At 39.9% G+C, this 72,089-nt stretch overlaps 1 protein-coding gene across 1 annotated transcript; it reads left to right on the forward strand.

The window, feature by feature from the left end:
• Positions 1 to 18,890: 18,890 nt before the first annotated feature.
• On the forward strand, positions 18,891 to 20,383 carry LOC140533877 (calmodulin). The gene has a single exon (XM_072654217.1). The coding sequence runs from the start codon at positions 19,042 to 19,044 to the stop codon at positions 19,489 to 19,491; it is 450 nt and encodes a 149-aa protein (XP_072510318.1). The 5' UTR covers positions 18,891 to 19,041; the 3' UTR covers positions 19,492 to 20,383.
• The last annotated feature ends 51,706 nt before the right edge of the window (positions 20,384 to 72,089 follow it).

The raw sequence follows: 72,089 nt of genomic DNA on the forward strand, positions 1-72,089 counted from the left end.
TCTGTTCCTTAGTTATCTGACTAAGCACTGATGTGGTGTTCTGTATGTGATGCTGCCCTAGTCAGACACAGTTTCCAATTTCTCAACACAAAGAGGAATGAGAAAGTGTGTGCACAGAGTTGTATTTTTTTGCTTGTTGTAACAGAATCGTGGGATGAGGTCAGGACCATAGGATGTGCTAGCAGAGACTACAGCAATAGCCAAGGAATTGTTTGGCCTTTTCATCTATAAAATTATCAGGTTCTTAATTCCTTAGAGTTTTTGGAGTCTTAGCCTGTAGAAATAGTTGCAATTAATTAACCTCTTGTGTATAATTCTTATTTGAGAGAGGTTTTAAGGGTCAGGATCCAAAAAAAGAAAAAGTCTAGTCCAACATCTTATGAATCATGTGATCTATACAGTTATGAAAACTTTTATTGTCTATCAGTTGTAGCATCCAGGGATCCCTTCTTAGAGCTGCAAGGCTGGACTGAGGCATTTCCCACAGACCTGGGTATGAACTAGAAGGACATATCTTCTGGACCCTTGCTAACAGACATGTGTACCTCAGAAACTCATGATAGCTCTCTTAGTCTCAGTCTCTTGAGTTATGTTAAAGATAATTAGTTAGGAAGAAATTTTCTACTCTCTAGGTTATCCGAGCTACAGAAAAACTCCAATTCTTTCTCTCTCATTAACATATCACTTTAGGATTCTACCAACTTTCCCTTGGGCTTCTAGCAAGGGTAGAGAAGAGTATTTCTTTGCACAGTCTCCTGCTCTGTCAGCAGCAATAGTGACCTGCCACTCAAGCACAAAATACAAAGAAGGTGCTTCCTGGATGAGCCTGAGTCTTTGTCTACATCCTGTCTCAATGCTTCTTCAGCATGTCAGAAATCAATAACTTGCAATCCTGAGTGGTAGTTGTTTTTAGTCTTGTTGACTACCTTGTGAATTTGAGTTCCTGAATATTTAAGTCAACATTAGCAGTCCCACAGGAAGTATTTCTTACAACTTCAACACTTCTCATAAAAGAAGATGATCTGAAAGAATCACCCTGAAACTAAGGGATCAAAGAGTCATGTGTCATTGGTCAGCTCATATGGACTTTGTGAGTACTTTCAGAAGTATGAGCCTAAGATAAAAGGGAGATGTTTACGCAGTAGCCCCACTTTATATGACTTTGAGGGAGATTATAATTATGGTGAAGGGTTAATGATTTATATTTTCATTATAGCATAAAAATGACAGTGCTCCACCCATGGACAGTCTCTGCCAGCATAGACATGACACCCAACAGGCTCTACAGAGCCTATTTCTCTTTCCTGGCTTTTTTCTCATGCCCTCACATTAGAAGGTTTGGTTTACTACTATCCCACCCTATCCCTACCTTGACTCTCAAGTTGGGCTAACCATGGCTACATTCACTTGGTTATAACTCAAAACTCTCACCTTCAGGGTTCTAGGGGTAACCCTGGTGCATATATAGTGTGTGTGGGTACAAGGGTGGGTATATAGTCCTATTTAAGTTATTAAGTCATTTTAGGTTGTTTTTCTTTTTGTAATAGAGGTCTGGTGCATGTGCAGAGCCTATCAATTTGCTCAACTGATACAGCCTCTTCACATGGAAGATACTGGGGAAATGGCTTCCTAGAGATTATGATGATACATAAGGAAGATGCTTTGAAGAGACTATGGGGCATGCATTCTGTAACTAGCTCCTACTTGCTAACCATGTGAGGGAGGAGAGTCTCTTTCATTTGCTCCAGAAGCATTCCAAAACCCTGTCAACTTCAGCTGCATCAGCTACCTTCAGTCTCTTTCTCTTTGCTTCTCTTCCCTTCATCCAGTGATTCCTCTCTCACAGTGTTCAGTGAGAGACTATCATCTAAGGGCCTTTTTCCTCTCTGAGGTCATTTGACTCAAGAAATGGGCTTCAGTCATTGGCCTTTTCATTCATTGATTCTAGGTGCCAGGGAGTGGCATTTCTTACTATGAGAGAGAGGATCACAGAGCCTGAAGGTTTGGATTCTGTTTGAATTTCATAGTCAATACTGCACTGATGCCCTGAAGAGAAAGCAATGACTTTTGGGAGGGACCTTCAGGATCCCAGCCTAGTGGTACTTGAGATCTAAGTTCCTCTGGTTGTATCTGGACATTAACATTATGTAGGAATTGAGCTAAGTTTTAAGACTACTCCCCTAGAGACCAAGATGACATAGGGGAAAGTACACCCCAAAAGTGTTAAGGGGAAATGTTGTACATTTGTGCTTGCTGTATCTCTGAAACAAATATATCTTTATAAAAAGCTACTGAGAGTTAAGTGGTTAAATGGAACTGGCCTCAAGAAATGGAGGAAGACAGCCAGTTGGGGCTTGGGCTAATGGCAATAGAGTAAATATTTACAAACCGCTCAGGTTACCCTGGCACCATGACAGGAGATAAAACAAACTGGGCTCTGAGAAGAAGCAAGAGCATACATGTTACATTTCCACATAACATACACATTTACATTTACTGTTGTCCTTCAATAAATTGTTACCTAGATTCTGTTCACTTTGCTCTGTATCGATTCATCAATTCCAAGGATTCTCTGAAATTATCTTTCATTATTTATTATAACCCAGTAATATCACATTGTGTTAGGGTCCCACACCCTTAGATCCTAGTTCTTCCTCCTTCCCTTTCAGGATCCTTCAGGATCAGGATGCTTATTTTGCTTGTGGCCTTCTCTCCCTGGTATTATCTTCTTTCTCAACACTCATCGACCCACTTTTTTTCCTACTAAATCTGATATATTTCTATACACCAAATTGCATGTGTTCAAACCTTTTTTCCTTTTTAGATAAGAGAGAGATTCATCTGATGCCCATTCTCCCCTTTTCCATGTTTGTTCTTTTCACATATCCCAATTATGAGAATTTAGAAGTTCCCTTTTCTTCTTGCTCCTTTATATATTATTTATTCCTCTTACCCTCCCTTCTCTTCTACCATTTCAAACCCACAGAAGAAAACCAACCCACCCCAGGATCAATATTTTCCTTATTTAATTCCCTCAATACCCTTTGAAGAACTTAATGTTCTGGAGGGACATTTATTTCTTCTCCCCTTCCCCCAAAATTAGAATGTTAACTCTCTAATATCTTCCTGAAGAAATTTAAACAGAAGAGCCCATATTTACAAAAAAGCACCTCTTTTTCGCAGCTCTTGTGGCAAAAACAAAAAACTAAACTAAAACTGGAAACTAAGGGAGTGCTTGCTTACCTGTTACAGAAAAGCTAAATAAGTTATGGCATACGAACATAATGGAACATTATTGCATCATAAAAATGATGAAATGGACATTTTCATAGGAAACTAGGAAGATCATAGATTCATGTCTCTATCCATTGGAAGAGCCCCTTCTCTATGAAAGTATACACAATGAAATCAACAGAACCAAGAGAACAATTTATATGTGACAACAAGATTATAAAGAAAAACAACCTTGAAAGTCTTTAGAACTGAGCAGTCATGGGTCAGGTCAGCCCTGGTATTTTCCTTCCTGTTAATGAATACTTGCCTAAGACAGAGACTCACTCAGTGTGCTGTAACTTCCCCAGTAACTTCCCCAGTTGGCTATGTCAAAATTCTCTATGTGTGGCCTGATGATACTTTCTCTTTACTGATTGTTCCAGACTAGTATAAGCCAGTCCCTAGGAGGTCTAGCTTATAAGTTCCAGCACACAGTCAAAGATCTTACTTAGATATTTTACAAATTGATCGCAGTTATGAATATTTTTCAAACCAGAGCACATCCATCCCATTGACCATCCAATCCAAACTCCCATTAAACAAATTGATACCAGGAGTGGAGTTGATCCTACATACTGACTGAGATGGCATTTTAGAGACAGGTACTGAGAAACAGAGATAGTCTCAGAAAGAACAGCCACTGCTAGCCTCTGTGGTTTTGGACACATATCTTTGGTGGCATGGTGTCTTTGGGGGTACCATGAACAGTTACATTCTTTTCAGGAAGCAGTTCTTCTGGAACCTAATAAAGATGAAGTACATGACCAGTCAATCTCATTTTTCTTCTACCCTTAGATTTCCATCTTACAGTGGGTGTCATCCAACAAGTTCGACATGTGCTTAGAAGACGCATCCATCATCAAATAGAAATGACATATCAGTACTTTGCCAAGTCTGGACTAAGAAGGGTCAGGCAGCTACATGAAACCATGAAGTCCTACTCCTAGAACCCCACACCAAAGGGTACCTTGCCTTAGAGATGGCCCTGAAGGAGCAAAGATAAGGTTCACTTCTCAAATAAAAAATGGCACCTTCCACCCATATCTAATGGCCAGGTAACAAGGTATCATGGCAAAAGCTGCCCTTGAGTATTTTTCCTCACCTGACCTCTTTTGCTGACTCTTGGGAGGTGGCAAATGGCCCAGTTATTTGGTCAGGCAAATAACAGTAATAGGACTGGAAACCAGTCCTTCCTAATGTGAGGAGTTGTATTTTGGAGGAAGCTCTTCAAATACCTTGTACACTGCACTCTGTACATGACTCATGTCTCTGCCCATTGGAAAGGCCCTTAGCCTACTGAGTTCCTGTGAAACAAAAAGGCACGACTTGTGAACATTGCATGATGGGTCCAAGCCTATCACTAGCTACCACAATGAATGAACAGAAGATGACAGCATCCATTCCACCCAGAATAAGGCTGCTGAGACCAGAAGGGACTAGATTACCTCAGCAATGACATGCTATCCTTGCTTCCACACCAGGGAAGAATCCCCCAAGCTCTAGGCAGACTGATTACACCTATATCTGACCTCTCTAGCAAAGCCTGAAATTCATCCTGAGTATTGTGGACACATTCACTGGCTATGGGGTCCACCTTAATTCCAAGTCAACTGTACAGGCACTTAAATCCTGCAGTTACCTCCAAATAGGTCACCTTGTCCATATTTCTACTGACAAAGAAACTACATTTACCATGAACTCTGGTGTCAGGAGGACCTGAGTTCAAACCTGGCCTCAGACACTTGACACTTACTCGCTGTGTGACCCTGGGCAAGTCACTTAACCCCAATTGCCTCACAAAAAGAAAAGTGCCTGCAACAAGTACTCTGTGGGCCACCTCCTTGCCAGCTGACTGGATTGCCTCCCCCATACCATCTTCTTCTCAAATGCCCTGAAAAGGACAATCTTCCCTAGCTAGACTCCTCAGGGACTCACTATCATTAGGATAAACTCTGTTTCCAAGAGCCCTTGTTGAGACTGACTCATGAGAACTATATTTGCATCTAACTCATCACAGCCATCCCCAGATAGACAGCTGCTTTTTCTACCTTAACCTAAGTAAGGTCTGAGGGTAGTTTAACACTCTGCAGCCACATCTTTTTAAATTCGAAGTGCAGACACTAATCTAAATGCCCTCTTTACCCACAGTCATTTTTTGGTGGTTACTGAAACTAGATCATGCCCCTATATGGGGTCACATACCTGAATGTGGGGGTAGTGAAAAATTTGGCAATAGTTAAAAGGTTTCTAAATGCACAGTGACCAAAAATTAATTCACAATCAAACATGTAATGAATCCAAGGTGTTTGTGGCAGCACTTGTCCGTGTTACATCTTCAACATCTTCAACATCTACAACTTCAATGCAGTCTTGGTTCTGAACACACATGTGCACTTTGTACTGTACTTACTGTCATGCCACACAACACCAAAGAATACTGTCAGGAACACCTCAGCTCAGATTCAAGATTGTTGTATGTTATGAATTACAATGTTTTTACTGTACATACAAAGTTTTCTGCTCTTACAGAAACATAATTTAATTATGGAAAATAAAGATGTTTAATATCTTCCCTCTATCATTCCTTAGCATGTAAGTATCAATTTATTATATTATTATATAATATATTTTATATTATACCATATTATATATATTATTACATATGATATATATATATATATTATTGCATTGGAGTCTGTATAGATGGTGCTGAAGCAACAATGTTGGATTTGTAGCAAAAGTTAAAGCTGATGGCAATGAACATATCACTTTTACTCACTGCATAATCCATCAGGAGGCACTTGTAGCCAAAAGAATATTACCAGAGTTAGATGTGATTCACAATACCATCAAAATCATTAACTTCATTAAAAGCTGAGCCCTTAACAGTCATTTGTTTTCAAACCTTTAGAAAGACATGGAGGCCTATTACAAAAGCTTATGCAAGCAGAGGTAAGGTGACTCTCAAGAGGGTGAATTTCAAACAGATTATTGAAATTGAAAGATGAAGTTGTTATATTTTTGACTGAGCAGAAATTCAGTTTTGTTCATTTTTTTCATAATGACTTTCAGTTTTCAAAACTGTGTTGTCAGATTTTTTTGAAAAACTCTGTGATTTAGACATGTCACTCCAAGGAAAAAATTGCAACATATTTATGTTAAAAGATAAAATTTAAAGTTAGCATATGGAAGAATAGGATGGAAAATGGTTCTTTAGAAATGTTTACAGCTACAGATTTTATAACTGAAAATATATTTATAACTGAAAATATAAAATAATTAATTATAACTGATTTTATAACTGAAAATAACCTTCCCAAAGATTTAATTGGAAGAGTTATAACTGATTATCTGCAGTGCCTAGAGACACAGTTTCAGAAATACTCCCCTTCAAATTTTGATACTAAATAATTAAGTTGAGTTCATAAACCATATTTAATAGAAATAAAAAATTTCAGTCATCTGTTATTAAAAGTTCAAGAAGAATTTGCTGAGTTATCAAGCCTGAATTTCCTAAAACATCATTAAATGAATTTGGCCTGGGATTAGGACAGAATTTTTAACAATTTCTGAAATGGCCCTAAGCATACTTCTACCATTTTGTACTATTTATTTATGTGAAGCAGCATTCTCAGCATTGATGATTATAATCAATTATAAATCAAAATATAGAGCAACTCTTAAAAATGTTGAAAATATTCTACATCCTGTAGTATCAAATATTATGTCGAGATTTAATTCTTTATGCAAAAATAAACACATCCATTTCATTAGTATGCAAATTTGCTTCTGTCATTAATAAATAAAAAATAATTAACAAATGTGTATACCAAAGAATTGTTTTAAAATAAATTTATTATTTGTTACCAGTAAATGTTTGATTTGTATACCTATTGTATATACCTGTATAACCAGGGTTGTGTAGAAATTTCTCAGGCAAAAAAGGAAAAAGTGGAAAAAGTTTAAGAAGCCCTGCCCTAGAGGACCATTCCTCTATATCCATCTCCCTCTCCAGAACCATGCCTACCTTCTGACACAGGTTACTCAACCAGGGATGCCTATAATATACATTCAATTTATAGCTCAGACAAACTGCACCATAGAAATTCTCTCCATAGAACAAGGAGGGCTGCTATAGTAGGAGAAAAGTAATAGATACGTCCTCACAGAAGTAATTGCCCGGGGACCTAGGAATATAGTCTATGTTGTAGAAGAGGGTGAAAGCCCCTGTAAATTGATAGGAAAGGAATATTGGACCCTGGACCAAAAGTAAGTGTTAGTGTTAGTGAGGACCCATAATGATATCTCTGTTCACCAAAAAGACTAATGTATACCAGCAAAGACACCATCATGTTTCCTACTGTTTGCAGTAAAAACCCCCTGGTTTTTTTCTGGTCTGTGATCATTACTCTCCTGTTCCTCCTAAAAACCTTTCTCCTTGCCCTTTCCACTACCAAAGGTACAACCTCAAGGGAGGGGGTGACCCAGACAAAGGCCAAGGCCCATAGCATCATCATTGTTGCTAACAAACCAACATACAAGGCTACAACAGGGGATCTTGCCCACTATGGGTACTCATTTCAAAGACAACAAGGTCACCTTTACTATTGTCAAAATTCAACTGAGCTCTTTTTCTGGTGGCAAAGAAATGGAAATGCCCATCGATTGGGGAATAGCTGAGCAAGTTGTGGTATATGAAATAATGAGCATGCAGATTTCAGAAAAACCTGGAAAGACTTACATGAACTGATGCTGAGTGAAGTGAGCAGAACCAGGGGAACATTGTACACAGTAATAGCAACACTGTGAGATGACCAACTCTGATAGGCTTAGTTCTTCTCAGTAATATAATTATTCAAGACAAATGCAAAAGATTCATGATGGAAAATGCTATCCACATTCAAAGAACTATGGAGTCTGAATGCAGATCAATGCATACTATTTTCACTTTGAGAGGAGGGTTTCTTTTTGTGGTTTTTCCCTTTTGCTCTGTTTCTTCTTACAATGACTAATATGGAAATATGTTTACTATGATGCAAGTAATCACTTGACATCTCAAGGACGGGATAGGAAAGGAAAGGAGGAAGAAAAATCTGGACCTTGAAATCTAATAAAAAATGAATGTTGAAAACTATCTTTACATGTAACTGGAGAAAATAAAATACTATTTATAAAAATACATTTATTTAGGCATCAGGGTATTCATGGACACAAATGAAAAAGACTTACAAATCCATATAAGTATAAAGAATTAAGTGTTGTGAACTTTGTTCTCCGACAAATGAAAAATACATACAAATCCTTATAAGTATAAAGAATTGTGTTGTGAACTTTGTTCTCCTTCAAGTATGAAAAACAAAAACATGAATTATTAAAATGAAAAGAAAAGAAAAAAACTCAGCTGGGTACTTGAACAATATGACTGGCAAATGAGGAGCCTTTCTTTTCTCATCAGTGGTAACTGCTGCTTGTACTGGTATGCTACCAACCCAGATTATGTGAACAAGGAAGAGGTTTCCCTGACTGCACAAGTGTATCTCTCTCCAGACACTAATTACAACAAGGTTACCCTCCCCTGCTCATGGCAGATAGAGTGCCAGGCCTGGAGTCAGGAAGACTACTGTGCCTCCAAGGCTACTTGCATGCTTGCCCAGTAGGATTAAGCCGGGTGCAGGGGGTCAAATGTATTCTATCTTCCTGAGTAATAATCCTTTACTACCAAACCCTCCAGTGTTTAGTGTGTCCTTCCACTCTGAATCCCTCTGAATGAGAACTCTGATCAATTACATGACAAATCATAAATTCAGGCCATCAAAGATGAAGCATACAACCCATCTTCTAGTAGAGAGATGATGCATATAAAGCACAGAATGAGACATATGTTTTTTTGACATAGATGTGAAAATTTATTCTGTTTGACTACACATATTTGTTGTTTTTCTTTTTTAAAAAAAATTCATTAGGAGGGTGGAGAAGTCAAAAGGAGATGAAATAAATTCTTGTTAATGAGAAAACAAATATCAAAATTAAATTTGGGAGAGTAGGGGATTTTAGCATTACATCATCATATAACCCCTTCCAATACCTCAAATAGATTTACCTTTCCAGGTTTCTTTGGATTCTTTTCTTTACATGTCAAAGTTTCTACTCAGCTCTGTTTTTTTTTTTTATCAGAAATGCTTAGAAAGTTTTCTCTCCTATTAAAGATCGATCTTTCACCCCTTTAGTATTATTCTCAGCTTTTTAGCATAAGTTATTCTTGGTTATAAGCCTATTTCTTTTGTTTTTTATTTATTTCAATATCTGTTCTCATTTAAAGTGGATGCTGCCAAGTTTTATGTGATCTTTACTGTGGTTTCTTGGTATTTGAACTACTTCTTTATTGATACTTACCATATGTTTTTTTTTTTCTTTTGAAATGTTAGCTCTGGATTTTGGCCATTCCTGAGAATTTTCTTTGGCCATTCCTAAGCTTTGGACATCTGTGTATGTAAACATTTGACACCAGAAGTTTTGCGATTGGTTCCTTTCATGGATTTTGACTTCTATGAAGTTGGGAGTGTTTCAAGTTTCAAGTTGTAGTTATTTTCTGCTGTATCTAGCTCAGAGGATATAATAACCTTACAATTATTAATTCACCACTGGATCCAAAGAGAACTGTGATATTGCTCCCTTTCCACTAAGCGACCCCTTTGCTTTGAACCCAAAAAGATTCAGTACTGGAGTATCCTGACTACCTAAAAGAAGGGTCAGATTGCCTTTCTCACACTCCTTTATTTGTTACACCATCACCACCACCCTAGTACACCATGGAAAAATTACTTAACATTTAAACTTGAGGTCATGCCTAGAATTTCCTTAAAGGGGAAATAGAAAGATACTCAATGTCAATGAAAATTAGACATGAGACATGTCTCATTTCTACTACACAAAAGAAAAATATAATAGGCTTTTACCAGCACACATTGACAGAAATATTTAAAATAGGACTCAGTAACTTACAACTACTATTAAACTCAATTATTCATAGTATGACATTGACAGAAACTTAACAGTAATAATTATAGCACCCAGGAAGGTGAGGTGCTAAAAATCTCACCAGGAAGAAAGTTTGAAGTTTAGCTAGATATTACATAGTTTTAAGGAATAGAGAGATCTTTGGGGAACCTGAAAAATTTTATGGCTAATGATACAAGAGGAGTGAACTTGCTTAGAGGCAATGGAAGCAACAGAGGTGATGTGTATCTTTAAATAAGAGACTGATTGTAGAAGGCTAGGGTTGGGATCCACTGATCATCCTGCCCCACTTAAAAGTAATTAACTTTGTTAGTCAAGAATACTTCTGGATTCAATCAGTCAATCAAAACTGAGTATGAATAGAATATGTATCCCTTTTTTAGTCATGGTACATAAAAAGAAGAAACTTTCTGAGTACCTGATGGATATTCTGAACATATGAAAGAAGTGGTGAAGGAGTAGGATTACACCCAGTTGAGTCACAAAGAACCCAGTAATTCACTGGCCACCACTAAAAGAAGCAAAAGGTGGTATGACAGAGGCAGAGAAGAGAAATACTGAGGTTATCTATCAGCCATACAAGGCATCTTAGAGCTAATGTAGCCAATATATCCACTTGGTAGTGTACTTTCCAGGGATGTACACATTGATAATGAAAACTGACACATACATTACCAGAGTTAACTCAGTGTTTGGGAGGCTCTGAAGGAAAGTATGGCAGATAAGAGGTATTAGACTGACTGCCAAATTGAAGGTGTACAGAGCCATGGTGCTGATTTCATTGTTGCATGACTGTGAAAGCTGGATGGTATATAGGTGTCATACCAGGAAACTGAATCACTTCCATTTGAATTATTTTGGGAACATTCTGAAGATCACCTGGCAGGATAAGGTACTAGACACTGTGGTCCTTACTTGAACTAAACTGCCAAACTCAACTCCAATGGGTTGGCCATATTGTTCAAATGGAAAATGTACACTTCCCAAAAAGACTGTGTTATGGAGAACTCACACAGGGCAAGAATTCACATGATAGTCAGAGGAAGCTATACAAGGACATTCTCAAGGTGTCTCTTAAGAACTTTGGAATTTATTGAGGAGGGTAGAACCAAGATAGCAGAGTAGAAGCAGAGACTTGCTGTAGCTCTAGTCCAGCCAAATTTCTGTAAAAAATGACTCTAAACAAATTCTGGAGTTGCAGAACCCACAGACTGACAGAGTGAAGCAAGTCTCCAGCCCAAGATAACCTGGAAGATCGACCAGAAATGTCTATCCCTGTGCACTGGGAGAAGAGTGCAATCCAGCATGGGCCATGCTAGGACAGAAGGGACCTGAGCAGGCCTGGGGAGGGGGAAGGGGGACCGAGTCTTTGGCACCTGTGATAGTTTCTAGACTTCACAACCCCAAAATGTCAAGAACAAATGGGGAGGTCAGTGGAAACAACCTGTCAGACCTATGTAAAAGAGTTGCATGGTCTAGCTGTAGTCTCCAGGGTGGCAGAGGGGGTGGAGGGACATGTGGAAGCCACAGTAGCAGCAGGGGCAGCAGTATCAGCTGTTTCTAGAGCTTTAGTCACACAGACTGTGGGAGGATCAAACAGCTGACAGTATACTCCCCACCCCCACTGGAAGCAGAGAACTACCTTGACAAAGAGCTCAAAAGTCATGTAAATGACTGAGGAAATTAGCAAAAACTGGAAAAAGAATTAGACTATAGAATCTTACTTTGGTGACAAAGAAGACCAAAATATACAAACAGAAGAAGACAACAAAGTCAAAGCTCCTACATCCAAGCCTCCAAGAAAAATATTAATTGGTCTCAGTCCATAGAAGTGCTCTAAAAGGATTTTGAAAATCAAGTAAGAGAAGTAGAGCAAAAATTGGGAATAGAAATGAGAGTGATGCAAGAAAATCATGAAAAATGAGTCAACTGCTTGCTAAAGGGGACCCAAAAAATTCAGAAGAAAATAACACCTTAAAAATAAACTAACCCAAATGGGAATAGAGATCCAAAAAGTCAATGAAGAGAAGAATGCCTTAAAAAGCAGAATTGGCCAGATGGAAAAGGAAGTCCAAAAGCACGCTGGAGAAAATGATTCCTTAAAGATTAGAATGAAACAGATGAAAACTAATGACTATGAAAAAATCAAGAAATTATAAAACAAAACCAAAGAAATGAAAAAACAGCAGACAATGTGAAATATTTCATTGGAAAAACAACTGACCTGGAAAATAGATCCAGGAGAGACAATTTAAAAATTATTGGACTACCTGAAACCCATTATCAAAAAAAGAGCCTAGACATCATCTTTCAATAAATTATCAAGGAAAACTACTCTGATATTCAATAACCAGAGAGTCAAATAGATATTGAAAGAATCCACTGATTACTTCCTGAAAGAGATTCCAAACAGAAAACTCCTAGGAATATTGTAGCCAAATGCCAGAGTTCCCTGGTCAAGGAAAAAATATAGCAAGCAGCCAGAAAGAAACACTTAGTATTGTGGAAACACAATCAGGATAACACAAGATCCAGCAGCTTCTACATTAAGGGATAGGAGGGCTTGGAATATGATATTCTAGAAGTCAAAGGAGCTAGGATTAAAATCAACAATCACCTACCCAGCAAAACTGAATATAATGCTTCAGGGGAAAAAATGGTCATTCAATGAAATAGAGAACTTTCAAGCATTCTTCATGAAAAAACCAGAGCTCAATAGAAAATTTGACTCTCAAACCCAAGAATCAAGAGAACCATTAAAAGGTAAATGGGAAAGAGAAATCATAAGGGACTTACTAAAGTTGAACTATTTACATTCCTACATGGAAAGATAATATTTGTAACTCTTGAAACTTTGCTCAATATTAGAGTAGTTTGAGGGATTGTATACATATAGACATAGGGCAGAGGGTGAGTTGAATATGAAGGGATGGTATCTGAAAAAACAAAATTAAGGAGTGAGAGAGGAATATATTGGGAGGAGAAAGGGAGAAATAGAATGGGGTAAATTATTTCTTACATAAAAGAGGCAAGAAAAAGTTTTTTCAATGGAAGGGAAGAGGGGGGAGGTGAGAGGAAAAGAGTGAACTTTACTCTCATCAGATTTGATTTAAGGAGAGAATAATATGCACACTCAATTTGGTATGAAAGTCTATCTTACACTACAGGAAAGTAGCGGAGAAGGGGATAAGCAGGGTGGGAGGGGGATGATGGAAGGGAGGGCAAATGGGAGGAGGGAACAATTAGAAGTAAACACTCTTGGGAATGGACAAGGTCAAAAGAGAGAATAGAAGAAACGGGGGGCAGGATAGGATGGAGGGAAATATAGTTAGTCCTATACAACCTATTATGGAAGTTATTTGCAAAACTATACATATATAGCCTATATTGAATTGCTTGCCTTCTCAGTGGGGATGGGGAGGGAGGGAGGAAGGAAGAGAAGATGGAACTCAAAATTTTAGGAACAAATGTTGAGAATTGTTTCCATGTACAACTGAGAAATAAGAAATACAGGTAATGGAGTATAGAAATTTATTTTGCCCTACAGGACAAGAGAGAAGATGGGGATAAGGGAAGGGAGTAGTGTTAGAAGAGAGGGCACATTGGTGGAAGGGGCAATCAGAATGCATGGCATTTTGGGGTGGGGTGAGGGGAGAGATGGGGAGAAAATTTGGAACTCAAAATTTTGTGGAAGTGAATGTTGAAAACTTAAAATAAATTAAAAAAACAAAATCTATCTTACACTACAGGTAAGTAGGGGGAAGGAGATAAGTGGTAGGTGGGGGAAATGATGGAAGGGAGGGCAAGTATAAGGAGGGGATAATTAGGGGTAAGCACTTTTGAGGAGGGACAGGGTTAAGAGAAAGAGTAGAATAAATGGGGGACATGTTAGGATGGAGGAAAATATAGTTAGTCTTTCACATCATGACTGTTATGGAGGTGTTTTGCATGACTATACATGTATAATATATGTTGAATTGCTTGCCTTCTCAGTGGGGATGGTTGGGGAGGAAGGAAAGGAGAGAAGTTGGAACTCAAGGTTTTAAAGACAAATGTTAAAAATTGTTTTTAAATGCAACTGGTAAGAAAGACATAAAGGCAATGGGGTATAGAAATCTATCTTGCCCTCTGGAAAATGGAGGGGAAGGAGATGAGAGAAGGGAGAGATGTGATAGAAGGGAGGATTGATTGGGGGAAGGGGTAATCAGAATGTGTGATGTCTTAAGGGTGGGCAGGGCGGAGAGATGGGAAAAAAATTTGAAACTCAAAATCTTGTGAAAGTGAATGTTGAAACTAAAAATAAATTAATTAATGTTTTAAAATAAAATAAATAGTTTTAAAAAGAACTTTGGAATTAATTGGGTGACATGGAAGACACTGGCACAAGACAGCTCAGCATGGTATATCCACATCAGAGAAGGTACTGTGATCTATGAGCAAAGTAGAATTGAAACAGCTCAAAGGAAATGCAGGATGTGCAAACTTAGACTATCCCCCTCAAATATTCACATGGACTATTTGTGCTCAACCTGTGGTAGAGCATTCCAAGCTCATATTGCTCTGATCAGTCACAGTCAGACACATTGAAACTTGATTCTAGTGTAGTGACGCCATTTTGGTCCTCTTCGAGAACAAAAGACAACCACCAACTTGATCATTCCTTAATCCTCTTTGATCCAGCTCCTTCTTCAAATTTCTCTCCCAGAATCCAGAATTAGAAATAGCACTTGGAAATAGGTCTCCTTCAAATATTCCTCTCCCAATGTCAACTTCACGTCCTCTCTACTTATCTAAATCTGTCTCAATCATCTATACAATTTTCTTTTCCTTAATCAATTAACCAACAAAGCATATAAGTGCCTTTTACGGAAAAGCACTAGGGATACAAAGACAAAAACAAACAAACAATCCTTGCTCTCAAAGAGCTTATATTCTCTCAGGGAAGATAATATGCGCAAATTAAGCATGCACAGAATAAATGTGTACAAAACAAGTACTTTCAAAACTAATAGTTAAATATTAGATAAGTGACAAGGGAGAGTACCAACAATTGATTTAGGAGCAGGAAAAGTGTAGGAAATGGTGCTTTTGGTTGTATCTTGAAGAAAGTTAAAGGTTCTGTGAGGTAGAAGTGAGGAGAAAGTACCTTCTAGGTATTGTGGATGGTCAGGGTAAAGATTTGGAAAGAAGAGATGGATGTTTATGTGTGAGAAACAGATAGAAGTACAGTCCGGCCAAACTTAAGTGCCAGGTGGGAAACCTGTTCTAGCGTGTAAGAAAGGCAGTAATGTATAATAAGACTGAAAAGACAGGTGAGAGTTAAGTTTTGTGGAACTTTAAAGGCCAAACAAAAGTATACATTTTGTCATAGAGGCTAACAGGCAGCTATTCAAGTTTACTGAGTAGCAGAGTGGCAAAGCTGTACCCATGAAACACCATCATGGCAACTGTGGGGAAGATGGAATAAGGAGGGACGTCCAGTCAAGAGGTAACATGGGAATGAACTGAAGAGGTGGCTACATGAGAGGAAAAGAAAGGTTTGAGTAGAAAAGGTGTAGCAGCGGTCCCAATGGAAAGATCCAGCAACTGATTAGACAAATGGAATGTGAGAGAATGAAGATCCAACAATAATGCTGAGGTTATGAACCTAGAAGACTAAGAAAAAAAAATATTTATATAGCATCTACTACGTGCCAGAAATTGTAAGTGCTTTACAAATATCTCATCTGATCTCACAACAACTCTGGGAGTCACGTGATGTTATTATCTCCATTTTACAGGTAAAGAAACTGAGGCAAAGAGAGGTTAAGTAATTTGCCAAGGGCTACGTAACAAGTAAGAGTTTGAAGCTTGATTTGAACTCAGGTTGTCCTGGTTCCAAGCCCAGGGAGTGCTCTATCTACTGCAACATCTAGCTCAACTGAAATAAGGAAAACAGTTAAATAAATTGTTCTTTCTTGTACAGAAGTTGGAAGTATTACATACCTGACCAACAAGGAAGAATGGGAAATATTAACTGTGTGAAAGTATCATGGAGTATAGAACCATGGATATACTATAATCTTTTTATTATCTACATATATTTGTTCAATATTTTTATGCTGTTTTTGAAATCCTGAGCATGTCTTGTATAAGTGTTTTTCACCTTAAATTGTAAGCTACTGAAGGGGTAGGCCTCTGTTTACCTAAATTATCATTATTTCCTGAATTATTATTATTATTATTTCCTGGAACAAGTACTATGCATTGCCAAGATATCTGTGACATGTCATGAGTAAGTTAGGCTTCCTCATTCTTCTTGACCAATTTGTTACCAGAAAGGTAGTCATGAAAAGAAGGTAAAGTCCAACTGTGTATGCATGCATAATAAATGTATGTATATACGTACATGTCATAATGTGCATGCATAATGTTAGTCAGGCAAGGAAAAGATGAACAAATACATCTGGATGGGCAAATGACTTAAATGGTTAACAAAGAAGCAAGTAGAATGCTGAACTAGGGTTCACATTCAGTCTTGAATGTTTACTAACTGGGATCATTAACTTCTCTGAGCCTCAGTTTCCTTATCTGTATAATGGTCATAACAATGTCTGGTTTACCTTCATAGAGTCGTTATGAGGACAAAATGAAATAATTTGTAGGAAGCACTTTGTGAACGTTAAGGTGTTACAGATTGTTGGTCAGTCACGTCTGACTCTTCATGACCCCATGGACCATATTGTCCACAAGGTTTTCTTGGCAAAAGTACTGGAGTGGTTTGCCATTTCCTTTTCCCAGAAGATTAAGGCAAACAGAGGGTAAGAGACTTGCCCAGGGTCTGCTAGGTGTCTAAGGCTGGATTTGAACTCAGGTCTTCCTCATTCCAGGTCCACAGTTCTATCCACTGAGTCATCTAGCTGCCTGAAGATGCTACATAATGGTCCATTATTATCATTAGTGATGACACATGGGTAAGAGGGAAGAAACTGTCCCTTTCTACCTCCCCATATCATTAATGGGGTGTTGCTAAGGCAAATTCATAGATATATACTGAACAAGACTTGAAAAGAAGAGCACCTAAAATGGCATACGTTTACCACCATCTTTTGTGACAATGAAGAAATCTAGGTGTTGTCCCCCTAAGTTCCTTATCCTAAATATGATCTTAGCTTCCTAATATTACTTAACTCCAGACTCCCAGGAGAAAAATAAAGCACTAAGGATTTTGGCTTCAGGGTTTTTATCTTCAAAATGAAACAAAAATGCAGCAGGATCAGATTTCTTTATGTTTCTGTGGGGCCTTTGGTAAGGTACCCTGGGTGTCAGGCGATCATTATCATTGCTTAAATTTCCTTCCAGTAACCAACCCATGCTCCATATTAAAGGTAGGATCGTAGATTTAAAGTTAGATAGGACCTCAGAGGTCATCTAGTCTAATCAATCTTTCATTTTACAGTGATTTGCCCAAAGTCCCTTGGGCCATATGACAGAGATGGCATTCCAATTCTCTAGGACATGCATTCTTCAGCTTTTTGTGTCATGGACTTCTTTGGCAGTGTGGCGAAGCCTGGGGACTCCTCAGAATAATGTTTTAAATGCATAAAATGAAATACACAGGATTGTAAAGGAAGATCATTATATCAAAATACAATTGTCAAATATATATATATGTATATAGTGTGTGTGTGTGTGTGTGTGTGTGTGTGTGTGTGTGTGTAATATATTTAAAGTTCACGTACTGCAGGTTAAATAAAAACCGCAGCTCAAGGGTTTCATAAACCTAGTAAGTATGTGGACCTGGCCCCTTCTTTCCCATTTATTCCTATAGCCCACTTTAGGGCCAAATAGGGTCAGAGAAAAGAAGTGAAATATTTAGCAGTCCATCTTTCTGCTAGATTGACTAAAATGGTTTCCAGGATTGGAATCTATACAATTATCTATGACATTTATCCTGATGATCTAGAATAATGAGGAAATAACTGTGTTTCTTCTTTTAAATACCAGTTCCTCTCTATATACTTTATTAAATTCAGACTGGTGGTAAGAATGCTGGGAGAGTGGTATGGAGCGTAAACTATCTTCTCCTCCATGACTAAGGGAAAACTTAACTAATATCCTCATGGACTCAAAAGAAAAGAACAGAAACTGAGGCCGGTGTTACCACCTTGTTGAAAAGATTCAGAATTTCAACATCCAGATATCTGAGTCCAGATTATTTCAGAAGGGGATCTGGCTCTGGTGGCCAGTGATCCAAGTGTTTCATTTTCTCCATCTAGAAAATGGAGATATGAATTTCACCCAGAAATTCTATAGATGGAGATAGGTCTGCAAAGTTCCTGAAACTCTTTTACCAAGAGGCGTGACCCACATGAAGGGTATTATTAGTGGCTCATAGCTCTTTCTGATCCTATTGTGGAAATCTGACTGCCTTTTTACATACAGAGGGTGTTGGCATAGTCAGTTTGCTTAGTAGACAAACTTTGTTTCAGTTCAATGACTCTTGTCTAAACAGGATCTTCTCCCCCAGGCAACCACAAAGGGTGGTGGAGTCTCTCAGTGACTGCCCTGATTTGAGCTAAACCAATAGTGAGGTAGAATGCTCTATCTTCATAAGTGCCAGCACTTCATGCAAGGACTAGAAAACCAGACAGTCAGGTTGCTGCTCCAGTTCTCCATTCATTCCAAAGAACTTAGGAAGTGAGAACAGTCTGTGGCCAGCAGCTGGTCAAGTCATTAGAGCTTGGGCAAACACAGAAGTCAACTCACAGGATGGCCGACCTGTTCTCAGAGGAGCAGATAGCTGAATTCAAAGAGGCTTTCAGCCTTTTTGATAAGGATTCTGATGGCAGCATCACTACTAAGGAACTGGGCACTGTCATGAGATCTCTAGGCCAGAACCCCACGGAAGCTGAGCTGAAGAACATGATTGGAGAGATTGATACTGATGGTAATGGTACCATTGATTTCCCTGAGTTCTTGAGCATGATGGCAAGGAAGATGAAGGACACAGACAGCGAGGAGGAGATCCGGGAGGCTTTCCGAGTGTTTGACAAGGATGGCAATGGCTTTGTCAGTGCAGCTGAGCTAAGGCATGTGATGACCAAGCTTGGGGAAAAGCTGACAGATGAAGAAGTAGATGAGATGATCCGGGAAGCTGATGTTGATGGCGATGGCCAGGTGAACTATGAGGAATTTGTCCGCATGCTTATCACTAAGTAGGGAGGATGGGGAGAACAGAACTCCAATCCTGACTCAAATAGCTTTCTTTAACTTCACATTGTTCTCTTAACTTTCTGATGGAGGGTAGAGGGAGGAGAGAGAATGTTTTTTCTTGCTGTTTCAAAAATTTTGTACATCCCAACAATTCCTCCTCCACCCCTCCACGCTGGATTCTCTCCTCATGAGCTGACATTATGGTACTACTTTTTTCCTCTACCAAATTGGCAGAATGTCATATACTTTTTTTTCCATTGGGCTCTCCTGTCTGTTCAAAATAAAACAGAGACTCCCAACATGCAGCAATCAGCAAGAAGTCAACTATCCCTTTACAATGACTTAAACACACAGGAGTTGAAATGGAGATAGTGTCATTCTTTGAAGACAAGATGCTGAGGTTCAAGAAGGTCCTTATAAACTCTGTGGCCCACTGAGTAAAGTTGAAAATCTATTCCATTTTGGATATGATTTTTGAAGGGCATACTAAATCATCATATAGGATAGAACAGATGACATCAGCCCATACCTGAATTCCTATTCTTTCTACAATCCATGAGAACAGTATACTCCTTTGCTTGAAGACCACCTGCAGCTACAAATGGAGTGGGGGTGGTGGTAATTGATATTCAGGAGGTTGAGAGAAACATGGTTCCTGCCGGAAAAGAAGGTGAAGGTGGGAACTCTGGGTAATTGTGTGCAGGCCTCCTCTCCAACTGTAATTGCTTCTCGCACCCGTCTGCCTGGAAAAACATCATTGACTCAGTGGTGGGGGAGAGGGGAGAATCCTGGGTATAGTTGTGATGATATGTCTGTATTGTCTTGATGGAGGAGGGATGTTTAAATGAAAGGGATTTGGGGAAAGCTGAAGGAAATAAATGAGAAAATCATTTTCCTATTTGATTTTATTATTCCGGATTTCCTTAGAATGAGAGATATTAGGACCTTAAGGCTTTAGACCTCAACTTTAGAGCCTCTCCCATTATTCCTTTTATTGCTAAATATGAGAAGGGATGAAGTAAGTGTGTTTTGGGTCTGAGATGTTTTGTAAACCATGAAGTACTATATAAGTGCAAGCTAATAATCATTCTCATCATCTTTGGAGGTAAGAACACTAGGTTTGTGTCCTGTCTCTTCTATATACAGTGGTGTGATCACAGGCATTTGCCACTCAGGGCCTCCAGACAACTCTGTAAGACCAGTAGAGGCAGTTTCCATACCAGTGGTTCCTTACACAGATGAAACTGCAGATTCACTATCAGTTGTCCAACTCTGCACTGAAAAATTAGAGAGCAAATCGCATCTTAAACTATATTATTCCTAGAGAGCTGACAAGTAGGGTAGAATGGGACTAAATCGTTGAAAAGTTTTCTTTTACTACCCCACCCTCTCTTTGTAATATTATCTTAGAGATAAGATGAAAATGAATGGATTAGAGAGGAATGGAATGCATTTTCTGCCTGTGCGTTTGGCAGCTAAGCACTTGAGATCACTCCATTCACAGCTCCAGCAACTCATTAATATTTAATACTGTTCAAAGCTAAAAAGAAATCTTAAAGCTCAACTGGTCCAACACCATTTTTGGATAGAGAATCTGAGGCCCAGAGATGGAAATGAATGCCCAAGAGTCTCATCACCAGGTAGTGGTAGAGTTGGAATTTGAACAAGAAAAGGAAAGTATGTTACACGGGAATTAGTGAAGTATAATGGATACAGCAGAGGCCTGAAAGTTGAGATATTTGCATTCCAGGCCTAGCTCTGGGTTAGTTTGAGAAAATTATTTAGCCTCTCGGGGGGTCAGTTTCATCATCTGTAAAAATTAGTGGAGAGGAAGGAAGGAGGGGTGAGAGCAGCTCTTCATTTTCTAATAGTCAGTGTTTGGACCTAATGACAGGACAACAAAAAAAGAAGCGGGGGAGAGGGAAGCAGTGACACCCTCAGGAAATTTCTTATTCTCAATTTTTCAACAAATCTGAAAGGGAAACATTAAATGAAAATTAAATCAATTAGCCTTTTCCTTTTTTCCAGACAGTAGAACTTGGAAATACTCCTAATGAACAGTGTTGGAAGGAAAATTCTCATTTGGGTTTTCACCCTGATTAATGAGCCAAAACTCAGTACAAAGACAATTAAAAGGATGTTATTATAAATATATCAAGGTAGCAATATATCAGGCTGATCACTAAAGATCAGAGACAGCTTCAAGGTGGGGCAGCTTTTGTGGGCAACTTTAAGACATTCCAGATAGATCCACCTTGGCCCTTGAATCTCAGCTCCTACCCAAGTTAGCAAGAATGTGACAATTCTCAGGTAGAGGTGCATGACAAAGAGCTGGTGATACAAAAAGCCCTTAGAGTCTCCTTCCCCACCAGAGCCTCCTCCAACACTGGTTGATAAGCTGGGCTGGGAACAAAGGGTAACTGAGTCAAGGTAACTTTCAGCAACAGCATAGCAAACTATCTCCCTATTCCTCTTCTGCACCCCTCTCCCACCCCCACTTCCCACTTCCCCTTGTAATATTTTGAATTGTCAGGGAGTATTTTTTCATATTACAAATACTAGTGTCATAATATTATTCCATATGGGGATACATATGGATTGTAAGATCACACCAATAACTTCAGAGATTTAGAAATGAGTTGCAGCCACACCTAGAGATCAGAAGATTAACCATCTTCGCCAGGGGGGTAATGGGTAACAAATGCATTACTCAGTGTTTTGAGCGACATTTTCCAAATGTTTTACACAGGAGAAAATGTAAGGAGGAAAACAGAGGAACTATACCTCATGAAATACAGTATGGATTCTGAGTTCTCTCTCCACATGCTGTGGATCATAGCCAGAAACACATTCATCGGCCCCCCAGAGGCAGGAGCAACAACCTTGAAAAGAGACATTTCATCCTTCTTTTTCCAGGTGTAGGCCCTAGAGAAGGTCTCATTAGCCCAAGGACTGACTAAATACCTCAGGTGAAAAGGAGGGATTTTTTTCTGTGTGTTTATGTTTAGTTTTCCAGAGGACTCCCTAAGCATATAATAAGGAACATGATAAAACCAAACAAAACAAAGCACAAAACTCCACACCCAGACCCAATCAGTCCCATCTATCTCTGTGTGGTGGGCAGCCTTCTAATTCCACAGCAATGATTCCACTCACAGGACAGGGACCATGCGGTTGATTTTAGGAGCCCCACCCCTCCTTTTTCCCTTTGGCCCCGTCAACTTTTGCCGCATAAAAAATAGAATAGCTTATCCCCTAGACCTCTTTGCAGGTGGCACTGGATAAAGAAGTTAACATAATTTTATAGTGTCTCCTTTCCTCAATTATGGATGTTTACTTCAACTGTCCCATGGCAAGGCTATGATACCAATGGGGTATTTGGAGACATTCTCTGTTACTAAGTGGCCAAGACCACCTTCCTTCTACCTCCTCAGTTACTCGCAAGATGACAAGGGAGACACAAAACAGGTTTGTAAAGTTATCAAGTTTCTGCTATACTATCCAGAAGTAACAGTGAACACTACTAAATCAGTAACATTTACTGCTTCTCCAGTACTTGCAGAGTAACCTACAACGATGTGTCTTCATTGCAAGAGACACTCTTCATTGAATTGTTAGAAGGAGCATGAGATAAACCCTGTAGTGTCTATATCCTCTGTAAGAACTAGCTAAATCAGCATCAGATCAGCCAACAAAATACCAACCAATGAAAATCATTTTTTAGTGTTGTGATGCTGAATGACAGCTCGGTCAACCAGTGACATTTGTATGGCTCATGATTATCTTGAGGCCCTCAAGATAATTTTATTTATTTATTTATTGTTAATGGCAAAATTGCAAACTTTCTGTAAGCAGTTATGCCTCATGGACTCTGTTTCACCTGGTCAGTCTTTTATAGTGTTAAGTTAGGTCTGGAAAGGAGTAATAGTTTGGGACTAAGACCAAGCAAAGTGGGAATAGTGCAATAGTTTGTAAAAAAAAAAAAGAGTTACCAGAAGGAAGAGATCAATGCTAGAATTTCAGTAGAGTTGGCAGTGGACCAGAGACAAAAAGGTATGCTCATATAGGTATCAAAGAAGTCAGCCCCAAAAATCTTCAGGGAAGTAATGTGATTTGAATCAAAGTAAGGGCCTGAAAAACTGGCAATAGGCGGATCAAAGGGTTTTTGTCTGTGCTTGTTCAAAGAGCATGAGACGATTTGCCACTTTCAGTGAGCTGGTAGCATTTTCATGTAAAAGTGTTTGCCAGTATCCACGTCTACCTAATGCCTCTAACATAGGCCCCAGCTGGAGGAGGTCCCAGATCACTTTCATGCCCTCCTGGATGTAAGCTGCTGTGTTAAGGGCAAGTCATACCATAAAAAGTTATGGTATGTAAGGACATCTAAACACAATCTCCACATAAGATAATTTTCCTTTCTCCCCTGGCCCAGTTCGACTCTGTACTGTCTTCTTCTCTTGACTCTCTCACTCCCTTATATTGCCAATTATGTCGTCACAAGCTTGAGACTTGGATCATTACCCCCATCCACTGTCTTTACCCCTACGTGCATGTTGCTGGATGAAGGTAGAGAAAATCAGGCAACAGTCTTGACTACAAATTTATGTAATGTAGCTTCAATAGGGGGCCCCACTGTTACTAGGCAATCCTTTTATAACTTTGATAAATTCACTATCTCACTCACAGTGGTTCTTCTAAACCTTTTTGTCCCTTTTCAACACTCTCTTGGCCTCCTTAACCCTCTTGCCTCATATTTTAAGAACAAAAATCAAGCTCCTCCAGAGTCAGTCCTTCCCTACCTCTGGAGAAGGCAGAGAAAAAGGGGTGAGTTCCCCATTCTCCAGAGTCAGGAAAGGGAGCCACAAGCAGCTTGAGGTTCATGTGCCCTTCTCCCTCTTCCCTTTTCCTCCTCCATCGCAACTTTTCCCTCCTTCATCACTCTTTGCCACACTACTGCTCCTCTCCCCTTGCCTGACCAATCACTGAGGATCCTCCCTGTGCATACGGGTGTGTGAGGGAGGGTAAAAAAGTCAGCCCAACTGATTGCCCTGTTCAGAAAAGGTGTGCAACGTGCAACACCTGGGGACCTCTCACCTCCAGGAAGGTGGAAGGGGAAAAATTGTCAGCACAACACTCAGAGAACAAGCTATTTGGACACATGCTCTGAGAACATTTCAGTTACTACAGTCTTGCTCTGTGTGGAAACACATCTCATCTCAGAACATTCAGAAGACAAGTTACTTGTGACAGGAGACACTCTTTGAAGACATTCTTGTTACTGCAGCCTTAGTCTCTGTGGAAATACATTTAGTCTTAAAATATTGAGAAGACAAAATGCTTGCAGGATGCTCCACAGTATTTGATAACTTGATATAATGATAATTTTATTTTAGTTACCTCAAGCTTTATCTTTGTAAATCTTGCTAATCTTATCTGAGAAAACTCGGACCTCATGTGCTATGAGAAATAAAAGTAAACTGAGGTACAAAAAAGAAAAAATTGAGGCCATTCACTGAGAACTCCCTCTTCTCCCTTCCTCCTCTCCCAGATGCCTTCTGTCACTATCTCCTCTTTATTCCCCATCTCACATGATGAGGTAGTCCTTTTCCTTGCTAAGGTCACTCTTTCTGTATGGACAAGTAATTCCATTCCACCCCATCTCTTTCAGATAAAGGATTACCTCCTATATCATTCCTACTCTCTTACTAATCCTCAGTCTCTCCATATCTACTGGTTGCTTCTCTACTCTTTACCAATATGTCCATATTGCCCCCATCCTCAAAAAATCTTCACTTGATCCTTGCATCCTCATTAACTATCATTTCACATCTCTCTTGCCTTTTGCAGCTAAATTTCTTGGGAAAATTCATCTGTAAATAGGTGTCTCCACTTCCTCATTTGCCTTACTTCTTAACTGGCTACATTTTGATTTCCAGCGTCATCACTCAACCAAAACTGTTGCCTCTGAAGTTATCAATGATCTCTTAGTTGCAGATTTAGTGATGTTTTCTCAATCCTCACTCTTTTTGACCTCTCTGCAGCTTTGGACGTTGTCAATCACCCTCTTCTCTTTGATATTCCCTTCTCTCCAGGTTTTCAGGACACTACTCTCTCCTGGTTCTCTTTGGTCTCTTTTGCTGGATCTTCATCCAGATCTTGACTGCTGACTGTGGCTTATCCCACAGTGCTTCATACTCAGCCCCCTTTACTTCTCCCTCTATACTTTTTCACTTGGTGATCTCATCAGCTCCCATGAATTCAATTATCATCTAATGATTCTCAAATCTATGTAGCTGGCCTCTAACCTCACTCTCAACCTCTAGTCTTAACATTTCCAACTCCCTATAAGGAAGCTTGAACTGGATATCCTACAGATATCTTAAACTCAATATGTCTAAATCTGAACTAACTCATTATCTTTCACCTCAAACCTTCCCCCTTTCCAAACTTCTCTATTACTGTTGAAGATATCACCATCCTACCAGTCCCCCAGACTCACAATCTAAGTGTCATCTTTGACTCCTCATTATCTCTCACTTCCCACCTCCACCCATCTGTTTCAAAGGTTTGATTTTACTTCTGTAACACCTATTGAATATACCCCTTCTCTCCTCTGATACTGTCACCATTCTGGTGCAGGTCTTCATATCCTCATGCCTGGACTATTGCAATAGTCTGCTTCCTGGTCTGCTTGCCAAAACTCTTTTCCCTGCTCTGTTCCACCCTCTATTCAGCTTCCAAAGTGATGTTTCTAAAGCACAGATCCAACCATGTCACAACCTACCCAAGAAACTCCAGCAGCTCCCTACCACTTCCAGAATCAAACATAAAATCCTGTTTGGCATTCGTAATAACCCATCCCATATTCCTCCATCTTTTAAGTCTTCTTACACTCTAGCGCACCCATGTACTTTCTAAATCAGTGACACTCCTTACTCTTCCTAAAATAAGACTTTCCCACTCCTGACTTCTAGGCATTTTTACTGGCTATCTCCCATACCTGGAATGCTCTGCCTCCTGGCCTCCCTTGCTTCTTTAAATTGCAGCCAAAATCATACTTTCCACAGGCAGCCTTTCCCAATCCCTCTTAACTGAATTCAAATCTGGTCTCAGATACTTACTAGCTGTGTGACCCTGGGGAAGTCACTTAACCCTTGTTACTTCCAAAAAAAGAAAAAGGGAAAAAAACTCAAATAGAAACTTGCTATTGAATACTGACTCAAAAAACCATAAATTAACATAATTTATATTGTATGTTTATTTATTTTGTTAAACATTTCCCAATTACCTTTTAATCTAGTTCAAGCCATATTCTGTACTTTTGCAGGACGCTTTGAGTTTGACACCTCTGCTAAACCTACCAACCATATTTTCATCAGAGGTACATATTGTAGATGTTCTTGGGTCTGCCTTTGCTTGAAGCACCAAAGCCTTTCCTGAGCCTGTACATGTCTCCTAATCAAAACTTTCCTGCCCTACTTCCCATTGCCTCAAGGCTTTATAAAATGTGACAAATAGGTTATAATGATTTTATGTATTATCCATCCTTGCTGGCTTACTAGAAACCCTCAGCTGAGGGAGTCAGGAGACCAATAGCTTAACTCAGTACTTCTTTGGATAGGGGAGGAGACACAAGGGCAGGGGTGTGCTAGAGTTAGCCTGAACTGACTTGGTAGAATCGATTGTTAAAGTTTCAACATGAATATTTTATACCTCAGAAATAAACAATTTGTTATATACTTACCAACACATGTCTTCTAAGAGTAGGCATGTCACTCAACTAGCTGTTGAACACTTTCCCTTCAAGACCCAATTCAAACGCTATGTCCTCCATGAAGTTGGCTGAGATCCTCAGCAGCTGAAAATGATCCCTCCCTCTGCAAAATTTTCAGAGCATTTTGCCTGCAGTGACCCCTTCCCCAAACATTTACGTAGTACTTGCTGTACCCAGGAGGAGCCTGGCAAGGCTCTCCTGGATCCCTCTTGGATTTACCTAATATTAATCTCTTAATGATATTTGGGAACTCTGGATATCCTTTGTCCCTTTAACATCATGTTAAGGATGGATATGTGATTAGTTTATACACCTGGACTTGGCCTTTAAAAAGGAAAGAAGATATCGGTCAATTAACTAGCAATCATTAGTTATCTATTATGTGCTAGTCATTGTGTTAGGTGCCATGTATATAAATACAAGTGAATTCAGAAAAGTGAATCGATGTTTGCCCTCAAGGAGCTAATGTTCTACTGATGGGTTACACAGAAAAGTAAATACAGGCTAAAAAATAAATATATAGATGAATACAAAGAACTTGGGGTTGATAAATAACAATTAAGGGAATCAGGAAATATTTCTTGCAGGAGGTAGCATTTGAATTGAGCCTTGAAAGGACCCTGGGGTTCCAAGAATGAGGGTGAATGATATTAATCAACCAACAATGATGGACCTGGAGCTGGAGTGTTAAATAAGGATATGAAATGTCAAACCAAGAAGTTTAGATTTTCTTCTTTAGAACAGGAAATGGGGAGTTATTTCTATGGGAGCAACATGGCCAGACCAATGTCTTGGGAATCTCCTTTTGGCAATTACCTAGAGGATAGACTGGAGAAGAAAGAGACAATTAGCAGGCTATTACAAAGATCTTACTGAGAGGTGAGGAGAGCCTGAACTAAGAAGGGGGCAAATTCAAAAGATATTAAGAAGATTAAAAATGACAAAATTTGCCAATTGATTGGATACAAGGGGTGAATGACAGTTAAGGTTCAAAGACAATTCCTAGGTTCCTCACCTGGGTGACTAGGAAAATGGTTGTCCCCTTGATAAAGAGGGATATTAGAAGGAGGGGTGGGTTTAAGGTAGCAGATAATGAGTTTGATTTTGGATATGTTGAGTTTGGGACGTCATTGTGGATAACAAGAGGGCAAATGTCTGGCAAGTAGTTGTAAGTATAGCACTAGGAGAAAAACCAGTGCTATTTATGTTTTCTTCTATTTGTGATTCAGGAATCATCAACATACAAACGATATATGAACCCATGAAAACTGATTAGATCATCAAGAAGAAAAAGTATAAAGAGCAAAGAGAAGAAAAGAGAAAAAAAGAAAGGAGAGGAGGGCCAAAATTAGAGTCTTGGAGTATGAATAGGGGAGAGGACATGGATAGACCACATCTTTGAGAGACAACATAGAGACTTGTACTTAGTCCCCTGGACAGAACCCTGTGTGCCAGGGAAACCACATAGCTCCTAGGCGATAAGGACCCACATTTCCAAATAGCAGTAGACAGAGGAAGGAATCAAGTGGAGGAACTTCATTTTCTCTGGTACTGCAAGTCATGTAGCCTGAGCAGGAATAGTGGGTAAGTTCTCTCCTATCACAGCCTTGGGACTCAACCCCAAGATGCTATTTATAGTGCTGTTGAGCTTTATACCTCCCTGGGGGAGGTGAGCCTCTCTAGAGGAGTGGATTCCTTGACTATATAGAAATCCCCAATACTTTCCTCTTACGTAGTGGGGAGGCCTTCAAACCCAGGACAGTGAGGGAGAGAGTCATCTAGACTACCAGGGAAGAAGGGTTTATCTAAAAGGGAAGGAAATTACTTTAAATGTTTATGGACCCAGGTATAAGTTCTTTTGTTTTGTTTTCTACCAGGTTAAATAAAGTGTTCTAAAGTTGATGTTTTGTTAGAATAAATGCTAAAGACACTTTCCCTATTGTAAAGACCTTTTTTGTATATTAAGCATAAGATCTTCTTGTAAAGAAATATCTACATTCTAATATTCTCTTGGGAAATCTTGGGTGGGATACAAGCCAAAGAGAATAAGATTATTTCATGAAAGACCCACCAAGACTGAATCCAGTTCATATAAACCAAGAACCTTGAGCTCTAAGTCACAAGTTACAATTATTTGTGTATACATCATGTTGCCTCCTAACACTGGAAGTTACTTAAAGATAGACACCTTGCCATTTTTCATCTTTCAGCACATAACATGGTATTTTGCACATAGTAGCTCTTTTATAAATATCACCCATGGCCTAGGAGGGAGCTCCCTCTCAGGAGAAACTATGGATATGGGTTTAATCCTAGGAGAGCTTGATTTAAAAAAAGAGGCATTTAGGTTTATTTGTGTTTTGTCTTTTTTCCTTGAACTCTCTAACTAATTTTCTTTCTACCCCAAATTCCAGAGAAAAATCTATACAGCAAAGCTCATGTCTGGAGTTATTCCCAAAAGTGAGTTGACAGGTTCCCTTCTAGAAAATATGCTTAATAGCAGGGTGGAGCCAAGATGGCATAGTAGAAAGACACACCTACTCTAGCTCTCCCCCCACAGCCCATAAAATACCTGTAAAAAATGACCCCAAACAAATTCTAGAGCAGCAGAAGCCACAAAATAACAGAGTGAAAGAGATTTTGAGCCCAAGACAGCCTGGAAAAGTCTATCGCTCTAGATGCAAAGTAGAGCACAACCCACTGAGCGAAGCCCAGTTTTGGTCAAGCAACACAGCTGGAACAGAACAGACTGGAGCAGGCCTCAGGGCACAGAATCCCCAGCAACAGCTGCAGTTCCCAGATTACTCAACCCGCAAACTCCAAAGGCAGCTTCAAAGGTCGGTGAAAAAGCGCTTTCACCTGAGTGAGAAGGGAATGCAGTCTGGCCCAGCAGCCCCAGGACAGCAACAGTTACTGCAGCACAGCATCCATTTTAGGAGCCCTTGGCCTAAAGATTATGGGGGAATTGCACAGCTGATCTGAATCTCAGCCCTGAGTGGCAGTACTGGGGTGAGGAGGAGTACTGACTGGTAGAGCTGGTGGAGAGGCAACTCTACTCACAGATCCTGGGCAGAAAAGCCTATGGTTGTTTCCAGACCAGAATGCAGGCCAAACTCCTCTCCCTTGATTGTGCCACATTGGAGGAACTGAGAACTTACAGGTCCCTAGAGTATACCCTCCTCTTGACAAAGGAATCAAAAGCCAAGTAGCTGGCTGGGAAAATGCCCAAAAAGTGGAAAAAAAATAAGACTATAGAAGGTTACTTTCTTAGTGAACAAGTATTTTCATCCATCCTTTTGGATGTCAACGTTTCTGCATCCAAAGCCTCCAAAATAAATATGCAATGATCTCAGACCATGGAAGAGCTCAAAAAGGCTTTTGAAAATCAAGTAAGAGAGGTAGAGGAAAAATTTGGAAGAGAAATGAGAGCAATTAAAGAAAGTCATGAAAATCCAGTCAACAGCTTGCTAAAGGAGATCCAAAAAAATGCTGAAGAAAATAACACCTTTAAAAATGGACTAACCCAATAGGCAAAAGAGGCCCAAAAAGTCAATGAGGAGACAAATGCTTTAAAAAGCAGAATTAGCCAAATGAAAAAAGAGGTTCAAAATCTCACTGAAGAAAATAGTTCTTTAAAAATTAGAATAGAGCAGATTGAAGCTAATGACTTTATGAAAAACCAAGAAATTACAAAACAAAACCAAAAGAATGATAACATAGAAGACAACGTGAAATATCTCATTGGAAAAACAACTGACCTGGAAAATAGATCCAGGAAAGACAATTTAAAAATTATGGGGCTATCTGAACGAAAGCTATGATCACAAAAAAAAAAAAAAAAAAAAAAAAAAAAGCCTAGACATCAACTTTCATGAAATTATCAAGGAAAACTGCCCTGATATTCTAAAACCAGAGGGTAAAATAAATATTGAAAGAATCCACCAATCATCTCCTGAAAGAGATCCAAAAAAAGAAACTACTAGGAATATTGTAGCCAAATTCCAGAGTTCCAAGTTTAAGGAGGAAATATTACAAGCATCCAAAAAGAAACAGTTTGAGTATTGTGAAAATCCAATCAGGATACCACAAGATCTAGCAGCTTCTACATTAAGCAGTCAAAGGCCTTGGAATATGATATTTTAGAAATCAAAGGAACTAGGATTAAAACCAAGAATCACCTACCCAGCAAAACTGAGTATAATACTTCAGGGAAAGAATGGTCATTCAGTGAAATAGAGGAACTTCAAGCATTCTTGATGAAAAGACCAAAGCAGAATAGAAAATTTGACTTTCAAACACAAGAATCAAGAGACATATGAAAAGATAAACAGGAAAGAGATATCATAAGGGACTTACTAAAGTTGAACTGTTTACATTCCTACAGGGAAGGATAATATTTGTAACTTGACACTTTTCACAGTATTTGAGTAGTTGGGATTATACACATATAGACAGAGAACACAGGGTGAGTTGAATAGGAAGGGATGATATCTAAAATATAAAATTAAGGTGTGAGACAGGAATATATTGGAAGGAGAAAGGGAGAAATGGAATGGGGTAAATTATCTTTCATAAAAGAGGCAAGAAAAAGCTTTTTCAATGGAGGGGTAAAGAGGGGAGGTTAGAGGGAAAAAATGAAGCTTACTCTCATCACATTCAGCTCAAAAAGGGAATAACATGCACACTCAATATGGTAAGAAAATCTATCTTACACTACAGGTAAGTAGGGAAGATGGGGATAAGTAGGATGGGGGGAATGATGGAAGGGAGGACAAATGGGAGGATGAAGTAATTAGAAATAAACACTTCTGAGGAAGGACAAGGTCAAAAGAGAGAATAGAATAAATGGGGCACAGGATAGGATGGAGAGAAAAATAGTTAGTCTACCACAACATGATTATTATGAAAGTCCTTTGTATAACTATACATGTATAGTCTATATTGAATGGCTTACCTTGTCAGTGGGGATGGGTGGGGAGGGAAGAAGGGAGAAATGTTGGAACTCAAAGTTTTAGGAAAGAATGTTAAAAATTGTTCGTACATGCAACTGGGAAATAAGATATACAGACAATGGGGTATAGAAATCTATCTTGCCCTACAAGAAAAGAGAGAAGATGAGGATAAGGGAAGTGAGGGTTGTGACAGAAGGGAAGGCAAATTGGGGGAAGGGGTAATCAGAATGCATACTGTCTTGGGGGAGGGGGAGGGGAAAGATGGGGAGAAAATTTGTAACTCAAACTCTTGTGGAAATGAATGTTGAAAACTAAAAATAAATAAATAGATGAATGAATGAGTAAATGAACAAATAAATAAATGAATAAATAAATAAATGGGGAAAGAAGAAAATATGCTTAGTACACAAAATAGATATCCAGTATAGGGGTGTTGTGAGACTCCAATGAGATAATGGACTAAACCACTTGGCAAACCTTAAAATGCTATATAAATGCCACCTGTTGTTGTTGTTATCCTACCTTTACCAGACCTACAACACGGTGATGATTTCATTCCTTGAATGTTCTACTGTATTTCACTATGCACAAGCAATATTTATGGGGTATGCTGGTGAATATTTAACAACTGGGCTCTCCTGGGGAGCAAAATGTATGCACACATACTTTTAAGTTTATTCTGCATTCCTAACACTTTCTTAAGTCTAGACAATCAAAAAATAAAGCCCTAATTTGCCATGATTGCTGATTTCTGAGCTGCATAGGCTCACTTGAAAATGTAGCAATCAGCTCTCAGAGTTGTTAGAGCAAACTTCAAAACATCCCTGCATATAGGGCAGCTCCTCATTCCTATACCACAGAAAAAAGTGCTTGAAGCACAAAGACTCAGAAGTATGTATTAACAAATACTTAAAATGTGAAATAGTAACCCATCCCACCCATTATAGTCTCCCAGGAGGTAAAGACAGCTTTATAGTATTTCTCCACAGATATTCCACACTCACTTTCAATCTGAGCTATCCCAGCAATTCACAAGCACCAATTTCCTGGCAAGCCACAGCTTGACATAAGTCTTTCATTTGCAAAATCCTCTTAGTCTCTGGGCCTTCACTTCCTGCTGAACAACCAAGGCCTAACTAAGAAATTATTGACCTGACAAGATAGTTCACAAGACTGGAACTGAACATTTCTCACAGTCACTTTTTGTGGGCTGGGCCCAGAGGAAGAAATACAAAAGAGACAGTCAAGGACTTAAGGCCTAGAGAGACAAGCATACTCGTTTTCACTGCTTTGATGCTTTTTGTTTGTTATTTTAGAAAGGGAGGGGTGAATTTGAAGGGGGAAAGGGTGAAGGAGGGGGAGATAAATCCCCTTGTAACAGGAGACTTGTAAGGGTCACTGGTCCCAACCCTTATGAACAAAGTACCACTGATGCAGTTCTCCATGTTGTTACGTGTTCATCTTTCATTCTCAAAGAGGACCATGACATCAAGGAAACGATGACATAACTTTCAGTTGACTTTGACTTGAGTGAGGGAGGGCTGTGCAAGGTCACCAGCCTCACTTTCTCCTTCAGAGCCATCTGGGTCCAGTGGCCAGATATTCATCAGGACGACTGGAGTTGGCCCAGATGCAATGGGAGACCCTGGTCCTTTTAGGCAAAGGTCTTTTCAGGTTCTTGCTTTGAGTGAGGTACACCCATTCTCTGCGTGGAAGAGTATGGAACACCTGCTTCTGGAAGAGTTGTAACCATGTGTAATGGAAGCTACTTGGAGAGATTTAGAGCTTGCATGACCTTCAGTAACTGGCTCTGGTCTGCTAACTATGTGATGAAGGAGCCTCTTTGATTGGCCATGGCTACATAGCTGGAACTGAGGGTACATTTGTAAGACTCCAGCTAACCTTCTTTCTTCAGGTGATCTTTTCCAACCTGACTGTGTCTGGTAAGTAAAGAGAGACAATACTATAGGGGGAAACACCTTGGGTCCTCCCCACATAGGTCAACATGTGTCCCATGACCACAGGTTTTGGTTCTTTGTGTCAGTATTTATTCTTTCATTTTAGGTGAAGGAAACTGAAAGCTCTAATCTTGTGAACTTTGAAAGGTCTGGGAGTCAAGTCCCTGCCAGTTTTTGCAGCCAACCAGTCCAGCTCTACAGCCCCAAGAAGTGATAAATTACGTTGACTATTAGCACTCAGCTCCACAGTAGCTGAGACAATGACTCCACACAGCCAAATTAGGACATGGAACAATGCTATGTAAAAACTGTATTAAGATCGAACCCGCTTTCTCCAACAACCACGGTTGTATAGGGCAGGACTGGCTTCTTAAACTTTTTTCCACTCATGACCCCTTTTTGCTTTTGGTTGGTGTTGTATGGCCTGAGGGCATGTGCAGTGCAAACTGTGCATGTTTTGTATTCAGAACCAAGGCTGAAGTGAAGTCCTTCAAAGCAACACAGGCAAGCACTGCCAGAAACACCTCTGATTTGTTATGCATTTGGTTTTTAATTAATTTTTGGTCATTGTGTGTTCAGAAACATTTTACATTGCCAAATTTTTCACAACACTATATGGGGTTGAAACCACAATTTAAGAAGCCCTGGTACAGCGGAGGATATTTCCCTTACGTGTTTGAAAAAGGAATGTTAGTACTTTTTTCTTATATCTTTGAAGCAAATATGTCTTTGTAAAAGCTGTTTTAATTAGTTCAATGAAACTGAGGCACTAGTCACTAATACTAGTGGCTAGCTAACAGTAAGGGGAAACACACAAAATGAGTGGTTCAGCCAAAAGCATTAGAGAAGAAACAATCCCTCAGGGGTACCTTTAGATCCCTGAGGGGAAAATGTAGCAGTTCTGAAGAGAATATGACCAGAGTACATGCTATATACCCTGATCTCTTGCTGTTTATCCACGAGGATAAAGCCCACTCAAACTAGAATGTCACAGTCAAAGTCCTGTAACTGAGCTTAGCTCAGTTTTTCCAGTTTCAAGTCAAAAATACCCCTTGGTCTCAAATCCCAGGCATGCTGGCTTCTCATGGCTTCCATGCTAGGTTGTCTGACTGCACCATTCCATTTGCAGTGCTTCATCAAAGTCCCAGGTCCCATGAGGATTACCTCTGGCACCTAAAACTGGAGACAAACAATACAAAATAGAAACAAACATCCCCCAGGTCAATGTTGCAGAGCCAGGGTTAAAAAAGGAGCAAAGGAAGGAAGTCCTTCCCCTCTCACTGGTTCAATCCATGCTGCAGGTAAACAGGCATCTTGACCTTCTGGACAAAGCAGGAAAGATCAGCAGAAAAGAGAGCGTAACCATCTTAGGCCCAGCAGTTTTAGGGATATAGACAGTCAAAGAGAGAGACTACAGTCACATGGTGGGGAACACAGGGGCCTCCATGTTATGCCCCTTAGAGCACCCAGTCAAGCCAACATCACATTTGTATTTGCATCCCTGGCATTTAGCATAGTGCCTGGCAAATTGTAAGTGCTTCACAAATGCCTTTTTCCTCCTTGCTTCCTTCTTCCTTCCCTCCTTCCCTTGGGGATTTTTTGAAGCAGTCATGAAAAAGGCAAGAAGCAGTTAGATTAGTGGGACCTTTTCTCAAGTTAGACATATTCTTCTTACTCTTACTTACTTTTCCTAAAGTAAGTATTTACTTTCTTAAGTAAGTTTCTTAAGTACTTTCTTAAGTAAGTACTTATTTTTCATAAAGAAAAGGAAAAAGTCTAGAGTTTATGTCATTTTTAATGCATCACAAATTAATTACAAAGGAACTTTCTCTGGGATAAGAGGGTGCAGTGATGTCTCCTGTCCCTTTAAAATTTCTCTCTCTCTCTCTCTCTCTCTCTCTCTCTCTCTCTCTCTCTCTCTCTCTCTCTCTCCATTCTCCCCCTCCCCCCAATATATTTAATAACCAAGCAGTCTTAGGATTCATGGCTCTCAATTTTTTATTATGAATTTAAATAATATAGTCATGAAAGCAAATAGAGAAGTTGAAACTGCCCAGTGAAGTCCCTTGCTCGGCAGAAAAGGAGGAACAAAGGGAGAAGGGAGAAGTGGAGGGATTGACTAGCAAAGAAGATAAGGAACTATTTACTGGTCTGATGTTTCTCACTAGCCACAAAACCTAATGTCTCACTCCTCTTGACTGAGGCCTAATTGGCAACCCAGGTTCAGCTCCTTTCCAGGGATGTGTTCAGTTTTTAATACCTGACTTTCCCCCTCAAAAAAGTACACAGACAGACGTTAAGTTTAATCTGCATTTTTTTTTTAGATTTACTTTATTTAACATTCATTTTTTTAAGCTTTAAGTTCCAAATCTCTCCCTCCCTCCAGCCCTTCCCCCACCCATTGAGAAGGCAAGCAATATTATGTCAATTAGACATGTGAAGTCATGCAAAACACATTTACCTTTGCATCATTAACATTTTCTCTGTCACTTTCTCTAGGCAATCGACAAAATAATAACTCAAGTCTTGATTTGTAGCATTTGATGATTTCTGAGTTTTAGATGCTCACAACAAAAATTTAATGATTGAGGTCTAACTCAAGCTGAGTCTGGCATAGTCCTGCCTCTCCCAGCCTCTTCTCATAGCCATTACTCTGCTCTCTGCTCAAAGGATCAGGAAAGGAGTCCCAAGGTTTTCTGGTCCTTCTGTCAGCCCTGAATGATATAGCCACTGTGGCAACCCTCTTGGCTATACCCCATAATTCCTTGTGGGGGTCAAATATAAGGCCTTGTAAGAACACTGGGAACTTTGGGCAGTTTGACCTGCTTGAATGCAGACACATCATTTCTATGGCCATAACTGTGTGGGTAGGGCTTCCATTCATAATGTTTGTTACACTGAGCAAAACTGAATTGAAGAGTGAACGTAAGGAGCCCAGACCTTCATATTGTCTTGGTCATGTGCAGCCCCGTGACACAGTCTAGGCTTCAGTTTCTTTTCCTTTGTAACTGTAAACTAGATTTTTTTTAAATCTCATTTTCCTCCCCTCCTCCCTTCCCCCCCCCCCCCCCAAAATGGCATTTAGCTCCACTTTGAAAGAACATTCCACTCAGCTTTGGAGGAAAGAATGTATAAACATCACTTCTATGCCTTCGTGCTTTCATCAAATTTCCCCATAAATCAAAGCTCTGGACTGCAAGACCTCACAGATCTATATAAAGAATAATTCCTGACTCCTGTGTCTCTACTTTTTAAATAAAACCTAGCCCAGCCCTACTGACTCCTACTTATCCTCAGACTTGTAGCTAAAAATGACCCCATTTTTTCTACTGGAAACTTAACAAATAAAAGCCTCCTTACTCAAGATGAGAGAAAGGGGCACTGAGCAGTTTGAGGCAGTGTTTCTCAACCTAGGAGACAGTGAAGGTAAAGACCTCAGGAATACAAAGAGGTCAAGTCCTCAGTTCAACTCATCTTTCTGCTTGGCTTCTGGAGTGGTTGTTAACATAATAACCAGGCTCTGAGACAACTCCTTCAACTAAGCTACAACACAGGTCTGAAATAAGGAGTCACTGAATCTGAAAATCAAGTGAACACTATTTGTTATTATGTATGAATCACTGTGCTGGGGGCAGTGGAAGTGGGCAGGAAGGGTACAAAGCCTCTTATACAGATCTAGTCCCTCAAATTCCTCAAAGAATTTAAAATTTAGTTGGTCAGAGGAGATATACGTAAGTGAAAGGAAAAACAAATTCAGGCAGCATGGACTGGCTTTGGAGTCAGAAGGTCTGTGTTCAAATCCTCATTCTTATCACTTATTTCCTCTGTGAGCCTCTTTAAGATATTTAATCTCTCTGAGTCTGTTTCACCATCAGTTTTACCAAATGATAAAATCCCTTACTACTCTTAGATGCTGAATTTTATAGTAGTTTAGGATAGGGAGAGATTACTTGCTGTTGGAGTGATCAGGGAATTTGCAAGTTTTTCTCCTTTTTTTTTATTTACTGTTATACCTTCAAATTTTCATGTGGCAAGGCCCATGTATAGCAAAGGGCCACGTTACACCATGTAGCATGGGGATGTCACGTAGTTCAAGGGGAGGTAAATAGATATCGTTAATCTCTTTTCCTCCTATCCTTTTCCAAGGGGGACTTTAATTCCTGTCAAGAGGGGAAGCAGGAGGTGACCTACTTCCAGAGGTCTGTTTCCTCAGAGAGAGGGGGTACCAAGATAGAATTCTATTTATCTGCTCTTTAAATATTATTTGTTTAGGGGTTAAAGTTTTCAGGTTCAAGCTAACTTCTGATCTTTGTTTCATTATTAGGAGGAAAGCAGAAGGACCGATGATTTATATCCAAGGCTTGATGCCTTTCTTACCAAATACCAATTCCACAACGAACACACTAAGCATAGCCATTTAGCCAAGAAATCCATTTATCCAATTCAATAGTAAAACAGAAATCAAAGAAGATATACAGAGGAGAATGTGTACCCATCAGTACAGAGTAAAGGGACTCTCAGATTGAGAGTAAGATAACTCAGGTCAACCAAGAGAGAGAGTCCTAGATCTCACCCAAAGAGAAGTTCCTCAAAGTCTGTAGTATAGCAAGTTACAGATAAGGACATGATGGAGACATCTAGCTACTCTCATCTCTTCACAGTGTTTTCCTTTAGGAACCTGAAGTAGGGTTGACACCCAAAACAATTGCAGAGTCCAAAGCAACTATAGGACAACTCAGAGAACACTGCAGCTCTCACCCCTCATGCAGGCACAGGGCATTTGATCTCCACCAATAAGGAGAGAGTCCCATAGCAATAGACTTTGGGCCTAGAGTTACATTTTTTTTCCTGAAGCCAGGACAAAGACCTTAGCCTAGACAGCTCAGAGCAAAAAGGACCACTGTGTGGATACTGTGCTTCTAGAACCTGAGCTGAAGCAAGAGGCAAAAAAGAAATGATCTGAAGTGGGAAGGACAGAGAAAGATCAAAAATCAAAGAGAGAGTTTGAGGCAAGCCCCAGGGTATAAAAAAGAATCCAAGTTGGGTGGGGAGCAGAGAAGGGTTGGAGGGGGTTGATCGGGGGCACAACCTGGGGACAGACAGTTTGTAAATAATAACAACCAAACTTGAGGAACCTCTAGGGAAGGTGTGAGCAAAGTCTTGAAAGACTGTAATCAATAGAGAGAAGAAGTAAGAGCTTTTATGGGAATAACTTATATGTAAATACTATGTTTTCATAAAGATAAGGATAATCTGAACCACAAGATTTTTCCATATGTCAAAGAAATATTATCCAATTCTGTGTGTGCTTAGGTCCCTTGGATAACTGGGGTTGGAGATATGAGGTCAAAGAAGAAAAAGGAGCCAGATGCTTTGAATGGAATTATCACTAACAAAGCTAGTGCCAGAGATATAATTTTAAAATCATTGGATTCCCTGAAAGTGTAATTCAGGGGGGAGAAACACTGGATACTCTTTTTCAAGAAATCATAAATGAAAACTTCTCAGAGGTGTTAGAAAGTGGGCAAAGTGAAAAGAGAAAGGATCTACCTATCACTAACTGAAAGAAACCCCTAAAAGAAAAGTCTCAGTAATGTAATGTCAAAGCCAAAATCCAGTGCTTTCACATCAAAGGAAAAAAGGCAGAAAATATCCAAAAAGAAGTCAGACAGTAAGTAACCACAATTGGGCCATACAAGACCTCAGAGCTTCTTTCATAAATGAGAGGGTTGAAAAGTGAGTACAAAGACATGTAGTAGAAGCAATGAATATAAACATCTCTTTTTTTAGGAGTTTAGTAAAGAAAGGGCATAGAGCTATAGGATAATATCTTGAAGGGATGGTGGTGCCACATGAGAGTTGGTTTTTGGTGTTTTTTAAAGGACAGAAGATACTTGGGTGTGTTTTTAGACAGCAAGCAAGGAAGCAATAGCTAGAGAGAAGTTGGACATTGAAGATTAAAATGGAGAAGTTAATTATGATTGCAATCTACTGGCGGAGGTAAGTAGGGATGGGGTCATGGATAGATGTCCAGGAGTTGCCCTGCCAAAGAAAAGGGCCCATGTTTTCCACAATGCTAGGGATTTGATTTCATTAGAAAATTTATATTTACATTCCAAATATATATTACCTCAAGGTTAAGTTGGTAATCTATTTCCTGAATTCATCATCTATATCCTTCCCCTATCCAGGTGGACTGTAATATAATTCCACAAAACTATTCATTTGGTTTGCTTCCTCCCAAATTCTTTTCACCAAAATTCCCTCCACATTTTCTAGTTACTGAAATTTCTTCACACTAGCTTATCTTCTTCATGTCACTCTACTTCTACCCACTGTAATCTATTCTTTTCCTTTTAAATAAGATATATTCTTTTACATCCAGATTCCAGTCAATCAACTAGAGACATGAAAAAGAGCAATAAAATTCTCTGCCCTCATGAATTCACTTTCTAATTGGGGAGACCATGTGAATAACTAGTACATACAAGAAATATGCAGAGTAGATGGAAGTCACCTCAGAGGCATTAGTAGCTCAGGAGGTGAGGAAAGGCTTCTTGCAGAAGGTGGGATATGAGCTGAATCTTAAAGGAAGCCAAGGAAATAAGAGGCAGAAATAAGCAGGCACAACATCCCAAGCATGAAGGACGGAGAGTATAAAGATGCAGAGATAGGAGATGTAGCGTTGTTTCCAAATGATAGCAAAGATGCCAGTGTAGCTGGACAATAAAGTGTGTGAAAGGAAGTAAACGTCTAGAAAGGTAGGAAGGGGTCAGGTTATGAAGAGCTTTAAATGATATTTGGTCATAAAGGTAATAGAGAATCTGCATCTCATAGAGTAGGGAACAGAAACATGAGCACACCTGTACTTCAAGACAATCACTGGCCCCCGAGTGGGGGATGGATTGGAGAGGAGGAGGTAGGTTGAGTCTTGGGGCAGATAAATCAATTAGAAAGCTATTACAATAGTCCAAACAAGAGCTGATTAGAGCTTAAATTAGAGTGGTGGTTGTGTTAACGGAAAGGAGGGGACTTATGCCAGAGATAGTTTGAAGAAAGAAATAAAGAGTAAGCAACTGATTGGATATGTAGAGTGAGGGGGAAGTAGAGAGAATAACCCTGAGGTCAATGACCTGGTTAACTATAGAGGATGGTGATGCCCTAGAGAGTCATAGGGAAAATTGGAAAAAGAGGAGGGTTTGGGGAGAAATATAAGAGGTTCTGATTTGGACATCAGAATCACGTTTACAGATCATAGATCTGTGAATCATAAGTGTGTGTGTTCATCCTTTGTTGCCAAAGAAGACCATGCCATCGGAGAAATGATGACATGACTTGCACTTGACTTTGTTTTGAGTGAGGGAGGGCTGTGCAGGTCACCAGCCTCACTTTCTCTCCAAAGCCATCTGAATCCAGTGACCAGATATTCATCAGGATGACTGGAAATGACCCAGGATGAGGCAATTGGGGTTAAGTGACTTGCCCAAGGTCACACAGCTAGTGAGTGTCAAGTGTCTGAGGTGAGATTTGAACTCAGGTCCTCCTGACTCCCGCACTGGTACTCTATCCACTGTACCACCTAGCTGTCTCAAATCATAAGTATAAAGGTGATACTTAAGCCCATGGGATCTGATGAGATCACCAAGAGAAAAGAGAAGAGAGCCCAGGAGAGAGTTTTGATATCATACACACACAAGTTAGTGAGTATGAGCTGAAAGGTGTTCCAGCAAAGGAGATTGAGAAGATGTGGTCCAACAAGTAGGAGAACCAGAAAAGAGAAGTATCATGAAAGCCTAGAGGGGAGGGACTGTGGAATGGCACAGGGGAGATGTGAGACAATCAACAATATCAAATAATGCAGAGAGGTCAAGAAGATTGAAATTTGAGAAAAAACCCTTAGACTGGCTAACTTTGGAGGACATCAGCATTTAGATTACAGGGTGTTTAGAACACAGTGAGAAAGACATTTAGCCCTGAAGGGAAGGAGAGATGTTAGATCATAACTAGCAAGATTAATAGGACCAAATAACACTTTGTCTCCCATGGCAGAGACATGGGTGTGTTTATGGGACTAGGGAAGGAACAGAGAGAGATTTTGAAGATTAGTGAGGATGATAGTAGAGGCTGTCTTCTGGAGAATATACGAGGCAATGGGATATATGAAGAGGGGTTGGCCTTGGGAAGAAGGACAACCTGTTCATCTGAGACAGTAGGTTATAGAACTGGAGACAGTGCTATCAACCCATCAGGATACAACAAGAAGGAGACAATGGGGAAAGATGTCTGAATGATGTGCGATAAGGAGGAGGGGGTAAAAGAGAAATCTCTACAAATGACCTCAGTTTTATCAGTGACGCATGAGGTGAGGTTCTTAACTGAGAGGGTTGGGTAAGGAGTGGAGTGTCCTTCTCCCTAACCTGGAAGCACAATGTCTTAGGAATACATGGCAGCTAAAGCAGAGGGTCAGTTAGGCCAGCTAAGTCTGGGATCACTTGTGCTTATCACTTATCACTTAGCTTTGTCAAGGAGAAAGGCTACCTCTTCATGTGAGACTGGGGTAAAGGAGGAGATACTGGCAGAAGACATCTTAATATGTGATATGAGGAACAGAAGAAGGAGCTCTTGGGGAAGAGTCTCAATGTTTTCGATAAAATATGAGGCAAAGTTCTCAGCTGAGAGGGGTGGGAGAGAGGGAGATGTAGAAGGTTTGTGGAGGAATGAAACATTCTGGAAAAGCCATTTGGATGAGTGGGATAGTGAATTGATGAGGGAGGTGTAAAAGGATTGCCTTGCCAGTGAGGTCATATAACATAAATCTGTAGTGAAACCAGGCAGCATGACTGATTTTCTCTAGTGAGTAAGGGTGAAGGTAGCATATGGTAGGACTGAATGGTGATTCTGATATAGACATTTCTAGCTTTGAATGCATCCTTATAAATTGGACAGAATGGAACTCCTGGGTCCTTTAGCCCAAGCTTCCCAGTTAGAAGGAGTTTCTGAAACAGAAAGGATGAATCCAACTCTTGATCTTACTTTCCAGAACATAATAGTAACAAGTTAATGCTACTTATTTATGTTTTTATGTCGATGTATATTTATGAGTCTATTGGGTTTAACATATATTTTGTGTTTACTTACATCGTACATTGAGTACTTTTCTATTCTTTGCATCTTGGGGAGGCTGAAGACATGAGCCAGACCTAAGCTATAAATTATTTTCCCAGAGCTCCAGGGTGTGTGACATAAAAGAACCAGAATCAACAGAACCCTGGTTCCATTCTTTGGAGAGCAGTCTCCTCCAGTTTTAAATACTGTTTGCATTCATAGGTCCAGAACTAAGAGAGGCCTCTTGGCAGAAAGGGAGAGGGATAACTCCCAAGCCCCCTTGAGCTCAGAGGTAGTTCTTAATATTGCACTGTCAAGATAATACCACACCTTCACAGAGCAATGTGGTCCCTTTCATGACCTGGAAACTATTACAATAAAGCACAGATCCTCTATGGCATTTTATTGTGGTTAACACTAAGCAGACCTTCTCAATAAGCCTTAGATGAAATGTATTAGGTGGAGCTTTCCCAGTCAAGACCCAGGGTCTGCACAACCAGTTTATCCTCCTTATTGGGCTGATAGGTTGGTCAGAATGGAACACTGATTACTCAGTTTGGACAGCAGAAATAGCAGTGATGGAAAATTCATCTGGCATGGCTCCATGCCAACAGGTAAAAATAAATCCTAATCACTCTGAGAACTGCTTAGCTTCTGTTAATTAAACAAACATTTTCCTCATGCTGTCTCATTCCCAGGCTGATGGGTTTGACCATGGATTTCTGGCACTCCACTGCAACTATCTCCCTGAAAGGCAATAAACAGAGAGCAGAGAACAAATGGAATTCTTCAAGTAAGAATAAAAGCAAGTCTCCAAAACAGGAGTTAAAAAGCTGATGTACTTACTCATTAGGGTGTGTAGCCAGAGATTTTTTAAAAAGCAAACACTTCTTGAATATTCAGTAATAAAGGGATATTATTTTTATTCATTTTATTCAGGTAAACCAATGAAAATAAAACTTACTTAAATATTTTTTAAATTATTATGCTTTGTAAATACAACCTTAAACAAAAAACATGTCGGATATATGGGTTGCCCATGTAGGTTTTATGTATGTCCACATGAGTTGTATAAATGCAGTTCATGGGGAGACATGAATAGACATCTGGAATTTCTACCCTCCCTCCTTAAAGAAGATGCTGATTCTCTCTGGATGGGAACAGAAGATTGTGGTCATGAGGCTGGTACTTTGCTCCCCTCAGAAAGAAGGCATTGGACTAAAATATCTTCAGTCTTCCCCTCCTTCTCCGAAATAAGCCACTTTTCTGGTCATTTTCCCTTAAGGGGAAGAACATCCCCAACTATATCTAGACTCTAGAGGTTCACAGGTTTATTTGGCCTACCACCCCCTTTTAAAAAAATTACTCAGCACCTACCTGGAAATCTACTTGCTTTAACTTTTTAATGATATTTGTGCCTTTCAAAAAAAGATGAATTTTTTTAAGTGATGCATCTTAAATTTAATAATTTATTGTAAATTTGTGGGGTTTTTCCTGCATTGAAATTTTGGTGATGCAATATTGTGCCATGTAACCATATAGTAATGTATTGTCAACAAGTCATTAAACACACATATTCCTGTAGATGCGTACTGCACTTCCCGACAATACACAACATCCTGGGTCTTAACACTTGCTTGTTAAGCCCTGTTGGGGGACTTGACCACTGATCAATTATAGCCTTAATTTTTATGTTTATTGGGAAGATAATGTAATCACTATAACCTTAACTCTGTTACACAATAGATAGGACATGTATGGACAGTTTTTCAGAATTTTCTTATCTTCTCCTCTTTCCTTAATCTTCCACCACCCCCTTTTGTTGTATTCAACACCCCTTCATTGTACCTGAGGCTACTACTGCCCCCTGGATTGTTCCAGTGCCCCCCAGGGGACAGTATCGCCCACTTTGGGAACATGGAGGCTTGACTTCCTTCCCACCAAATGCTAGTTACCTAAAAGACTGTCACAAATACTGACTACCTAGCTAGGTGACACAGTCAATAGAATGCAAGAGCCTGGAATCAGTAAGATTTATCTTCCTGAGTTCAAATCTGGTCTCAGACACTAGCTATGTGACCTTGGGCAAGTCACTATTTGCCTCCGTGTCTTCATCTGTCAAATAAGCTAGAGAAGGAAATGGCAAACCACTCCAGTAACTTTTCCAAGAAAACCCCAAGTGGGGTCATGAAGAATTGAACGCTACTGAGAAACAACTAAGCAACAATAATTTATCCAAGTAGATAGCAAACAGACCTCAGAGAAGTTATGCAAATCAGAATATATGAGACAGCACAAAAAGTAGATGAGCTCTCTCACTGAGGACACTTAGCACAGTACCTGGTACATGATAGACATAATAAGTAGACATAATAAATACTTGTTGACTGGCTGAGTGAAATATTTCTTATCAACTGAGAAAGAGCGTTCCTGATCTCAACCAAGGGGAAATTCTCTAAAAAGGTAAACTAGAAATTAGGGACATGACGGTGCATTAGTTCCTGTACATGCCTGCTGCATACTCTCTCTCTCTCCCTCTCCCTCTTCCTCTCCCTCTCCCTCTCCCTCTCCCTCTCCCTCTCCCTCTCCCTCTCCCTCTCCCTCTCCCTCTCCCTCTCCCTCGCCCCCTCCCCCTCCCCCCTCCCCCTCCCCCCCCCTCTCTCTCTCTCTCTCTCTCTCTCTCTCTCTCTCTCTCTCTCTCTCTCTCTCTCTCTCTCTCTCCCTCTCTCCCTCTCTCTCTCTCTTTTCTCTTTCTTTCTCTCTTTCTGTGTCTCTGTCTCTCTTTCCATCTCTGTATCTCTCTCTGTCTCTGTTTGTCTCTCTCCCTTCCTCAAAAGGTACTGTGTGTGCCTTCTTCTGAAGCTAGAAGCGTGAAGAAGTTTTCTCTTCTCCAATGCTCCCACCAACTCTGACCCTCATGCAGTATGTAGTGTCAAGTAATTATGTGTTCTGTCAATAAGGAGAGTCATAAAAAAAAAAGTGAAACAAAGTTTAGAAGCATATTCGGTATGCATCACATTTTTCCATTCTCATTGCCTGATGGACTTCCAAAGACACACTTCTACTCTCACTCTTGCTTGCAAACACAAACATCATTTACTAAGCAGTCTCATAAACACAAGCTCATAGGAAGGAAGGAAGGAAGGAAGGAAGGAAGGAAGGAAGGAAGGAAGGAAGGAAGGAAGGAAGGAAGGAAGGAAGGAAGGAAGGAAGGAAGGAAGGAAGGAATTCTGGTCTGGGTCTGACTTATCCCAGTCCCATGGTAGTTTCGATTTGATATTGGAACAAAATGAGAGACTTGTAGGTCATTCAGCAGTTAACAAAAAGAAATTTACTTAGCTGTAGCAGGGGAAAGCTATTCAACTAGGCATTGAGGGTACCTGGAATACATTCACCTGAGCAAAGCTCCTTTATCTGAGTTGCTTATTATGATCCACCAGCCAACCATTAGAAATGGTTCCTGTAGCATCTCGTGGCTGTTTTATATTCAGAGGATGAGAAAGTCATGTCAACAACTTGAGCCATTAGTCCTCTAAGCCAATCAGATCTTGAAGATGTTCTCAGTACCTTAGTCCAATTTGCATGGGGCCAGGGAATAAGACATTTCTCCTACCATACTCCACATTTGGTGGTGAAGTCCTTAAGGTCTTGTAAAGGAGCTTCAATCTCTCAAATTACTTTAGAATTTAAGAGGTCAACCCTGACCTCCTAAATTCAAGAAGCCTGATACAGATATCTCTAAAAAGAGGAAGAGTAAAACTAAAATAGAAACAAAGTGAAAAGAAAGCAAAAGAAATCACTTCTCTGAAGAATGGCTAAATCTAGGAGAGTCCCAGAAAAGACCAAGTTCCAGATCTAAACAATCAGGTCCGTGTGGCGAGCCATGTCACATCTGTGCAGCTTATAGTAGTTCTCTCAGTGTAAAAAGATGACCACAAGCACCAGAAGCTCAAGGCTACCGCAAAGATGATGACCCTTCCAGCAGTCACCAATTTTCATCACAAGTGGGGAGAAACTGTCCTTTGTATATACCAACTTAGTGTTCCCTGGCCCATCATGCAAGATCTCCCCCAGAGATTTCAGGAAGGGAGGGGGGGGTATGAAATCTTCACCCCATGAGAGGTCTCTAAGGGACAGCCCTTCTTCTTCTGTGGAAGCTGGTTAGATATTTTCAAATCCTCCTTGTTGCCAAAGAGCAAGCCCCTCCAATATCACGCCTTTATTCTCTAAGCCTTCCCTTGGGAAGAGGTGTACAATGATCCCCGCATGCTGTGCTGACAGCAACGTGAAGGGACAGTTTTACATTATGGTAAGCAATGGCCTTCAATGAGCTCACCTTTTCCCACTGCACACACAAATGTCCATTCTTCTGTCACTATACAGTCTCTGCCACTGGGAGTCTCCTCAAGGTCAATGAGACCTGTGTCTTTGCTAGCTGACTACTGCTGAGACTCACACTGCCCAAGGCAAGCTCCTCTGAGTCCCATATCTGTACCTGCTACAGCCCAGTTGCTGCTGCTAGGGCCCACATCTCTGCCCACGGCCCCTATGCTGTTGCCACTGGAGCCCACAAATCCAACTACTGCCTCCTCTGCAAGGGTCAGAAGTTACCTCTTTGCTAGGGCAGGACCATAGCCATTACTAGAGCCCGAGCACTTCTGCCTTATGCAAGGATAGAATGTTGTCTGAGTACTGTTGTACTGCCACTGTTAGGTCCTGACTCTGCTCCTGTATGCTGAGGCCAGGTCCTGCAGGTCACCCGGTGATCCCATTCACTAGACTAACAAGGTATTGCTGGCAAACTTGAAAAAATAGTGAGATATGTATATATAGGCAATAGTACTAGAGACTATCTGTATGAAGTGTGTTTTGCATTTAAGTACACATTTCTTGCTGCACATGCTAAATGCTGCATGTTTTAGCATGTTTGTTTAAGGGTCTCTGTCTTTTGCTTGTCTACCACAATTGATGAGGTCAGGAACTACCACACTAAATGAAACAAGCAACTCCAAAGAATTCTGGCTAATCAGGTCGGGGTCTGAGTTCCCTTTTCTCTCCAATGCAGAAAATTCCACCTGCTCCCAGTTAGAACCAATTTAGGGAGCCAGCAACTCCTGATATATCAAATTCACAAGGCTGCCCCCAGCTCAGAATCATCCAGATATTGGGATGGGGGAGAGCACCTGGGACTCACAGAAAGCTGGACACAGAGAGAGAAATTGTTCAAGACCGTAAGCAGGAACTTTTTAAACTGATGTACTCAGAAGAAGAGGAAGTATTATCAACAGCCTAAGCCTTTCAATACCTTTTGAGGAAAAACTATCTTAATTTAAGAGATTAAGATATGGCTTCTCACCTTTTAGCAGCAAAATGAACAAGTTTCAAACTTGGAGACTTAAGTGTAGTCCTAGCTTAACCCCATGTGGAAAATTTAGTCACTTAGATGAGTTACTTAGAGGTAGAAGGGCCACGGAAGTCCTACCCTAAGCAAAATTATAAAGGAGACAAATTTGTCTCTCTTTGGAACTCAGAGGTTACCCGTTTATGGCTTAGAACTTGCTACAGAAACTCTAGAGTACAGATACAACCCTGTAATGAGGTCCAATACCAAGTACCCTGTTAGTTTAGGGTAGATGATGGGATGAAATGAGGCATTCATGAATCATTGAATAGTTTAAAAAAGATTTACTTTGCCTTGACACAGAAAAAACAAAAAAATATGCAAATACATGCATGGCATGTATTTATTTATCTAGACACAACCCCATTAATCTTACAGAAATTTATCTGGTCAACAGGGCAGTTTATGGAGACTTCAGTCAAAAATCAGGTTTGAAGGGCCCCAACTATATAAGGTATAGGGGAGACTTTTTATGCCCTTAAAAATAAGAAAGTATGTCAAGAGAAGCAGAGACAATCAGATCCTAGAGACAGCTTTGTTGTCTGTTAGGGAAAATTGATCCCTGTTTCAGGGAGAGGGGGGAATCCTGGTCCAGTCACAAACACAGGCAACCTGCCCCTACCATCATCCAAATAAGTCTATAATGACCCTGATGGCCAGCCCATAGTATTTACTAATTCTGGCACAGTAGAGGAGATATCAGCTAGAACCAAGGGAACTAAACTAAACCCATCACCCCAATCACTAGACTAACATGATATCACTGGTAATTTTTTTTTAAATAGTGACATGCATATCCAGGCAACAGTACTAGAGACTGCCCATGTCAAGTGTGTCTCACATGTAAGTACACAGGTTTCTTGTTGCACATGCTAATTGCTGTATGGTTGAATATGTTTGTTTATTATTTTACTGTTATAGTCATGTTATAGAATGTGGGTTTTTTAATTGTTTTCCCCTATTTTTAAAAATATAACGTAGAATTGGTTGTTCTTGATCTATTGGCCCCAGGTCAAAACTATTACACTTCTCCTCACTCAGAGTTCTCAGGCATTTAGTTGTCTTTTTCCTCTGCTATCCTCTCAAGCCTCCACCAGATGTTTCAGCTCATTTTGAGGAACTCAGTGACTAGTACTCCAATTTCTTTTGACCACTTAATATCCAATTAAACTTTTATTTCAAAAATATAGAATGAGCAAACCATAAACATTCCTCCCAACATGTCAGACATAATTCCCTCTGGACCACCTGGGTCTGGGGTAAGAAGTTAGGTTTACAATTAAGCTTAAATCTGAGGGAAGGACTGCTGCAGGCTTCTAGTAGGCTGCATTCTCAAGGGTCATTCCATATTACTGTTCTGTGCTCTTTGAGGCCTCAGTGCTGGGAGGGCTGCAACTCCTGGCTTGGATTCCTGGTCTCCTGGACCTCCATGGTTTGTGCTCCCAGTCTAGTTTGGAAACTGCACCTAAAAGGGCAAAGAACAAATGAAAAGACCGTGTTCCGGGCTCATTTCCTGAAGTCACATGACTTCAGTGAAGGGGTCAAGAATAAGGCCCTAAGTCCTTCCCTGAAGGAACATTCTCTCTTCCTTAGTAAAAGTTGAGTCAGGCCCTTACATGAATCTGACTGTTCCTGCTACATAGCCAATGAATGGAGGCTCCTCCCAACCATGTGACAGACCAATATAGAAATGTCCACAAATTCTCCAGTTTCCATTCTCCCAGAAGCAGCTCTCAGCCTTTCCATGTCAAGAGATATTATTTCAAGAAGTCTAGACATGTGCCAGACCCCATTACAATAGGGCTGTTGATGTTATGGTGATAAATAGTTAGTTTCATTTTGATAGTAGCCATGTTTTGCTTTGCTGCTTACGATTACTTGCTGTGTGCAATGGATATACACGTACTCCTGAGATGTGACTGTACTTTGCCCTACATGTAACTTAGTTATGTCGCTGAAGTATCCTGTCAGCTGATACTTTGTATAGTGCCATGTCATTTTTACTAATTCACATTTGTTTTCTTTGTTTTCAATAGTGTTCTAAATGGGTTACCTGAGATGTCATGAAAATCACCCTTGTTTAAAACATTGTTGTTATGTTAATGTTATGTAGTTATAGGTTTCAAGCTTACCCTAGATGATTTGTGCAAGGGACTGCAAAAAGTTTCAGTCCAAAGCAGGAATGTCACCCCATCCCTGCCTAGGTAGAGTTGAGCCAGTTCCCTAAAAGACAGACCTGTCCTTGCTGCAGGACTGCAGGTTGTAAGCCCATAAGAAGGGACTTCTTAGGATATGGAGAGCCTGCTGGGATAAGCAGAAAAGTGGTCAAGAGAGGCAAGTGTGAACCTTTGAAAGAAAGACTAGAGATCTCCCTTAAGCTGTAGACATGTGAAGAAGCTAATCTTCAACATCTCCCTTGATTCCCTGTTACTGCAAAGCTAGAGATCCTAGTAAGAGATCCTCTCCCCCTACCAGATAAGGTTATTCTCTCTTTCCTTGTTTGAACCAAGATCTTATCTAGATTCCAAAGAGCTCATTTATTCTTGAATATTCTGTCATCTACTCTAACCTATATAACCTCCTCGATTTCTGTTTACTGTTCACTTTGATAACAAAATTTACTAGTTACCCACAATTGTCATTTGTATAACCAGTGGGAGGGAGCTACGTTGGTGAAATCAGTGAAGTGTTACCCTCCCCTTGAGAGGGAACAAGTTCCTTTTATTCAAACCCTTATCATACCTCTAGATTAGATATTTGAGATGAAGTAGTTATAGTCCCAGCCCAAACTCCCTTCAAAATAGACAAGGGAAGAAGTAGCTGTCCAGCCATTGCTGTCCTTGTATTGAGGCAGGGAAATGAAGATGCATGAGATTGGCCATGAAAGGGATTCCTTGGAGAGACAGCTTAATATACCACTTCCACTGTGTCTGTTACAGCACTGGGCTGGGCATGGAACTTGTTTACTTAATTGTTTGAACTCCATTTTGAGGAAGTTCCCAGGCCAGCCATGTTCATGACATTCCTTCCCTGGCTTCACTAACTCTGGATTTTTCTACTATGTTCCCTTCTTTCCTCCTCACCCCCCTCAACTTCAGCTTTCAGCTCCTTTTTAAGTGTTGTCATTCCCCATTGGAATTTAAGCTCCAAGGATAAGGAATTCTTTTTTATTGTGTTTATTATCCTAGCACTTAGCACAGAACCTAGACATTGTAAGTGCTTGATAAACACTTGTTGATAATTTCTCTTGTCCCCTACAAAGATGAAAATTGCGGCGTCCCATGGAGATGGGGTAGGCCAGATCAGATGTCTGTCTGTCCCTGCCGATATGGACTAGCCATATTTATACTTAACAGAAATATCCACACATCCTTCTTAAAATTATATGCAAAGGAAATATCAGAGTGGCAAGAAAGTGTATAAGAGGAGGAAGATACTATTTACAAGTTAGGAGAAAGGCAACAGGTCATAAAAGAGATAGTCCCTGAAATATGTATGCCTTGAAGGAAGAGATGGAGATAAAATAATCAATCTACTAATTAGTAATGATTTATTAAATAACTACTATGTGCCAAGAGTTATTCATAGACCCCAGAGCAATATGCAAAGCCACTGAGATGGCCCTACATCCTGATGGAGCTCCCACTGCTCTAAAGAGTGCATACCCAGGCCCTTTCTCCTTAAACTCTATCCATTGTTTCCATTCTTACAGGCCAGGAATAGGATCTAGGTAGAGGATTGTACCGCAAAGCTTACAGTCGTTTGAGGCACCATCACTCTCTCTGAAGAATGTCCTTGCTTCAAAGGTCCTGCTGGCTTCATGCACATTTAGTAGAGCTTGTGTTGATTTCCCTGGCATGACCCCTCTCCCCAGGGCTCATAGGCTTCAAACCTATCATATTTATCTTTGTATCCTCTCCCTCTCTCTTTCATCCAGGAGTGGATCCATCCCAGTCCCACATTATCTGGCTACACAACACAAAAAGGCCAGTCACATAAGAAAAGACAATTTGTAAAAGATCTGAGACTTTTAGTAGAATGCAAGCTCAAAATGAATAAGCAGGGTAATGTGACAACAACAAAGGCCAATTCAGTCTTGGACATCCTTAAAAGAAACATAGCTTCCAGGAATAAGGAGGTAATAGTACTGCCCTTGTCAAACCACACCTAGATTGCACTCAGTTCTAGGCATCATGGTTTGAAATGATAACTGATAACCTAGAAACCAACTAGAGGAGGACAACCAGGGTGGTTCCAGAAGGGTCTTGAGTCTATGTCATAAAACCTGTTGGAAAAATTAGCATGATTTAGCCCAAAGGAGAGAAAACTTAAGGAGAGCAATGGTAATTGTCTTCAAGTGTTTGAAGGGCTCGTCATGTGTGAAAAGGATTAATATTGTCCTGTTTGGCCCCAGAGACCATAAGGAACAATTGGTGGAAGTTGCAAATAGTACATTTAAACTTGATGTCAGGGGGAAAAAATCTTCCAAATGATCAGAGCCAACCTGAAGTGAGACGGGCTCTTGCAGGGTGACACATTCCCCTTCTCTAGAGATCTTTAAGTAGGGACAGGGTGACCACGTGTAGGGGATACTACAGGAGGGTCATCAATCTGAAACTGAAAGAAAGCTTCGATGCCATCTAGTCCAACCCCCTTATTATACAGATAAGGAAACTGAAGTCTCAGAAGCTTAAGTGATTTGACCAAGGTCACACTTCAGAGGCAGGATTTGAACCCAGGTCCTCTGACACCAGAGCCAATGTTCTTTCCAATGCACCATATTTTCAGTATGGTTTGAATTTGTATGAATTGGTTTGAATCCCAAGTCTTCCAGTATCTGAATGACTTTGGGCAAGTTAACCTATCTGGGTTGTAGTTTCCTTAGCTGTCAAATGAGGGAGTTAGAATGGGTGACCTTTAAGATCCCTGTCTAGGAATATACAAAGTTCAGGGTTTTTCATCTAATGTGAATCAAAAACATCAGAAGGAAACTATTGTATTTACTGCACTCTTTTGCTTGTTTCTATTAGGAACATCTGCTGGGAGACGAAACAGCTGAACTTTAACTTTACTGGAATACCCCTTTCAGAGTGTCTTTTATGAGACACTCTGGATCTAAGAAAAACTGTGGGCACCCATCTGCCTGCTAGATATTTTATCACATATTATTTTTTCATTTTGCTGATTCTATTTTTTCACAATTGTAACCACTAGATCAGGGTTAAGAACCTTTATCATGTCATGTACCCTTTTGGGGATCTTCTCAGAATGATGACGATGATTCAGTATTAAAGGAAATTTAATTTCTTTTAATTTCCATTAACACCTAGTGAAAATAAAGGTATCATTTATTTTGGGGTTTTTTTTCCATCCAAGTTCATGAACCCTCTGAAATCTTTGAGGAGGCATGGACTCCAGGTGAAGAACCCTGCACTAAGGGTTCCAGCAGGTTAGGTTGGTGGCCTGATGAGATAGATAAAAGTGCATAGGCTCACACAAATCTGCCCTAGGAAGTATAGATGTGAAACATTTGAATAGTTCAAGATCATGCCCCCATTTAGCAAGAAAAATCTTCCTAACAATGGGTTGGGTTGGAGAGAGATCCCAAAAATATGAAAGGCCACTCTCCCCTGTGTGGTTCCTTACTGTTCTCTAGTGTTGTGGACAAAAGGAAATGCAAAGGTCAACTACAGGTATTTATGAGATGTAAGATTACCACCTCAGATGCAGTCTTTGACAGAATTAAAAAAAAGAAACACCCCTAGAAATGGGTGCCAATTGTACACATCTTAAGTAAGGACAAGGAAAGGAATGAGGACATCTACCCAATTCCTGATATATATATGGATAGTTGGATAGATATACATAGATATAGATATATAGATATATATCGATAGATATCCCCGTGGTAGGTGCAGATGATGTGTCCAGAGCTGCTGCCATACTTGCTTCATGTTTTTGAGAAGCCCTATCACCTCTTTCCCTTCCACTTGTTCTCTTTCTTCTCTCAAGAGAGCCTTAAAACTTCTGTTATAGGGGGTAGCCCCACCCTCTGGTGCATATTTCCCATTACCTTCCATTTTTCCCATGCTGGAACAAAATAGAATTACCAGGCTCTTTAGAAACTTAGTGCCCCCACCCCCACTCGCCTGCAAGACACCCAGCCCAAGCCTTACCAGGACTGTTACACAGCAAAATACCATATAGTATCCAAGCATGAAAAGTCTGACTTTTCCCATGAAAGTCTGACTCCATTATGCCAAGGTCACATGAACAAGAATCAATTAAATTTTGCAATTTGAGAGGAGGCAGTTTCTGGTAGGTGGGTGTTGTTTAGTCATATCTGACTCTTCATGACCCCATTTGAGGGTTTCTTTGCAAAGATCCTGGAGTGGTTTGCCATTTCCTTCTCCAGCTTATTTTACAGTTGAGGACACTGAGGCAAACAGGATCACACAGCTAGTAAGTGAGGTCAGATTTGAACTCAGGAAGATGATGTGATGACAAGTATACCTCCTTAGACTAAGATTTGTGGTCCTCCAGGGAGAGGCACAACAGACAACAGACTTCTGATTCTCAGGGAACCACAGAGAACTTGGGACTTTCTCAGCACTCCCCAGTAAATAACTGTCTGGGTTACTGTGGGACTTCTCAGAGCCTGATAAAATAGGATCAGATAAGTGACTAGCAGTACCACTAGCAACCCCTGGTGGTTAAATATGACTCACAGAATTTAGCTGGGGTAGTTAAGGAGAGGAACAGCACTGAGTAGTGAATAGAGAGCTGATCCTAAAGGAAAAACTGGGTTTAAGTCCTACTTCTGAGATATATTGTCTGTGTGATCTAGGGCACATCACCTACTCTCTCAGTGCTCTAGGCAAATCTCTAGGCAGCTTTGCACCTTGCAAAGAAAGTGCCAACCTGCATTGGTGGAGGGAATATCCTCATGTGGGAGTCCCCCATAGCAATGAAATCACATATCCTATCTCTATCCCTCTCCCTACTTAAGGAGAAGGAACAGTATTTACGATTCCAATTAATTTTAGGACCAATCTTCCTTTGAGACCAGAATTGTCTTTTCCCCAGGGAGATAAACCCAAATAAGACTGAAAACCTGGTAGGTGCATAACTGCAACTACATGGGGAAATCCTTGTGTGTCCTTTTCTGTGAGCTGACCAGCCAATGAAATACAGTAAGAGTGGGATTAGCAAATCATGGTGTACCTATATCTTCTCTTTCATCCTTTCTTACCCTCGTAATCTTGTATACTATGCCTATATACTATGTGGTTATAGCTATTTTTTAAGCAGAGGTTTAGTTCACCAGAAAGGCAAGACTGTGATGACAGAGCATTCATTTGCTACTCAGCCTGTAATCTGATATACAGATTGTTCTCAGACTGTCCCATCACTCTGAAATGGCACTTAGGGAATGGATTTTGATAACCATGGATGACAGTACATGCTGACATCTATTTTAGAAAAGCACCTAAATTACTGAGAAGGAGGAGCCTAGGAAGAAACTGACTTGAAGGACTTTAGTGGTTAAAATAATGAAGTACCAGTCTTCTTTGGTTCCTATTTCTACTCTGTCAAGGTTTCATGACTTAGTTCTTTGGGAAAATCCCCACCCTATTTCAGCAAGGCTTTTGGGCAATATTGTGGGGCCAATAACCCATCCTCTGTCATTCCCACTCCTACAACAAAGATAAGATAAAGCTTTAGGTAACCCTCCCTCCTCTTTCATACATATTTCTTAGGCTCCATATTTTTGTGATTTCTTTTCCCCTTCAAAGCAGTTTGCTCCCTTAGTCCATTAATACTTCAGTATTTTTTCTATATTTTTCTTGTTGTTTTTTTTGGGGGGGGGGGCAGATCTATGTTCTCTTTTGCAATGTAGCTAATATGGAAACATGTTTTGCCTGACTGCACATGTGTAATCTATATCAAAGTGCTTCCCTTCTCAAGGAGTGGGGAGGGGAGGAAGGGAGAGAATTAGGAACTCAAAAATTATTTTTAAAAAGAATGTTAAAAATTGTTTTTACATGAAATTGAGTAAAAAATAAAATAACAACATGACTTTTTCTTTTAGATTTTTTAGCTTTTTCTTTTAGATGGTAGGATGGTAGACTCTTGGGTTACTGATTGGACTTCCATTTTATAAATTTCAATATGTTAGTCAACAAGCCAATTTAAGTACTAACCAGTTGCCCATGTTTTAATTGATAAATTTTCACCCACCTTTCTTTTATCATCTATCCTCATTGCCCTAACCCCATGGCCACAGTGCACCTTCTACTCTCAAGACTGTGAGCTACCCCTCTACTCTCATACCTCCTAAATCTCTCAGCCTCTTACTTCACCTGTCTCCTATTCATCAAGATAGCCAAAATCATCTGCTCTTATGCCTTCTTTAGGAAGCTAAGAAGCTTATAGGGGTATATTACTTTTCCCTGCAGGCTTGCCAAGCTCTCCTCATCATCTCAAGATATGGAGTCAATCTCCACTCTCTTTCCCAACTCCCTTAGGGAAAAAATAACTCTGATTTTATGTTCCTAGGAGATAGGGAAGGCTGTGGTGCTTCTTATACTAATAGCTTGTATTTATCCACATAATGCTTTCAAGTTTACAAAGCACTTTCCTAACAATAATGCTGTAAGAATACAGCGTGAGCATTATTATTGCTGTTCTATAGATGAGAAAACTGAAGCCCAGAGATGTGATGTGATTGACCATAATCATACAGTTAATAAGCATCAGAGCCAGGTTTTAAAGCCAGATTACCTGTCTCCAAATCAGGGTCCTTTTCTACCATACCAAGTTGCCCATGAAGACAACAGGATACATCTCACTCTAATTCTCCTGAAGAAGATGGATTGGATATGTGGAAATTTGATATTGCCAAAATTACTGAAGATTGAGCAAATGTACAGTCCTCTCATTTGGGCCTCTCCATTTTCCTTCCTTTTGATTCTGAGACGTTGTTACTAGGGAAACATGTTACTATATCTGTCCTAAGAACATTTAATCTAGAAGGGGATCTATCACTTTGAAGATCAAATTTACATGACAGTAATCAGATCCTATAATCTCCTTGTTTATTAGTTCTCCCATCATTTCCCGCTAGTCCATCCCCTAGGCTGAGATCCACTTGTCTTACAAACTCTTTCCTCCTTCATTATGTTTATTTAGTGAGAAGGAAGCAACTAACATCATGGAAAAAGCCTTACACTTGGAGTCAAAGGGTATAAATTCTAAATCTGGAAAGAACCTTAGAAATGCTCTCCTTTAACCTCTTCATTTTACCTTTCAAGAAATTGAGGCCCAAGAAATGAAATGTCTTGCCCACGATCACCTGAAGGCAAGACACATTATACATTATTTTAAGCTTTACAAAATACAGTTCTCCAAAGTTAGCATCACAAGTATTGTTGTTCCTATACTTTTAAAAAATCTTTATCTGTGATTTCAACAATATAGGGAATTTTCAGTGAGGAAGCATCTCCTACCAAAGCAGGTCAGCAACTATTCTGCAACTTATAGTCTTAGAGCATTCCATGGAGGTGCCAAGAAAGTGGCCGGGATCATAGAGACAGTATGTATGAGAAATAGGTCTTGACCCCAGGTCTTCTTACCTCTCCACTATGCCATGCTATTCTTATACTACAGATGAGTAAACTGAGACTAGGAGAAGTAAGAGACTTACATATATGGTTATATCAGAGAGATAGATAGATGGATGGATAGACAGATCATTTATTAGGTGGCTTACTATGTATCAGACTAGATAGTAGAGCAAAGACTTGAATCCAGGTGTCCTGAGTTCTGATCCAAATTCTTTCCATTATACTACACTGCCTGTAACCAACAGAAAGCAGATCTGGTAAACAAACCTAGCCCTCTAACTCCAAAATCCAGTACTCTTTCTACTATGTCACGTTGTTTGCCCCAAGTCAGAAGATTGAAGTTTGAATCATGGCTTTACCTATTATTAGCCAAATTACTTAATCTCTCAACTGCAGTTTCTTCTGTAAAATGGAGATAATATCTATGCTAACTACTTCACTAGGTTGTTTTGAGGACAAGATGAGATCCTCATCTGTATTAAAGGGTTGGTAAACTTTGAAGTTTTGCAAAACCTATCATCAACATGGAAAATCTCTTGGAAGCTTTCTATCAGATACTGGTTCACAGGTGCAGGCATGTCGAGCCACCTCATATTAGTCAAGATAGTGAGGTCAGCTTCCACACTGGCAGGAGTGGCAAACACAACTCCAGAGTTTATCTTCCTTCCAAAGCTAGGCATGCTCTTTGATTACTGGGTCAAGGTCAGGACAAGAAAGCCTTTTAAGAGGAGGAAATGAGTTATCTGCCTTTTTCAAGTCAGGTAGGAGGCCTGCATATTTGACCATGTTCTATAAGATGGAGTAGAACCTGACCTCTTCAGTACAGGGATAGGAGCTAATGGTCTTAAAAGCAACTATTTTTTTTCCTATTAAAAGCAAAAACAGTGGGGGTGAGGAGGACAGAGGTGGAGTTGGGTTTTAAAACAAAGCACAGACTGAGCTTTCACTAGTCTCACATCACCTGGCAACACAACACAGAAAAGTGTCTCAGAGGAAGAGGGTGGAACATTCACTTTGAAATGGATCCCAGGCTATCTCCTCCCTGCACACAGATTGCCAGGCACAGGATGCTGAGGGTACAAGGCAGAGAACTTGGCTCCACTAGTTTGTTTCCATTAGACATGGATGGGATTGGGGGAGAACACAGCTAGAATCAGAAAAAGCTCAGTGTGTGAGGAACTCAAAGATTTGATTCCAATCCAGGTTCAGGGGGCAAATTCAGTTCTGCTATGATTGGAGGCTCTCATCTTTAGCGTCTGTCACAGGGCACAAAAAAGTCCATTGTGCTGTTTGGGTGAGTGAGGGAATTATACAGTCACAGAGGATTTTATCTGGAAAGCTCCAGGTTTGGGAATTCTTATTCTGACATTGAAACTTTACATCACTTAACCACATTTAATTCTGAGGAGGGGAGAGGAAAAAAGCATTTATTAAGTGCCTACTATTTGCCAGGCACTGTGCTAGACCCTCTCCTCTTTAATATGGTTGATTGGTTTGTCTCAGAGTGCGTTTGGATAGGTTTTATCACTATCACCTCTCTTCAATTCCCAGCTAATCTCAGGTACAACAAAGTGAAAATATTCTGTGTGCTTCTCTCAGAAAAGGGGGCTGATCTGCTCTATGTAACCTTTCATTGATTGTGCTGGAGGTGACCCAAGGACCTGTAGATGCACAATCTCTAGTGCAGCCCATAGCTCAGGAGACCCTAAAAAGGTAAGGAGCTCTGGGCTCAAATAGACTCAGATGTATCTCAAGGTACCCCTCCCTTCAAAGAAGGAGAATGTAGCTTTTCTCTCTAAAACTCTGGGGAAACCTCTGAAATCAAATTTAGGTATCATTTATCCCTGGTATCTGCCCAAAAGGTAACAGCGTAGTTTTTTAAAAGCTATTTAATGTACAATATGGCTATCAGAAATAGACGAGCTATCTATTTTCTCTACCACAGAAAGTGTGGAAGGTACAAAAGAACTAAAAGGCACATATGGACAAAGATAGAAAAAACCTCGCAAATAGACCATTTTACTCATTATATTTCTTCTGATAGGGTGTATGTTTTGTGGGATAGATGAACATAAACAGGGAAGTTCAAGAACCTTAGTGAAATTTTACACTTTAATGGCTTAAAACAGTGTTGAAACTTTAGGAATACCTTGTATTTCACATTCAACTCAAACCCATGCTTTCTGAGTGACTTGCCAGTTCCAGATCTCCTGGTCAACTGAGATATGACTTTCTTTAGTCTTTCAGCTGCGGTTGTGATCATAATGGTGGCCATTCTCTCCTCTCAGAACTCTTTTTCCTCTTGATTGATGGTACCCAAATCCCGAATTGTCAACACATGAGGGTACCTCCAAAGATGATGGTACATTTGCAAATGATCCTAGGGTGATAGGTATTTTTATCTACTCATTGTGACAAATCAAAATTACATCAGTTAAACTATGGAATTATTATAACCAATGTCTATGTCCTTTTTTTCCTAACCATATCTCATTTTTCAGCATCAATAATTTATTTAAATAGGTCAAATTGAAGCTATTTAAATGATGCCCCATATCTTTATTTCATTTTTTATTGTTTCTATTACCTTTGCCCTAATTTTGACCTTTTCTGTAAGACACTGATTATCTGACTTTACTCAAAAACATGATTCAGGAATGACTCCCATATAAGATATGTCATTTCCTGTCTGCTAAAATACAAGCAATTTCAATTTTTTGTAGTGTTATTCAGTGCTCACCACATCTGGTTCCTTCCAGTTCTTTACATCAAGAAAGTACTCATGATATATAGATTTGAGGCTTCAAGTCTTCAATCCCTCTCATTATTCCTTAAGCCCGATCCACATTTTCTAACACACCTTTTGCCAACCTAACCCTATCCCTACCTTTGCATTAAAGTATCAAAGTATGTATCATAGTTTTTAGTATTTTATTGAGTTCTTTGTAGAATCTCTCATATGTACATAACCTTACTTGTGAGGCAATGAGAAACTGGGACATCTAGCACCAGGAGTCAACCAGACTCAATAATATCACAGTAAAGCAGCCCAGACCCCAAATTCCCAGCCTTAGCCTAGCCAAGAAGAACTTTTATCTCCTAATGGATTGTTGAAAGCCTTTAATGAAGTTTCTAGGGCTTGATGATATGTTCACTTTTCTCTCTTCTTGGGATTCAGGTGGTCTTCTCTAGCCTTCACTCATCTCATCTCTTAAAGAGTAAAATATTACAGGGATAAGGAGGAAAAACTCTCTTCTTTCTCCTGGTCCAGTTCTCTTTCAACTGCACCACAATCCCTTGCATGTTACATACTTTGGCAGGCATATGAAGGATGGATTAGAGTGGAGAGGACATTGAGGCAGAAAGATGTAATAGGAGTCCATTACAATAGTCCAAGAAAAAGGTGAAGAGGCCCTGAAATATATTGGTGGCAATTTGAATGGCAAGAACAGTATAGATCTGAGAGATGTGGACATAGAAACAAGACTTGACAACTTCTTGGATATGTAAGGTCTAGGATGAGGTCCAAGATGACACCAATAGTATAAAGTGGGATGACTGAAAAGGAGCTCAGAAGAGAGGTGGATTTGTGGGGAAAGATAACATAATGATATCTGCTATGCAAATTGCAACTCATCAAAACCTGCTCATTCTGTACCACTTCTATTTCACCAAAACCAAAAAGGGACAACAGAGCTCATATTTGCTGGCACCCATTCAGAGCCTATTTTCCAAGAGGCACCTGCCAAATCCAGGACGTGAAGGGGGCAGGGAGATGGAGAAGGCAGTGGCTACACTAGGGAAGGGTGGAGGAGAAAGGAGAGCAGCTGCTGCTCTGGTTGCCCAAATCTAGCTGTTAGAATTGGTGGAGACAAGTCGCACAATCCACTATTTCAGGGAGGGTATTATGTGGCCCATCTTCCTGCCTTCTGATTAGTTGATCACAAATCCCTGAGGGTCATGTCATGGACCCCCTAGGGGATCTGAACCCTACTCTGGAAACCTCTGCTAATACCCAAATTAATTACAAGCTGTCTGTCCTGTAATGGTTCTGGGGCCACCTAGGCAAGCTGGGGCAATTTACCTAACTTCTTGAGCTCATTTTTCCCATGTGTAAAATGAGAGAGTTGAGGTAAAAGGCCTCTGAAGTTTTTCCAGCTTTAACTCTAACTAGAAACCCATGGTCTTTTGCTCGTTTCCCTGTGCCTGGATTCTCCTCCCCACTTCCACTTGTTGAGTTTCTAACACTCCTTTTTAAAAAACAACTCCTAACTTCCTGAATATCCCCATCAATAATAACCATGAACCTCATAGTATTTTTCACCTCAAAGCAGTCCAGCATGGAACAAGGAATGCTGAACTTGGAGTCCAAGGCCTTGGGTTCAAATCCCATTCTGTTGTTTCCTAGCTGTGTGAGAGTTCACTTAACTGCTCTGGGTCTATTTTTCTTATGTAAAGTGTGAGGACTGGACAAGATATTTTTAAGGCCTCTTCCAAATCTAAGTTGATGATCCTAAAAAAAAAAAAATAGTATGATCCTATATGATATGATTCTATCTAATGCACTTACTTATCCTATGACATTGTTGTATATGGGTCAAAAGTAAGCTCCATGAGGACAGGGACTCTCTTACCTAAACTTTGTATCTTCTTCAGCCCAGCACAGAATTGTTGAATAAAAGGAGAGACCTCTTAAGAATAGTAGATTTTAATAGCTGACAGCAGAGAATCAATTCCCCTACTCCACTTTTAGTAGATAAATTTCCTGGCTTGCATCCAATTCCCTACTTCCCTTAACAAAATCCACAGACCTACTGCTCTCACTTTTTCCTCTTTCCCTCTTCCTGAGAAGAGGCCACCACCTCCCCCAGACAGTTTTATTTTCCTCTTGGCTTGTCTGCAAACATTTGTTTCCATTTCCCCTCAAAGGAGAGGGAAAGAGAAAGAAGAAAGGGAGGGAGTAGAATGGGGAGATGGTGGAGAAGGGGAGGAGAACATGTTTTCTTTGAAACTTGAGTGTTTCTGACTGAGGTTTATTTATTCCCTTTTTCAAGATTCTGTCTCTTGTTTCTTATTCTGGCGTTGCTCTGATCCTTGAGCAATGAACTACACCCCTGCTATGAGCCTGCCTGATGAGTCTGTGTATGAGTCTGGCTAAAAAACCTCTGAGATCCCTTCCAATTCTCAAATTCTGTGAGTCTGTCATCTTGAATTCAAAGGAAATAGGAAACAAGCTAACTGTCCTACTCACACCTTGCATGCCCTAACCATGTACATACACCCATACATAAAAAAGTATTCACAGACCCTTCCTGATAGTATATGGGTCTTTATTCTGGAAAACTCTCCTACAACTTCAGGTTCAAATATCTACACCCAAATGAACCATTTCATGTATTCACACCCTTAAATACAGTTATCAACTTCAGACATTTAAGGCTTCTACATATAGAAACATTAAAAAATCTCTATCCATTTATGTCCCTGCACATACCTCAAGACACACACAAATGCACCTCTGCTTTCATAAGAACACATAAACATTTTGTTCCTCAGGATCCTTGTAGTAAAGGATGCACATTAAAAGCAACCAAACTAAATCTATAAAATACAAAGTTACAAAAATATACACACAAAGAAATATAAAATATTTCCAATGACAAACAACAAGTGGAGTAGGTTTCTTGGGTTTGGGTTTTTGTTTTTGGTTTGTTTTTTTTGCAAAACAGTAAAAATCACAGACATGTTATGATAATTCCTGTTGTGATTAACTCTCAGTTAGAATTGTAACATACATTTCAGATTCACCAAATCTCAGAGGTGGAACTTCAGAGGCCATCACACAAAATCCATATAGATGACAGAGTAAAAGCACAGATTTGGTAGAGCTCTCCCCACACATAACAGCCAAATACCTATAAAAAATGACTCTAAACAAATTCTGGAGCTGCAGAACCCACAGAATGGCAGAGTGAAGCAAATCTCCAGTTCAAGACAGCTTGGAATCTTGACAGGAAGCATTTATCACACAGCACTGGGAGCAGAGCTCTCTCCAGTATGGGCTGTGCTGGTACAGATGGGACTGGAGCAGGCCTCGGGGGACTGAATCTCTGGCACTTTTGGCAGTTTCCAGACTTCATGATCCCAAAATGCCAAGGACAAATTGGAAGGTCAGTGAAAAAAAACCTGTGGGATCTGTGTGAGAGAGCAGAGTGGCTGGCCCCAGTCCCAGGGCAGCTGACGGGATGAAGGAGCCCATGGCAGGCACAGCAACAGCAATGGCAGTGGCAGTGGCTGTTTCTGGAGCTCTAAACTCACAGTTTGTGGGGGGATCAAATGGCTTACAGTATACCCTCCCACCCCCACCCCCACTGGAAGCAGAGAACTACCTTGGCAAAGAGCTCAAAAGTCAAATAAATGGCTGTGGAAATGAGCAAAAACCAGAAAAAGAATCAGACTACAGAATATTACTTTAGAGACAAGGAAGGCCAAAATATACAAACAGAAGAAGACAACAAAGTCAAAGCTCCTACAGCCAAAACTTCCAAGAAAAATATGAATTGGTTATGGGAGAGCTCAAAAATTATTTTGAAAACCAAATAAGAGAAGTAGAGGAAAAATTGGGAAGAGAAATGAGAGTGATGCAAGAAAATCATGAAAAGTGAGTCAACTGCTTGCTAAAGGGGACCCAAAAAAAGCAGAAGAAAATAGCCTGAAAAAATAGACTATCCCAAATGGCAAAAGAGATCCAAAAAGCCAATGAGGAGAAGAATGCCTTAAAAAGCAGAATTACTCAGATAGAAAAGAAGTTCCAAAATCTCACTGAAGAAAATAATTCCTTAAAGATTAGAATGGAGCAGATGAAAGCTAATGACTTTATGAAAAATCAAGAAATTGTAAAGCAAATCCAAGGGAATGAAAAAATAGCAGACAATGGGAAATATCTCACTGGGAAAAAACTAACCTGGAAAATAGACCTAGGAGAGACAATTTAAAAATTATTGGACTACCTGAAAGCCATGATCAAAAAAAGACCCTAGAAACCATCTTTCAAGAAATTATCAAGGAAAACTGCCCTGATATTCTAGAACCAGAGGGTAAAATAGACATTGAAAGAATCCATTGATCACTTCCTGAAAGAAATTCTAAATGGAAAATTCCTAGGAATAATATAGACAAATTCCAGAGCTTCCAGGATGAGGAGAAAATATTGCAAGCAGCCAGAAAGAAACAATTTGAGTATTGTGGAAACACAAACAGAATAACACAAGATCTAGCAGCTTCTACATAAAGGATCAGAGGGCTTAGAATATGGTATACTGTAGGTCAAAGAAGCTAGCATTAAAACCAAGAATCACCTACCCAGCAAAATTGAATATAATACTTCAGGGGAAAAAATGGTCAATCAATGAAATGGAGGACTTTCAAGCATTCTTCATGAAAAGACTAGAGCTAAATAGAAAATTTGACTTTCAAACACAAGAATCGAGAGAAGCATGAAAAGGTAAACAGGAAAGAGAAATCATAAGGAACTTACTAAAGTTTAACTGTTTACATTCCTACATGGAAAGAAAATATTTGTAACTCTTGAGACTTTTCTCAGTATTTGGGTAGTTGGGAGGGTTTATATGTATAGACAGAGGGCACAAGGCAGGCTGAATATGAATGAATGATATCTAAAAAATAAAATGAAGGGGTGAGAGAGGAATATAGTGGGAGAAGAAATGGAGAAATAGAATGGGGCAAATTATCTCTCACATAAAAGAGTTGAGAAAAAGTTTTTTCAGTGGAGGGGAAGAGGGTGAGGTAAGAGGGAAAAAGTAAACATTACTCTCATCGTATTTGGCTTAAGAAGGGAACAACATGCACACTGAATTTGGAAAAGTAGGGGGGCAGGGGATGATAGAAGGGAGGATAAATGGGAGGAGGGAACAATTAGAAGTAAACTTTTGAGGAGGGAAAGGGTCAAAAGAGAGAACTGAATAAATGGGGAGACAGGATAGGATGGAGGGAAATATAGTTAGTCTTTTACAACATGACTGTTATGAAAGTGTTTTGCATGACTACACATTTATAACCTATATTGAGTTTCTTGCCTTATGAGTAGGGGTGGGTGGGGAGGGAGGAAGGAAGAGATGCTGGAATTCAAAGTTTTAAAAACTAATGTTAAAAATCGCTTTTACCTGTAACTGGGAAATAAGATATACAAGCAATGAGATATAGAAATTTTTCTATAGAAATTTCTACAAGAAAATAGAGGGGATAGAGAAGGGAGAGATATGATGGAAGGGAGGGCAGATTGGGGGAAAGAAAAACCAGAATGCTCACTGTCTTGGAGTAAGTGGAGGGGAGAGATGAGGAGAAAATTTGAAACTCAAAATCTTGTGGCAATGAATGTTGAAAACTAAAAAAAAATATCCATGCAGTATATAACCTAGAATCCACTAAATAATATCTCAGCCAAGCAGTCATGCAGTCTTTTCTTGAGGATCTCTAGTGAAAGAACACATTATTTCCCAAAACATTCTACTTTGAGAAAGTATGAATTGTTAGAATTTCTATCTTTATATCAAATCTAAATCTTCCTCTTTAGGCAGCTACATGGTGCAGTGGATAGAGCACCAGTGCAGGAGTCAGGAGGACCTGAGTTCAAATCTCACCTCAGACACTTGACACTCACTAACTGTGTGACCTTGGGCAAGTCATTTAACCCCAATTGCCTCATCCTGGGTTATCTCCAGTCATCCTGATGAATATCTGGTCACTGGATTCATATGGCTTTGGAGGGAAAGTGAGGCTGGTGACCTGCACAGCCCTCCCTCACTCAAAACAAAGTCAAGTGCAAGTCATGTCATTATCTCTCTGATGGCATGGTCTTCTTCGGCAACGAAGGATGAACACACACACACAAATCTTCCTCTTTGCAGTTTCTGTCTACTTATTCTAGTTCCATCCTTTGGAGTCAAGTAGAAGAAATCTAATCTTTCATTGCCATGTTAGCCCTTCAAAGACATAGAAAGCTATTCTGTCCTCTTCTAAGTCTTCCCTTATGTAAGCTAACTCTTAAGCTGGCCTTTGTACAACATAATATCAAAAGCCTTCCTGAACAGTCTCCTTTGGTCTTAAGGTTATCAATGTCCTTCCTGAAATGTGGTTCCCAGAACTGAACACAACGCTACAGCAATAGTCTAACTAGAGCAGAGAACAATGGGGTTCCTGCTGTTCCATGCTCAATGCTGCCCTTAATTCCTGCCTAATATCACATGAGCTTTTCTGGCTGCTGTATTGCACTGTTGATTCATATTGAACTTGTTGTCTATTTAAATCTTCAGGTCCTTTTTAAAGTGCTACATATTCTACCCATCCGGATCTTGTGAAGTTTATTTCTGGATCCAAATATAAGATTTTTATTTATCCCTACTAAATTTGAGAATGAGAGAGGGAAGGGGTGGGGGGAGAAAGAGAAATATAGAGAAAAGAAGAGGAGAAAAAGAAAGAGGAGGAAAAAGAAGGGAGAGAGAGAGAGAAAGAAAAAGATAGATTCTTAAAGCAGGATGAATGAAATTAATGGATGTTTTCAATATATTAATGTGCCTAGCAGATAGAAGCACCTAGCTACTGGGTGGGCTGAAGAACTGTGAAAAAACTCTAAACTTTCTATCAACCAATTAATCAACAGGCTTTTATTATGTACTTGTTACATACCAGGCATTGCACTAAGTGCTAGATATATAAACAAAAAGAATGAAATAACCTACTCTCAAGTAGTTTACATTCTAATGGGGGAGACACTAAGCACTTATATAGAATAAACATAAAGAGAATAAATACAAACAAATTCAAAGGTTAAATACAAGGTAGTTAGAAGAAGGCCCTAGTGTGTGGGCGTATCAGGAAGGTCTTAATGTAGAAGGTAGAGCTTGAACTGAATCTTGAAGGAAAAGCTATGAAATGGAGGTGAGGAGGAAGGACAATCCAGGTGCAGCAGGGGGCCATTAGATAGAACATGCCCAAATTGTCATTCCTGGTTCCAGTTAACCATATGGAAATTTTAAGATCTGTTTTATGTGATTGTACATGTATAACCTATATCAAATTGCTTGCTATATTGAGGAGGGGGATGAAGAGGGAGGGAGAAAAAATTTGGAATTCAAAATCTTGTGGAAGTGAATGTTGAAAACTATCTTTACACATAATTGGAAAACAATAAAAAACTGGGAAATTGGGAAAGTGGGGTAGGGGGAAGAAACTTTAAGGCCTGCTTCTGCCATGCAGATGCTGTGAAGTCTTGGTATTTTGGTATGATGTAGCAAGCCCAGAGTGGTCCTACCCTTTTCTCAAGAAAGTAGCAGGAGAACAGGGTGCTATGTCAGGTTTTTACCCACAAATAGCTTCAGGAACACCTTCTTGACTGCTTTTCTCTTGTGTGGCAGATAGTGCATTCATCCTCTAGACTTCTCATGATGGTAGGAAGATGTCTGTACCTTTTCTCTTCTCTCCCTTATGGAGAATGGTTTCATCTAGGAGTTAGTATGCTTAGACCTAGTCTGCCTTTAAATGTTCTTCCCTAAGTAGGTGATACAGCATCACCCTTTAGGTAGTTGTGTCCAAACTTGGAGGCAATCTTATGAGTTTGAGGGGATCAGAGGTCCCATACAGTCACTGCTAAATGGAGAAAGAAAAAGAGTCTCCAGCAACTTTTCCAGTTCTCTTGGGGGAAAATTAGTCCAAGCCTAGTTGCAGACCCCTCAGGAGTTTGGATAGTGCAGAGCCCAGGGAAAATGTAAAATGCCTAGTTAGTAGATCTCCAAGAAAATTTATGTTCTGAGGAGGTTTAAATATTGGCTTTTCAGTAGATTATAAAATCTGTTATGTTGTTTACTTCATTCTTTTAAATTTGTGCTGTGGGGCTTTTATGTTTAACATTTCTTTTGTGTGTAATAATACATTACATGATGCATACCTGATGTATATTGTACATTGGGGACACATTTACTTCCCTTATTTTTGGAAAAACCCTATAGGTGAACCATAACCTAAGCTATGTTTTCCCAGGGCACTGAGGAGGTTTAATGAACTAAAGAGTATGAGAAGAGGTAGCCTAACCCCTTTTCATTAGAAGTGAGGCTGCCCAGGACCAACTTCACCAATATGTCATGCTTGGGTACAGAAGAAGTAATAGGGCAGAACCCAAACTTGTTTCCCAGTGGTAGTTCCTTAAGGTCAGATGTGAACTGGGGACTGCTCTTGCAAAGACATGAGAGTAACATGTGTGAAGAACAGACAAAAGACCCATTTGCCTGGACTGTAAAGTAGGAAAGGGAGTGATGTACAATAAAGCTATAAAGATAGTTTGGGAGTAGGTTATGAAGGGCTTTAAAGGCTAAACAGAGGAATTTATATTTTATTGTAGAGGTAATAGGGAACCACTAAAGTTACTTGAGTAAGAGGGTGGCATGGTCACATTGGCACTTAAGTAAAATCGCTTTGACATCTGCATAGAGAAACAGATTGGAGTGAAGCGAGACTTGAAGCAGAGAAATCCCTTTGGAAGTGTCATTGAGCAGTCACAACATCAAAAAACTTATGTGAAAACTAGGTTTATTACAAGAGAAACGAACATGCATTTGGAAGCCCAAGTCAAAGCAGAGTTCATAGTCCATACAGAAGTTTGTGTATTTATGACAGTACACCAAAGGGAGTAGGAGAAAATGGGAATCTCCTCTTAAAGGGACATGGCATGGGAAGGAGACAGGTACAGTAAAGGTGGGGAAAAAGACAAAATCCCTCCCAAAAGAGAAGAGCAAGGCAATGGCAAAAGCAGCATTCTTTTCCCTTGGGAACCTCTAGACCACAAAGAGAGGAGGGTCTGCTTATCTACAAGGGTCCCAGTTGCACAAGCAGTTTCTCAGTCTGGTGCCAACTGATTGGAATGTGTCTTGACTCCCAAAGATACACAGGGAGCTTAGCTTGGGGTGCAAGCAACAAATTATGTCAGCTGGGCAGGGGGAAAGGGAGTTTCATCCTTCATACTTTCAGGGCTTCCTACATGTCCTGAGTTCAGTATTTCTGGAAAATATGAAAACTCAAGAAAACATGTTAAGCCAGATACAGGGCAATAGAAATCATTGCTAAAGTTTAGGTGACTGATAATGAGTACAAACTGAGGTGGTGGCTGTCTGTTTTCAAAGATGTTGTGGAGGTAAAAATGGCAAGATCTGGCCAATGATTGGATATGTAGAGCGAGTGAAAAGTGTGAACATGGGCTCTGTAATGCTTATACTAACCGATTAAATATTCTGAATCTTCCCTTTTTCACAGGGGAACCAGACAATGGAGTAGCACAACAACTAGTCAGTCAGGAGGACTTCTGATACCCACGGCTGTTTGACATACCAGTCAGTGATCCTTTGCAAAGTAAATTTTGACTGAACTCAGAGAAGCCTGCAACTGCTGAAACCAGCCTTGACCAACTCAGAAAGAAAAATATCTTGGTTTCTGACTTATCTAAGGGGAAGCAGACATCATTGGTTCCTGACTTATCTAAAGAGCAACAAACACCCTGCTTTCTGCTTTATTATATTTGTAAATATCTTCTCCCTACACCCCTACTTCCTGCCTGACTTCCCAGTTTGTTATGTTTCTCCTTTAATCCTGACAGCCATAAATACCTCAAAAAGTCCTAAATACCTTAAATATGTACAAACACCTCATCTTTTCCCACTTCTCTTTGAGCAGATGGGAACATTGTTTCACTGCTCCAGCTTGCAAGCTTCCTCTTCTCAGGAAATAAATGCATTTTATAATCTTTGTAAATTGTGATTGGACTCTGTTTCATTCCTCTGTTTCTGTCCTTTTGGACCCGGGGTTTCTTGCATTTTAGCAGTTCATAGGGGTTTTTATTTTAACAGAAGTCAAGGGTAATGCCAAGGTTATGAACCTGAGAAACTAGTCAATGGAAGCAGCTTTGACAGAAATAGAAGGAGTTTGGCCCAGCTTCTTCACTCTCAGCATCCTTCCCTGCCACTTTAATATATTAGCATATTAAGACCCAGGCCCTCTGACCTCTTATTTTCAAACAATGATGCAGTATCTGCCCCTGCATTGGAGGGGCTGATTTGGTATCGGGTTCTGGTCATGCCTAACTTCCCTAAAGAGAGGACTGCCCTCATTTAAGCCCTTATATAAATCTCTCATATGGCCTAATCCCTGACATCATGCTTTCCATATAAGGATGACTAGAGAGCCATATATATCCATATAAAGATGACCCATCCCAGTGGTATCCCTTACCTCCTTAACTGTTTCTTCTTGTCTGTTAAATAAACCTGCTTGCTTTGCCTGTTTTCTTAAGTCCCTCACTGGGAATTCTTGACATGTCCAACCTTTGGCACTGTGTTAGGACTCCTTCCCTCTCCTTCCCAACTAAGCCTTTCCATCTTCCCTTTGCAAGTCTTCTGCAATTAGAATATGAGCTACTTAAGGATAGAGACTTTTTTTTTTGTTTGCTTACATTTTATTCTGGGTGCCTAGCTGGGGTTCCTAGTACATAGTAAACACTTAATAAATGCTTTTTCATTTATTTGTTAATCAGGTATTTGTTTCCAATTTGCTTTCTTATTGTGTGCTAAACTGTTGCCTAAAGGCAACATAAATATTCAGGGCTGCTTTTTCTCAACATAAAAATTAGGTCAATTTGCAGTGTGTATTTGAAGAGGATAAGGAAGGGGAGAGTAATTGGAGTTGTTTAATTAGCTAAAAGATTCCCTTTCCAGCTTAGTAATTAGA

This window comes from Notamacropus eugenii, chromosome 3, assembly GCF_028372415.1.
Source record: "Notamacropus eugenii isolate mMacEug1 chromosome 3, mMacEug1.pri_v2, whole genome shotgun sequence".
Taxonomy (NCBI): domain Eukaryota; kingdom Metazoa; phylum Chordata; class Mammalia; order Diprotodontia; family Macropodidae; genus Notamacropus; species Notamacropus eugenii.

Excerpts from the sequence above, each read along its gene's own strand:
- LOC140533877 (XM_072654217.1), top strand. The coding sequence starts at position 19,042 with ATGGCCGACCTGTTCTCAGAGGAGCAGATAGCTGAATTCAAAGAGGCT.